This window comes from Cherax quadricarinatus, chromosome 43 (genome assembly GCF_038502225.1).
Source record: "Cherax quadricarinatus isolate ZL_2023a chromosome 43, ASM3850222v1, whole genome shotgun sequence".
In the NCBI taxonomy this organism is placed as follows: domain Eukaryota; kingdom Metazoa; phylum Arthropoda; class Malacostraca; order Decapoda; family Parastacidae; genus Cherax; species Cherax quadricarinatus.
The window spans coordinates 28,276,297-28,348,385 of record NC_091334.1 but is presented as its reverse complement, the minus strand read 5'-3'; the positions used below and the strand labels follow the sequence as shown (position 1 = coordinate 28,348,385).

General features: G+C 41.3%; 2 protein-coding genes across 2 annotated transcripts in view; both read left to right on the top strand.

The window, feature by feature from the left end:
* gammaSnap1 (gamma Soluble NSF attachment protein 1) overlaps positions 1-17,260 on the top strand; it is a 68,131-nt gene extending 50,871 nt beyond the window's left edge. Inside the window, exon 11 of the mRNA XM_053784158.2 lies at positions 12,397-17,260. Within this exon, the coding sequence (XP_053640133.1) occupies positions 12,397-12,423 (27 nt within the window). The 3' untranslated portion in view covers positions 12,424-17,260. The remainder of the gene's footprint in view (positions 1-12,396) is intronic.
* A 16,019-nt stretch (positions 17,261-33,279) lies between these two features.
* On the top strand, positions 33,280-60,977 carry LOC128694177 (zinc finger protein 84-like). The gene is made up of 3 exons (XM_070093809.1): positions 33,280-33,407; positions 35,805-35,959; positions 48,885-60,977. Exon 3 carries the CDS (start codon positions 51,425-51,427, stop codon positions 52,619-52,621), a length of 1,197 nt encoding a protein of 398 aa, XP_069949910.1. The 5' UTR covers positions 33,280-33,407; positions 35,805-35,959; positions 48,885-51,424; the 3' UTR covers positions 52,622-60,977.
* Positions 60,978-72,089: the final 11,112 nt, after the last annotated feature.

Here is a 72,089-nt window from a genome sequence, read left to right as displayed (position 1 = left end):
CACCTCCTCCTTGCCCTTACCTGTCTCTTCTCATCCATGAGGTGTAGCCAGCAATTCTTGCAAAATTTTCTGGAATCCTGTCATCCAAAAATGTTTCAACAACAGCTATCATGTCAGGACGTCGAGTGTTCACAAAACTATGTGTGAGCTCTCCAACATTAGTAATGAAACCTCTAATATTGGCCGACAGGATGCTGATAGACTGGCTCCTCATGATGAAGTGGTCAGCTTGAGGTGGTGGGTGTGTAGGGAATGTAAGGTGCCTGCCCTTGAGAGAGGTAGGGTACTGAGGCAGCTGCAGGGATGTAGGTCTGTGGTCTTGTATAAGGCACAATCCCACCTGCTGGGCTGGGATAGGAGTAGCTAAGTGGGTGACGTGTGAGAGTGTTCACCAATTCAGAGATCCTGCTGGTTTGTTCTGAGAACAGGTCTCTGAACAGGTGGCCCTGTCTGTCAGGTTCCTTTTTCTTCCGACACTGGTCCTCCTTATGTCCTTTCTTGTAGCAGTAATTACACCTGGTATCTCGCAGGCAGTTGTTGACAGTGTGCCCCTTCCGGTGACAGCGAGAGCACAGCCTAGGTGCCTGGGAGGGTGGACTAGGATTTGTTGCACCTCCTGTGTTTTGCAGATTTGTCCTCAGATTCTGCCGCTGGAACTGTGTTAGTGGAGGGTGAGACAGCTGTAGATGTCTTCCTCCTCCACGTCCTCCTCCATGTCCTCTGCCCCGTCCTCTACCAGTTCTGACAGATGTGTCCCTGCTGTTCGTACTTCGGCGCAGTAGGTGATCAGGTGCAGTGATAGTTCCCTGATCATTAACTGCACCGTTCTCTGGTGGAGAAACTCCTGGCTCAGAACTTGCTGATGAAGCACTGCTACCAGATTCTAGAATAGTGTCGGCAGGTATGCTGACAGGTGTAGGATCAGAGATGGTATGTGCACTGTCAAGTAGACTGGCAGTGGCTGAAGCAGAGATGTCAGGTGTAGGAGAATTAACAGATCCAAGGCTTCCCTCGTTGCTGGGAAGAGGATTTGTTCCCTCTGTGGTGGTCAGAGGAATTGTGTTAGAATTCCCAAAGGTAGTGTTTTGAACTCTGTCAGTCTGTGGGACCTTAGCGATGACAGAATTCCACCAGTTCTCTCTCTCTCTCTCTCCTCTCTCTCTCTCTACTCTCTCTCTCCAATTTTGACTAAAAAAAATAGTTTTATCTTTTAAAATTTCTAACAGTCTTTTTCTAAAGGTAAAGGTGACAAAAATATGAAATTTTGTGTAACAGTTATGGAATTATGCAAGTATGAAGTTGCAAGTTGAGGTCGCTCTATGCAGCAATGATTTCACCCATTTTGAGGCCTGTTTTGGGCTGATTGGCCCAATTCTCAACTAATTCACTATTATCCTTTTCACCCATTAACCACTAAAAACTACTAGTTTAACCATTAGAAATGCCCTATTTAAGCCTTCGGCAAGTGTGATCACAAGCAGTAGCACACAGAATAATTGATAAAAGAATAACGTAGAAAGTGGGTAGATGGATCTTTCTATCCAAGAGAACACAGAGAAATAGTAAACAGAGTTAAGTCAGAGACTGCCACAATGAAAAACTTTGTTCCACAAGGTACAGTATTTGCTCCCACCCTTTTCCTCATACCTGACAAAGATAGGGACATTAATCATAGCGCTGTATAATCGTTTGCATGAGTGTCATCCATTGAGGAAACTAAATTTTCAATCAGAAAACATTTTGATGTTCAGTGAGGACAAACTTTATTTTCTCTGTTATGGGAAAGTTTAGGAAATAAAAATCTAGAATGGAGTATAAAATAAATTTTAACTGCACACTAGAGTAAAAAACTAATGTGATTATATATGAGAGTCTCATCTCCAAGGACCATAACAGTGTTGTTATCACAACTGTGAGGAAAGTGATAGGATGGATAATTTTTTTTTTTTTTTGTTAACAAGTTGGCCGTCTCCCACCGAGGCAGGGTGACCCAAAAAAGAAAGAAAATCCCCAAAAAGAAAATACTTTCATCGTCATTCAACTCCTTCACCTCACTCACACATGATCACTGTTTTTGCAGAGGTGCTCAGAACACAACAGTTCAGAATCATATACATATAAAGATGTACAACATATCCCACCAAACTGCCAATATCCCAAACCCCTCCTTTAAAGTGCAGGAATTGTACTTCCCATTTCCAGTACTCAAGTCTGGCTATATAAAAATAACCAGTTTCCCTGAATCCCTTCACTAAATATTACCCTGCTCACACTCCAACAGCTCATCAGGTCCCAAATACCATTCGTCTCCATTCACTCCTATTGAACACGCTCACGCACGCCTGCTGGAAGTCCAAGCCCCTCGCCCACAAAACCTCCCTTACCCCTTCCAACCTTTTCGAGGACGACCCCTACCCTGTCTTCCTTCCCCTACAGATTTAAATGCTCTCCATGTCATTCTACTTTGATCCATTCTCTCTAAATGACCAAACCACCTCAACAAACCCTCTTCAGCCCTCTGACTAATACTTTTATTAACTCCACACCTTCTCCTAATTTCCACACTCCGAGTTTTCTGCATAATATTTACACCACACATTGCCCTTAGACAGGACATCTCCACTGCCTCCAACCACCTCCTCGCTGCTGCATTCACAACCCAAGCTTCACACCCATATAAGAGTGTTGGTACTACTATACTTTCATACATTCCCTTCTTTGCTTTTTGTCTCCACATATACCTCAACACACCACTCACCTTCAAAACAAGGGATTCCAGGTACAGTTATGTTCACCAGGATGGGTCCTGGCCTAGGTCTTCTCCATGTGGTGACCTGGCAAAGGGATGCCAAGCCAATGATGGTCTCTATAACCCTTTCAGGGTCGAGAGGCCCTCTCCTAAACTCGTTCTCAGGGTCGAAAATTTTTCGGAAAATTTTTTTTTTCTTATGAAATGATAGAGAATCTTTTCCCGATCATAACGACACCAAAAGTATGAAATTTGATGGAAAACTTACGGAATTATGCTCTTGAGAAGTTAGCGGTCTCGATGATGTTTACCCATCGGCGATTTAGCCAACTTTTAGCCCTATTTTCGGCCAATTTCTGTATACTAGTCGACAGAACTCATATTTATTTCGCTAGAACTCCATTTTTTCTGTCGAATGAGTACAAGAAACCACCCATTTACCAATTATCCAATAAAGTGGTTAGAAATTGGCAATTTTGCCAATTTCACACAAATTTCAAAAGATGCCAATTTCCAAATAGGGTCCAGAAGAAACAAGACAGACATTCCTGGCACTAAAATAACAAGTTCTCTGTTTGTTAGTCATGTCCCCAGGCCACTCTTACATTTCTTTTGCTTTCCACTTCGAATTTTTATTCTCACAAAAAATAGAAGATTTACTGTTATGCAGACTACTGCATTAGTGTAGAAATGGTATAAATAATATCAGCACACTTGTAAAAGAATATTAGACTCGCCAGTTGACGTGCATTAGACGCCTGGCATGATTTGCTTACTTTTGAACTTTGGTAAAAATCGAACATTTCTGCTACTTTGAGCTCAATTTCAAGGTACTTTTCATTGTGAAACCAGTCAAAATCATCTCAATTTCTGTAATATGTCCTCCATTCTATAAAATGAGACCAGTAAAACTAGAATACAACCATAAATACCATATGAAAATTCAGTGCAAAGTCGCTGTTTTAATCCAAAAACACCATCAAAGTTTTTTTTCTCATTACACATTGTGTGCTGCAGGATTTTTTTATACTGTGCACACTGACCACATAGACCCATTCTTTCATATGTAGGCCTACTAGCTTTCTCTCACTAGATTTGAAGGCGCTAGAATTTAGGCGTTCTAGTACATCAATAACCCTGGTGCGTAAGCCGTACTAGTACACGTCAGAAACCTTGAAAGGGTTAAGTCACTTGTTCTCTCTGGGTTGGAATAATGCTGTGCTAGTACTAACAGCCACTTTCAAGGCGGATGAAACTGCAGATCCGGAGAATGTATATTTTTGTTTGAAATTCTGGTTGCTGGTACATGTCAGTGATATGGATAGGAGTTGGGATGGTGTGGCCTTACTAGGTTGAAGTGGAAGGTTGTAGATTGTTAGTTGAGGGAATGATTGGGGATTGTAGTTGAGGTGAATGGTTAAGGTTCTGGCACTGAAGTCGATGGTTATACTTTACCTACCTTTGGTATACCTTTGATGACTTCTGAGAGTTTTTCTATTCCCAGAGCCTGGTCTTGGGCGAGGCTTGGTCTGGTGCTTGCCTAGTCTACTAGACTGTTACTTCTGGTGGCCCACTGACCTACATAACCATCACAGCCCAGTTGATCTCTACTGCAGTGTGTACTTTATACAGCTGATGGTAAAGCATCATCAGCTGCTCTAGGCACTGTTTTAAAGCAATGCTTTTAGATTTGTCAGTGTCCTCTTCAGTGAAAAAAGTCTGCTAGTTTAGCAACAATATAGAACTGCTCAAAACACAGTTGTAATGTTAAGTGTTTTTCTTCATGTTCTTCCTCTGTTTTTTACCTCCCTTGTTTCTGGCCATAACTTTTCCCAGGCTGCATTTAACACTGATTGGGGCAATTTGTTTCATGCCCTTCCAACAGCTGATGGCTTATGAAATGATAATAACATGATTGCAAATAAATATACCTAGTTGGATGAATTGCATAAGAGCCAGCTGGCCCAATGGTTAGCACACTAGCTTGTCAATTCTAGGACTCGCTTGCCAGGGGGTTTCAGCCCCATGTATTCCATGATTTATTTAGAGCTGATGGCGTTTACAATGTTGAATTTATGCCAAAAGTTTGGCACTCCAAGCTGAGAGTCAACATCCATTACTGCTACAAGTTCCTACACCACTTGTTCTTTGTAGTTACACTTGTTCTTTGTAGTTACACTTTGTTCTTTGTAGTTACACTTGTTGTGTGTTGTTACACTTGAATGACCTAGTAATCCTAGGATCCAATGGGTGTATGAAGAATGTTTTATTTGGTGATAAAAATGTAACATTTACAAGTTAATGCAGATGCATCAAAGCTTCTGGATGAGTTTGGGAATTATCAAGAGTGAAGAGAACCTTGAGTGCAAGGTTCTTGCTGCACAGGTAAAACAGCTTTGGGAATAAACTGATGCTTAAACCTTTCAATAAATAATTGCTTTGTCATCCATGCTTTTAGGTAAGACACATATGCAACAGTTAGGTATCTTTATTTCGAAACGTTTCGCCTATTGTGTAGGCGAAACGTTTCGAAATATAGATACCTAACTGTTGCATATGTGTCTTACCTAACAACCTGTTGGTATTTTATACCATTTTAACATCCATGCTGACTGGCTTGACCTCCTAATAATTAGTAAGGAGCAGTAAATAACCATGGACTTGCACTTAAAACTGCCTGATGCATTACTACAAGGAGCAAGTTGAGGCACTCCCTTCTGCCTTGAATTCCAGTGAACTTTTCTCTTGCTGACTGATGTAAGTTCAGACTGGCATCTTCCTTCAATAAGAACTTGTCATTATTAAGTGCTTGCTGTGGCTTGTAGCCACTTTCAGAAATAATTTCCTGTAACTCAGCAGGGAAATTCCCTATAGTAATGTCAGCAGAAGCACTTTCCCCAGACAACTTATTATGCAAGCAGCTGCATAACTTGAAGTTGTAGAAACATTCTGTACTAAAGCACTCTTGTTCAGATCTTCCTTCTACATCCCACACTCTTTGATGGTACAGTTGTGTGCTATATAATGACATTTTAGTCAATGAAAGACCACACATACAACAGTGGTCCCATAAGACTGTAATGGAGCTGGAAAATTTCTGTTACAGAATGATGATAAACAACTATTTTACTGGTTTGTGTATTTACAATACTGTACGTTTTATCCTTTTTTTTTTCCAGCAAGTCGGCCGTCTCCCACCGAGGCAGGGTGACCCAAAAAGAAAGAAAATCCAAAAAAATAAAAATACTTTCATCATTATTCAACACTTTCACCTCACTCACACATAATAACTGTTTTTGCAGAGGTGCTCAAAATATATCAGTTTAGAAGTATTTTTTTTTTTTCAACAAATCGGCTGTCTCCCACCGAGGCAGGGTGACCCAAAAAAGAAAGAAAATCCCCAAAAAGAAAATACTTTCATCATCATTCAACTCCTTCACCTCACTCACACATGATCACTGTTTTTGCAGAGGCGCTCAGAACACAACAGTTCAGAATCATATACATATAAAGATGTACAATATATCCCACCAAACTGCCAATATCCCAAACCCCTCCTTTAAAGTGCAGGAATTGTACTTCCCATTTCCAGTACTCAAGTCTGGCTATATAAAAATAACCAGTTTCCCTGAATCCCTTCACTAAATATTACCCTGCTCACACTCCAACAGGTCATCAGGTCCCAAATGCCATTCGTCTCCATTCACTCCTATTGAACACGCTCACGCACGCCTGCTGGAAGTCCAAACCCCTCGCCCACACCCCCCCCTTTACCCCCTCCCTCCAACCTTTTCGAGGACGACCCCTACCCCGCCTTCCTTCCCCTACAGATTTAAATGCTCTCCATGTCATTCTACTTTGATCCATTCTAAATGACCAAACCACCTCAACAAACCCTCTTCAGCCCTCTGACTAATACTTTTATTAACTCCACACCTTCTCGTAATTTCCACACACTGAATTTTCTACATAATATTTACACCACACATTGCCCTTAGACAGGACATCTCCACTGCCTCCAACCGCCTCCTCACTGCAGCATTCACAACCCAGGCTTCACACCCATATAGGAGTGTTGGTACTACATACTATACTTTCATACATTCCCTTCTTGGCCTCCATAGATAACATTTTTTGCCTCCACATATACCTCAGTGCACCACTTACCTTTTTTCCTTCATCAATTCTGTGATTAACCTAATCCTTCATAAATCCATCCGCTGACACGTCAACTCCCAAATACAGTGGACCCTCGACCAACGTTGGCATCGTCTAACGTTAAATCTGACTAGCGATACATTTTAATGCAAAAATTTTGCCTCGACTAGCGCTAAAAAACCCGACCAATGGTATTCGTTCTGTTCGAGACGCGTCCACTTGTGGCCTGAGCGTGCCTCACTTGTCCCGTGGGTGCCAGTGTTTACAAGCCAGCCAGCCACCGCGGTCCCATCCAAACATACAATCGGAACATTTCATATTATCACAGCGTTTGTAGTGATTGCACCTGCAAAATAAGTTACCATGGGCCCCCAGAAAGCTTCTAGTGCCAACCCTACAGCAAAAAGGGTGAGAATTACTATGGATATGAAGAAAGAGATCATTGCTAAGTATGAAAGTGGAGTGCGTGTCTCCGAGCTGGCCAGGTTGTACACAAAACCCCAATCAACCATCGCTACTATTGTGGGCAAGAAAATGGCAATCAAGGAAGCTGTTCTTGGCAAAGGTGCAACTATGTTTTCGAAACTGAGATCGCAAGTGATAGAAGATGTTGAGAGACTGTTATTGGTGTGGATAAACGAAAAACAGATAGGAGATAGCATCTCTCAAGCGATCATATGTGAAAAGGCTAGGAAGTTGCATGACAATTAAAAAAATGCCAGCAACTAGTGGTGATGTGAGTGAATTTAAGGCCAGCAAAGGTTGGTTTGAGAGATTTAACCCTTTCAGGGTCCGTCCCGTAGATCTACGGCTTTATGGTGAGTGTCCAAACCGTAGATCTACGCCATGAGCTCAGCTCACTCTGATAAACTGTGAGTGGTACATTTGGGCCTAGATATGAGAGAATACATCTATGTGGTATGTGTGCACCACATAAAACAGATCCTGCAGCACACTGTGTATAATGAGAGAAAAAAACTGAAATCATGATTTTTTGATTAAAACAGCAACTTTGCAGTGTTTTTTCGTATGTTTTTTATAGTTGTATTTGCGATTTCTTGGTCTCATTTGATAGAATGGAAGACATATTACAGAAATAGAGATGATTTTGATTGGTTTTAGCACTGGAAATGGCTTGAAACTGAGCTCAAAGTAGCGGAAATGTTAAATTTTTGCCGATATTCAAGAGTAAACAAACGACCTCACACGTCTAATACACGTCAGCTGGTGGGTCTAATATACATTCACAAATATGATGATGATATTTATACAATTATTACAGTATTGCATAGCAGTAAATGTTCTATTTTTTGGTGTGAATAAAAATTCATTATGTGAATAAAAAATCAAAATGGAATTTATTTGTAAAGCCTCAAAACATGACTAATGAACAGAGGAAATGTTAGTTTAGTGCCAGGAATGCCTACATTGTTTATTCTGGACCCTATTTTGAAATTGGAATATTTTGAACTTTGTGTTAAATTGGCCAAATTAACAATTTCCGATCACTTTATTTTGTAGTTGAAACAGTTGACTTGGCGATTTCTTGTGCTCGATCGATAGAATAGAAGTAATACTAGTGAAATAGCTAAGAATTTGGTTGATTGGAATAATGTAATTGGCCTAAAATGGGAGTCAAAGTCGGCAAAATCGCCGATTCGTAAATATCGCTGACACATCAAAATTCGCGGGAGCATAATTTCGTCAATTTTCCACCAAATTTCGTACTTTTTGTTTTATTACCTTCACAAAAAGATTCTCTACGATTTCATAAGAAAAAATAACAAATTTTTTTTTTGAAAATTCTTGGACACTGGTGCGTGACTCCAGATTTGGGCCTTGGACCCTGAAAGGGTTAAGAATCGTAGTGGCATACATAGTGTGATGAGGCATGGTGAGGCTGCCAGTTCAGACCACAAAGCGGCTGAAAAATATGTGCAGGAATTCAAGGAGTACATAGACAGTGAAGGACTGAAACCTGAACAAGTGTTTAATTGTGACGAAACAGGCCTGTTTTGGAAGAAAATGCCAAGCAGGACCTACTTTACTCAGGAGGAAAAGGCACTCCCAGGACATAAGCCTATGAAAGACAGGCTTACTCTGTTGATGTGTGCCAATGCTAGTGGTGATTGCAAAGTGAAGCCTTTATTAGTGTATCACTCTGAAACTCCCAGAGCGTTCAGGAAAAACAATGTCCTCAAGGCTAATTTGTGTGTGCTGTGGAGGGCAAACAGTAAGGCATGGGTCACTAGGGACTTTTCTATTACTGGTTACACTATGCATTTGCCCCCACTGTGAAAAATTACCTCCTGGAAAATAAATTGGACCTTAAGTGCCTCCTGGTATTAGACAATGCTCCTGGTCATCCTTCAGACGTGGCAGAGCGACTTTCTGCAGACATGAGCTTCATTAAGGTCAAGTTTTTGCCTCCTAATACCACTCCTCTCCTGCAGCCCATGGACCAGCAGGTCATTTCCAACTTCAAGAAACTGTACACAAAAGCTATGTTTGAAAGGTGCTTTGTAGTGATCTCAGAAACTCAATTGACTCTAAGAGAGTTTTGGAGAGATCACTTTAGCATCCTCAATTGTGTAAACATTATAGGTAAGGCTTGGGAGGGAGTGACTAAGAGGACCTTGAACTCTGCTTGGAAAAAACTGTGGCCAGATTGTGTAGACAAAAAGGATTTTGAAGGGTTTGAGGCTAACCCTGGGAATCCTATGCCAGTTGAGGAATCCATTTTGGCATTGGGGAAGTCCTTGGGGTTGGAGGTTAGTGGGGAGGATGTGGAAGAGTTGGTGGAGGAGGACAATGAAGAACTAACCACTGATGAGCTGCTAGATCATCTTCAACAGCAAGAGGCCACACCTGAGGAAACTGCTTCGGAGGAGGGGAGAGAGAAATTGAAGAAGTTGCCTACTTCAAAGATTAAGGAAATGTGTGCAATGTGGCTTAAAGTGCAAACCTTTTTTGATGAAAATCACCCTCACACAGCTATTGCAAGCTGTGCTGGTGACTATTACACTGACAATGTTGTGAAACACTTTAGGAATGTCATAAAGGAACGGGAGGTACAGGCCTCTATGGACAGATATGTTGTGCGACAGAGGTCCAGTGACTCTGAAGCTGGTCCTAGTGGCATTAAAAGAAGAAGGGAAGTAACCCCAGAAAAGGACTTGCCACCTCAAGTCCTAATGGAAGGGGATTCCCCTTCTAAACACTAACACCATCCACACACTCCCCTCCTCCCATCCCATCAATCATCACCAGATCTTCAATAAAGGTAAGTGTCATGTAACTGTGCATGTCTTCTTCAGTTTGTGTGTATTAAAATTAATATTTCAGGTGGTAAAAATTTTTTTTTTCAATACTTTGGGGTGCGGATTAATTTGACTTCCATTATTTCTTATGTGGAAAATTAACTCGACTAACGATAATTTCGATTAACGATGAGCTCTCAGGAACGGATTAATATCGTTGGTCGAGGGTCCACTGTATCTGAAAACATTCACTTCTTCCATACTCCTCCTCCCCAATTTGATATCCTTATTCTACATTATAGTCTTTCTACTTTAAAAAAAAAAAAAGCTACTGTGAAACAGTATGGGGTGTTATACCGGCAGCAGCTTCGTACATCTCGTGTTTACCACATCTTGATAACATCATTTTCCCTTGTGCTGGATTTAATCTCGTGCTGTTTTGTTCATCATGGCCCCTCAGCATACAAAATTCACAGTGAAGGGTTTAGCAGAAGCTTTTGCAGACCTCAAGAAACTCCTTAAAATGTTTGAAAATGTTCACACAGCAACAAAATCACCTAACAACGCATTTCTCAGAATGTATCTCTGACATTAATCGATGCATAGCTATACTCTAGTGTAAAGCACCCTTCTGGCAAGACAGTGATGGAGTGAATGATGGTGAAAGTTTTTCTTTTTCGGGCCACCCTGCCTTGGTGGGAATCGGCCAGTGTGATAATAAAAAAAAAAAAAATAATAAAATAGCTATACTCTAAGGCTCGTTTCCTTAAGGTGAAACTAAATGGTGCACCTTTCTTGGTGTTTTTGTTCAATTCATTCAATAAGTTTTTTGTCTTCTTTAGCTGTTGTGACTTGTGTATCATTTTTTTCAGACCACAACCTGGGTTATTCATTACACAAGCTCGTATATTTATTTGTCTCGTTCCATTTAATTGAACAGAACTTCATGTATCCAACTGAACATTGATTAATAAAGGCAAGTTTTTAGGTCTACACCTTGACTGCAACTTGAAATTTTGGGGGATTTTCTTTCTTTTTGGGTCACCCTGCCTTGGTGGGAGACGGCCGACTTGTTGAAAAAAAAAAATCTAATACATAATCAAGAAGGTCTCCAAAACAGTAGATGTCCTCTCCAAGATGCATTACTGTGTACCTCAAACAACACTACGTGTACTACTCTCTAATCAACCCTTACCTCACCTATGGTATTGGTGCCTTGGGATACACTACACCAAATCACGTAAAACTATTAATGCAACAGAAAGTTGCTATGTGGACTATCACCCAATCCAGTGTCAGACAGCACATGCCACCACTCTTCATTCCAGTGTCAAATAGCACATGCCACCACTCCATTCCAGTATCAGACGGCACATGCTACCACTCTTCATTCCAGTGTCAGACAGCACACTAAACCACACTTCATTTCAGTGTCACACTGCACACTCCACCACTCTTCATTCCAGTGTCAGACAATGCACTCCACCACTTCTTTCCAGTGTCAGACAACACATACTACTCTTCTTTCCAGTGTCAGACAACACACACTACTCTTCTTTCCAGTGTCAGACAACACACTCCCCCACTCTTCATTCCAGTGTCAGACAACACCCCCCCACTCTTCATTCCAGTGTCAGACAACACCCCCCCACTCTACATTCCAGTGTCAGACAACACACTCCCCCACTCTTCAAAAGCTTGAACTTACTTAATATTGAAAATATGTATATACTAGTTTTACTGTGCCATCTATATTATATTTTATTAACACATCGGCCATTTCCCACCAAGGCAGGGTGGCCCACCAAGGCAGGGTGGCCCAAAAAAGAAAAACTTTCATCATTCACTCCATCATTGTCTGGGCAGAGGTGCACTTACACTACAGTTATAAAACTGCAACATTAACACCCCTCCTTCAGAGTGCAGGCACTGCTGGAAGTCTAATCTCCTTACACACAAAACCTCCTTTAAAGATAGGCCTATCTTTAAAAAATAATGTCCTGACCCACAGGCTGGCTGCCCATGAGCCCATGAGATGGAAAATCAGTCCAGTACCACAGCACTCCATATTTTATCCCTATCTTGCACCGTCAACATTGAATTTCACAGTTGTGATTGAAAAAAACAATTTAGCAAACATTGTATGTGGAAATAGTGCTGGAAGATCACATCTTAAATGATGGTCTATTGTGTATATATTATATTGACTTGTATACTTTTTTGTTTCAGGGAGATGAAGATCTGGATTTGTGTTGAGCTGATACACCTGGATGGATGCTGTAACTACACCTGGATGGTTGCTGTAACTACACCTGGATGGTTGCTGTAACACCTGGATGGCTGTTGTAACACCTGGATAGTTGTTGTAACTACACTGGATGGTTGCTGTAACTACACTTGGATGGTTGTACCTACACCTGGATGGTTGTAACTACACCTGGATGGTTGTAACTACACCTGGATGGTTATTGTAACAACACCTGGATGGTTGCTGTAACACCTGGATGGTTGTACCTACACCTGGATGGTTGTAACTACACTGGATGGTTGCTGTAACAACACCTGGATGGTTGTACCTACACCTTTATGGTTGTAACAATACCTGGATGGTTGCTGTAACAACACTTGAATGGTTGCTATAACAACACCTGGATGATTGCTGTAACACCTGGATGGTTGTAATTACACCTGGAACTAAGTCTAGTCATCTCTGGGACTATTGCAAGTAGTAGGCATAACCAGCTTTTGGATCAATCTTCCTGACAGCTTGTGGATCACTCTTCCTAAGCTGTCATCTTGTAGATCTTTGTTCGTAAGCTTTAAGGAACAAGAATCTGGATGAGAGCACAGGTGGGGGATGAAAGCTTGAGGGAAATAAGCTTTTCTCTGTAGGACAAAGCCTAAAGCTTTTTTTTCCTTGCCAATAAATACATTTGAGGATTGTGGATGATGGTTACGTAAGTCGGGACAGTCAGGCCACGTCAGGTCAGGTCTAGTCACTGTACAGGTGTAGTGTTGTGAATGGTGGACCTAGGGTAGGTCAGGTTATTACAAGTCCAGTCTGGTGAACAGAGGACCCGGTACAATTAAACCTGCACCTCGCATGTCTACAGGTCAGTGCTAGACTGCAATGTTACCTAATTACAGGTCAGTAACTATTCACATAACACCTAGGCTATAGGCTTAGATAAACTTAAAGCTTAGCTCTAAGCTTAATGACATGCATTGTTTCTAAGGCCTTTATCATCCTGTGACTAGCAGACATGCTACTGTGGCCCTCTGCTGTGCCTGTCTGATGTGGCCCTCTGCTGTGCCTGGCTGATGTGGCTCTCTGCTGTGCCTGTCTGATGTGGCTCTCTGCTGTGCCTGTCTGATGTGGCCCTCTGCTGTGCCTGTCTGATGTGGCCCTCTGTTGCACCTGTCTGGTGTGGCCCTCTGCTGTGCCTGATGTGGCCCTCTGTTGCACCTGTCTGGTGTGGCCCTCTGCTGTGCCTGATGTGGTCCTCTGTTGTACCTGTCTGGTGTGGCCCTCTGTTGTACCTGTATGGTGTGGTCCTCTGCTGTGCCTGTCTGATGTGGCCCTCTGCTGTGCCTGTATGGTGTGGCTCTGTACTGTGCCTGTCTGGTGTGGCTCTGTACTGTGCCTGTCTGGTGTGGCTCTGTACTGTGCCTGTCTGGTGTGGCTCTGTACTGTGCCTGTATGGTGTGGCTCTGTACTGTGCCTGTCTGGTGTGGCTCTGTACTGTGCCTGTATGGTGTGGCTCTGTACTGTGCCTGTCTGGTGTGGCTCTGTGCTGTGCCTGTCTGGTGTGGCTCTGTGCTGTGCCTGTCTGGTGTGGCTCTGTACTGTGCCTGTCTGGTGTGGCTCTGTGCTGTGCCTGTCTGGTGTGGTCCTCTACTGTGATTTACACACAGTTCAGAGTCCTCAAATGTGCAAAAAATCACTGTTCAGGGTCCTGAACTGTGTGAAAATGTCTAGAGGCTCATTTCAGGCAAACATCCTCACCTTCACTAAACCTGTACAATGACCTGACCTGCTGTAATCTGATCTTACAGGACTATGTTATCTCCAGTGACACCAAGTGTCATGCCTCCAGGTGTCAGGTCTCCAGGTGTTGTACATCCAGGTGTCAGTTAAAAAATTTTCAGCTTTTTGCTAATTAACTGAATATAAGAGAATTTTTTTTTTTCCTTTTTCAACTGTGATGTTTGTAAGCACTTAACTGTTGAACTAGTCATGGAATACATCCCAGAGTTAGTATGTATAATTTAGAGTCCAGAGTTCAGTAGATAATTTAATACCTGAGTTATGATGTATAATTTAGAGCCCAGAATTATGATGGTCCTCTCTCATCAACCAGTCACAAAATACAATATTGGTAGGATTGACTTGAGTGTTATGAGTGTGAGTGATGGATCATCAACCTCTGTACTGTTGTTTCCTCTTGGTTGAAGTTTGCAAATGACTGATTGAGAGGGTGCAACACCAGGAACAATGCTTGTGAGGGACCCTTGTGTACAGCAGTAATAGATGCTGTATGAGGTGTACAGCACCTGTTGCTGCTGTACATCCAGTGCTGACTGGAAAGTAGAGGATGTTCACACAAATTCTGGTGACAGTTGTAATCAGTGGTGTGACGCATTTTTGACATCTGTACTTGATGCACCGTATGCTTGGCTTGTACAGAGTATGTTACAGCATACAGCACAATGTTATGTTTTAACCTTCGTTATACGACACATCTTGGTTAGTATACCAACTGTTACTTAACATTATACCAGCTGGTATACTCGCACACCTAATATTTTGCACCAAAATCTATTGATTGCTGAAGACAGTATTGGTTAGGGATCATGTGGTTACATTTTACTAGTTTAGTATTTATTCTAGATTTTAGTTTTTATTAACAGTTCAGTCTGATAAAAAGTATTTTGAGAATTGATGATGTTCAGGCAGCTGCTGTTATATCGATGTACAGGGGTTATCATGGGAGTTGACAGCTGTTTACATCTGTGGGGGTGTTGATGGTAGTTAACAATAAAAGTACAGCAGCTGTGTGGAGAGTACAAGTCAGCACAGCAGCTGTGTAGAGAGTACAGGTCAGCACAGCAGCTGTGTAGAGAGTAATATTCCCATCTCTCACAGCATACAGCATTTTCAGGAAATCTTTGATCTCTTTGTTATTTCAACATTGATGAGTACAACTGTGCATTGAAAATGCCAGAATGCTCTTTTTACACGTGTGCACATATGCAGATGTGCACATGCACATGTGTGTGCACATGCATATGTGCGCACACACACACATATATTCACAAAAGATCAGGCACACACACAGTAATGACAAAGGTGAGTGTCATCAACTCTCCAGTAGTTCCCAGAGGTTTTCCAAATGCATTATTGCTAAACTCTGACTATTATTGATTGTTCTGCCCACCACACCCCTAAGGACGAATAATACTTAGTGCTTATTATAGAAATATGTCATGTGTATATATCACCATAGATAAGTGTATAATTATGATAACTGGATGGAATTCCATGTAAAGTGGTGGAAATTACAAAGGGTAAAAGGCATGTATGTGTTGATCAAGATGTTGAGGTAATGTTTGTCTCTGAGAGACTGAGTTCTAATGCTAATTGGTTCTTGGCTGGAGATTTGATCTTGGCCAAGAAGCATTTGGTATTAAGGCTCAAGCAGCCACTCAGGAGAAATAATTGGTATTAGTACTCAGTAAGCCACTCAGAGAAACATTTGGTATTAAGACCCAAGTAGCCACTCAAGAGAAGTAATTGGTATTAGTACTCAAGCAGCCACTCAGAGAGAAACGTCCCCCTAACATCTTGATCAGAGTTCAAGTTACTTTCACTCGCAGCTTGTTGGTATCACCATGCTAGTTGCACCAGTACTGGTGATCATTGTTACAATCTTGTTACACTGTATATCATTCCAAAGCAGCAACACCACTGTCATTGTAGACAGTGGTGATGGCTCACCCACCCACTCAGATTATCCCACTTAGAGTAGTGTGAAATCGATGACGCTTAAATTATCCAGTTCTAGGTGTTTCATGTAGTGCTCCTCTAGATTTAAACAGGACAAAAATTATATTGTGTAAACTGTCAGAATATTCAAGATTGTTTTTATGCATATATATTAGCACCTTGATATTGTTCAGTGGCATTTGTCTTTACCAGTGGTGTTCTTGAGGGCAAACCTTTGTCAGACACATCATAATCCAGACTTTAGTCTCACTATACTGAATAACACTTCAGTCTTGTTTCTATGTGTAGGTGAACGTTATGTGCACTACCCTCTCCTGTGCACCTTTGTATGCTGCTATTTACATAGCTGTTTTAATATGGAAGGCCATTTAAAAGAGGTGTGTATTACAGTGTATAAATGAACACTATTTTTATCTTGCATTATCCATAATGTTATGAGCATAGATAGATTTCTCTGATATAATGCAGAGGATATACACCTTGAAATCTAACTCTTCTGGATTATCATATACAGGATATATTGGGGGTTCTTAGCTTATGAACGCTTGCATTACGAATATTTCACTTTCAAATGCCTGTGTTACAAAAATATCCACCTACCAATAGGTCATTTATCGATTTGTTCAAATAGTGATTCAGTCATGAACGTGTGTGAAATGGCCATTTTCACCATTTTGTGTATGTGAATATTCCACATTACGAATGACTCGTTTGTACGTTGGAACACCAGGAATGCAAGACATTCGTAAGCCGATGACTTCCTCTACCTCCTCTAGGCCAGGAAGAGTGTAATAGCCTCCTGGTTGTATGTGTGTCATTAATGTATGATTCGTAATGACTGTAATTGTGATCAAACATCGCTTTCCATCTTGCCTTGTTATTGAAGATAGTCCATAGTTCTTACATACTATTATGTCAAGAATGACGTTCTCGAGAATATTGGCCAGTAGTTTTCATTCTATGTATCATAATAAGAATGTGGACTTGTGTGTTTTAGAATAGTCACGTGATACAGGGAACTAATGTGTCCTCACGAAAATATTAATCTACGTTAAGACTTTATGAAATAAATATTGATCTGCAATATTTACACTTGTTTAATATCCTAAAATACTCATCTTACAGAGGTTGCTTTCAGTAGGCTGTTTAATGCTACTCATCTATTATCCCTTGTTAATTCATAATAATATTGTACTTTTTTTTTTTTTAACAAGTCGGCCATCTCCCACCAAGGCAGGGTGACCCAAAAAGAAAGAAAATCCCCAAAAAGAAAATACTTTCATCATCATTCAACACTTTTACCTCACTCACACATAATCACTTTTTGCAGAGGCGCTCAGAACACAACAGTTTAGAAGCATATACGTATAAAGATGAAATTAAGACACGTGCAACATCTGGGTATCTTTATTGTAGACGTTTCGCCATCCAGTGGCTTTATCAATACAATGTATTGATAAAGCCACTGGATGGCGAAACGTCTACAATAAAGATACCCAGATGTTGCACATGTGTCTTAATTTCATCTTGTCGGTATTATATACTATTCTTGCACAACACGTATAAAGATACACAACATATCCCTCCAAACTGCTAATATCCTGAACCCCTCCTTTAGAGTGCAGGGATTGTACTTCCCATTTCCAGGACTCAAGTTCGGCTATATAAAAATAACCTGTTTCCCTGAATTCCTTCACTAAATATTACCCTGCTCACACTCCAACAGATCGTCAGGTCCCAAATACCATTCGTCTCCATTCACTCCTATCGAACACGCTCATGCACGCCTGCTGGAAGTCCAAGCCCCTCGCCCACAAAACCTCCCTTACCCCTTCCAACCTTTTCAAGGACGACCCCTACCCCGCCTTCCTTCCCCTACAGATTTATACGCTCTCCATGTCATTCTACTTTGATCCATTCTCTCTTAATGACCAAACCACCTCAACAACCCCTCTTCAGCCCTCTGACTAATACTTTTATTAACTCCACACCACCTAATTTCCACACTCCGAATTTTCTGCATAATATTTACACCACACATTGCCCTTAGGACATCTCCACTCCCTCCAACCACCTCCTTGCTGCTGGATCCACAACCCAAGCTTCACACCCATATAAGAGTGTTGGTACTACTATACTTTCATACATTCCCTTCTTTGCCTCCATAGATAACGTTTTTTGTCTCCACATATACCTCAACGCACCACTTGTCTTTTTTCCCTCATCAATTCTACAATTAATCTCATCCTTCATAAATCCATCTGCTGACACATCAACTCCCAAGTATCTGAAAACATTCACTTCTTCCATACTCCTTCCCATATTTGATATCCAATTTTTCTTGATCTAAATCATTGGATACCCTCATCACCTTAATCTTTTTTATATTCACTTTCAACTTTCTACCTTTACACACACTCCCAAACTCATCCACTAACCTTTGCAATTTTTCTTTAGAATCTCCCATAAGCACAGTATCATCAGCAAAATGCAACTGTGTCAGTTCCCATTCTGTATTTGATTCCCCATAATTTAATACCACCCCTCTCCCGAACACCCTAGCATTTACTTCTTTTACAACCCCCATCTATAAATATATTAAACAACCATGGTGACATTACACATCCCTGTCTAAGACCTACTTTTACTGGGAAGTAGTCTCCCTCTCTTCTACACACCCTAGCCTGAGCCTCACTATCCTCATAAAAACTCTTTACAGCATTTAGTAACTTACCACCTATTCCATATACATGTACTTGTAACATCTGCCACATTGCTCCCTTATCCACTCTTATCATATGCCTTTTCTAAATCCATAAATGCAATAAAAACTTCCCTACCTTTATCTAAATATTGTTCACATATATGCTTCAATGTAAACACTTGATCTACACATCCCCTACCCACTCTGAAACCTCCTTGCTCATCCTCAATCCTACATTGTCTTACCTCTATAATTCTTTCAATTTTAACCCTACCATACACTTTCCTGGTATACTCAGTAAACTTATTCCTCTATAATTTTTACCAACGCTCTTATATGGGTGTGAAGCATGGGTGATGAATGTTGCAGCGAGGAGAAGGCTGGAGGCAGTGGAGATGTCATGTCTGAGGGCAATGTGTGGTGTGAATATAATGCAGAGAATTCGTAGTTTGGAAGTTAGGAGGAGGTGCGGGATTGCCAAAACTGTTGTCCAGAGGGCTGAGGAAGGGTTGTTGAGGTGGTTCGGACATGTAGAGAGAATGGAGCAAAACAGAATGACTTCAAGAGTGTATCAGTCTGTAGTGGAAGGAAGGCGGGGTAGGGGTCGGCCTAGGAAAGGTTGGAGGGAGGGGATAAAGGAGGTTTTGTGTGCGAGGGGCTTGGACTTCCAGCAGACATGCATGAGCGTGTTTGATAGGATTGAATGGAGACAAAAGGTTTTTAATACTTTACGTGCTGTTGGAGTGTGAGCAAAGTAACATTTATGAAGGGATTCAGGGAAACCATCCTGCAGTCAACCTCCCTCTTGCCTTAACTGTAAAGAGACCTATCCTGCTTATTATTGCCATTGCTCGATTTTTTAAGAGAAAAGGAGATCACCTGTATGACCTTAAGGGTTTAGCGCTCTGTTATGATTATGATAAGTTCTTAAGCCGTGGCAGGTTTCTTATTCCCGAGTTGCTAAACTGCCTCAGACCTCTGTAGTACCTACTTCCAGTCACTTCTGTAGTACCTACTACCAATCACCTCTAGTACCTACTTCCAGTCACCTCTGTAGTACCTGCTACCACACTCACCTTTGTATCTAACCCTTTTATCATCTACTTTCCTTCATCTGCTCACTCGCACATTTGTCCACCTACACGACCTTATGGCCTCTGCTGAAGAAATCATCATTTCGTATCCCCACAACAAAGTCTAAACATCACCCAAGTACAAATCCCTTCAACCCCTAAATCACATAATCTCCCACACTACTTTACCTGTCTCTGGGTCATGTCTTTTTCCTCATAATTTATGTTACCATTATGGAAATTCATCCACCCCCATGTACAGCACTTGCTCGCTCGCTCTCGCGTCCCCAATAAAATTTCTTCGCACAAAGATACCTCTAACCTCTCGTTATCTTCCCCTTCTTTGGGACTCCTCCAGGGAGGTTCCTTGATGCTGGATAGGGGCTCTTGATTTAGGGAATTCGATCTGTGATCTGGTTCCCTGAATTCCTTCCATCTTCCCCACATGCTCTGTATAACCCTATGGGTTTAGCACTCCCCCATGATTATAATAATTCCCCTTCTTTGGTAATACCTGGAGAGGGTTTTGGGGGTCAATGCCCCATGGCTCGATCTGTGACCGGGCCTCATGGTGGATCAGGGCTTGATCAACCAGGCTGTTACTGTTGGCTACACATAAACCGACGTACGAACCACAGCCCGGCTGGTCAGGTACTGACTTTCGGTGCCTGTCCAGTGCCTGCTTGAAGACAGCCAGGGGTAATCCCCCTGATGTATGCTGGGAGGCAGTTGAACAGTCTTGGGCCCCTGACTCTTATTGTATGGTCTCTTATCGTGCTAGTGACACCTCTGCTTTTCATTGGGGGGATGTTGCATCGTCTGCCAAGTCTTTTATAGGATGTGATTTTCGTGTGCAAGTTTGCTGTTAATCCCTCTAGGATTTTCCAGGTGTATATAATCATGTATTTCTCCCGCCTGCGTTCTAGGGAATACAGGTCGAGGAACTTCAAGCGTTCTCAGTGTCTACTATCTTAACTCAACCTACATCTTCTGCCTCTTGACATCATGCTTCCTGCAGGTTCCCTGCCATCTGCCTCTTGACATCATGCTTCCTGCAGGTTCCCTGCCATCTGCCTCTTGACATCATGCTTCCTGCAGGTTCCCTGCCATCTGCTTCTTGACATCATGCTTCCTGCAGGTTCCCTGCCATCTGCTTCTTGACATCATGCTTCCTGCAGGTTCCCTGCCATCTGCTTCTTGACATCATGCTTCCTGCAGGTTCCCTGCCATTTGCCTCTTGACATCATGCTTCCTGCAGGTTCCCTGCCATCTGCTTCTTGACATCATGCTTCCTGCAGGTTCCCTGCCATCTGCTTCTTGACATCATGCTTCCTGCAGGTTCCCTGCCATCTGCCTCTTGACATCATGCTTCCTGCAGGTTCCCTGCCATCTGCTTCTTGACATCATGCTTCCTGCAGGTTCCCTGCCATCTGGAACAATTAAAGACAACTTTTTGTTTGTCAGGAGACGAAACCAATGATTAACATCGATTCAACTCACAAACCTTCACATTCTCACCTTACTAGACCTACACAATGCCTTTCTTCTCAGAGTTCCAGTAATTCTCTCCTTGCTAATTACCCGCTACCATTTGTTGGCAGGTTATGTTTCGAGTCACTTCCACTACCTCCATGAGTGCACTGCAGACCATGCTGAAGTTGCCACAGCAACTGGAAATCATCTTGTCTCTGTCTCTCAGGGCCCTCATCAGCATCCCTCATTTCTTTCCTCAAAATCTGCCAGAGAGTAACACCGTTAGATTTTGCATATAGCATAGAGAAATCTTATAGTGCGCCTTTTACACTGCGAATCTAAGTCAACACTTCTCATCCGTTGGTGGTTGGATCTGATGGCATTTATATTTATGTGGTTCAAATTTACATTTGTCAAACCTCGTAGTTCTCTGTCTCTTTAATCTTGTTCAGTTAAACAGGTTATTCCTCATTCATGGAAAACTGCCGTTCTGCCGTCTCATAAACCAGATACTCCAGACCATCATGCCTCTATCGCCCTATTGCTCTCACTAGTACAGTTTGCAAGTTACTAGAACTTCTAGTTAATAGACGGTTAGTGTGGTATTTGAAGATGCAACATCGCCTTTCCACTCGTCAATTTGGCTTTCGTAAGGGTCACCCCTTGTGGGTTTAGCGCTTAGTTATGATTATAATAATACTGACCCCATATTCCATTTAGATATCTATGTTTGTAATGCCATTGCTAATAAACACTTGGTTATTATTATTATTATTATTATTTTTTTATTATCACACTGGCCGATTCCCACCAAGGCAGGGTGGCCCACCAAGGCAGGGTGGCCCACCAAGGCAGGGTGGCCCGAAAAAGAAAAACTTTCACCATCATTCACTCCATCACTGTCTTGCCAGAAGGGTGCTTTACACTACAGTTTTTAAACTGCAACATATTATTATTATTATTATTATTATTATTATTATTATTACAATCATAAAGTGCTAAACCCACCAGGGTCATACAGTGCTGCAGGGACAGAAACACTTGAAGCTCAGCCCGGTTACCCCTGAGGCCTTCTATATTCCACTGTAAATAAGTCGTGATTTGGAACGAGAAATATACTGGAAAAGCAGGGGTGTCACTAGCACGTTAAGAGACCATACAATAAGTGTCAGGGGCCCGAGACTGTTCAACTGCCTCCCAGCATACATAAGGAGGATTACCAACAGACCCCTGGCAGTCTTCAGGCTGGCACTGGACAAGCACCTAAAGTCAGTTCCTGACCAGCCGGGCTGTGGCTCGTACGTTGGTTTGCGTGCAGCCAGCAGCAACAGCCTGGTTGATCAGGCTCTGATTCACCAGGAGGCCTGGTCACAGACCGGGCCGCGGGGGCGTTGACCCCCGGAACTCTCTCCAGGTAAACTCCAGGTAAGTAACATACAGTTACTCATTGTGTTTGTGAATTCAGTAATGTGTGGGTCCTGGTCTTGCAGGAGATTTATATTGAAGTCACCTGAGAGTAGTAAGTGATTTTTGTTCATAACTTGTAAATGTACTGTATACCTTGTACATGTTTACCTGGAGTTTACCTGGAGAGAGTTCCAAGGGTCAACGCCCCCGCGGCCCGGTCTGTGACCAGGCCTCCTGGTGGATCAGAGCCTGATCAACCAGGCTGTTGCTGCTGGCTGCACGCAAACCAACGTACGAGCCACAGCCCGGCTGATCCGGAACTGACTTTAGGTGCTTGTCCAGTGCCAGCTTGAAGACTGCCAGGGGTCTGTTGGTAATCCCCCTTATGTGTGCTGGGAGGCAGTTGAACAGTCTCGGGCCCCTGACACTTATTGTATGGTCTCTTAACGTGCTAGTGACACCCCTGCTTTTCATTGGGGGGATGGTGCATCGTCTGGCAAGTCTTTTGCTTTCGTAGTGAGTGATTTTCGTGTGCAAGTTCGGTACTAGTCCCTCTAGGATTTTCCAGGTGTATATAATCATGTATCTCTCCCTCCTGCGTTCCAGGGAATACAGGTTTAGGAACCTCAAGCGCTCCCAATAATTGAGGTGTTTTATCTCTGTTACGCGTGCCGTGAAAGTACTCTGTACATTTTCTAGGTCGGCAATTTCACCTGCCTTGAAAGGTGCTGTTAGTGTGCAGCAATATTCCAGCCTAGATAGAACAAGTGACCTGAAGAGTGTCATCATGGGCTTGGCTTCCCTAGTTTTGAAGGTTCTCATTATCCATCCTGTCATTTTTCTAGCAGATGCGATTGATACAATGTTATGGTCCTTGAAGGTGAGATCCTCCGACATAATCACTCCCAGGTCTTTGACGTTGGTGTTTCGCTCTATTTTGTGGCCAGAATTTGTTTTGTACTCTGATGAAGATTTAATTTCCTCATGTTTACCATATCTGAGTAATTGAAATTTCTCATCGTTGAACTTCATATTGTTTTCTGCAGCCCACTGAAAGATTTGGTTGATGTCCGCCTGGAGCTTTGCAGTGTCTGCAATGGAAGACACTGTCATGCAGATTCGGGTGTCATCTACAAAGGAAGACACGGTGCTGTGGCTGACATCCTTGTCTATGTCGGATATGAGGATGAGGAACAAGATGGGAGCGAGTACTGTGCCTTGTGGAACAGAGCTTTTCACCGTAGCTGCCTCGGACTTTACTCTTTTGACGACTACTCTCTGTGTTCTGTTAGTGAGGAAATTATAGATCCATCGACCGACTTTTCCTGTTATTCCTTTAGCACGCATTTTGTGCGCTATTACGCCATGGTCACACTTGTCGAAGGCTTTTGCGAAGTCTGTATATATTACATCTGCATTCTTTTTGTCTTCTAGTGCATTTAGGACCTTGTCGTAGTGATCCAATAGTTGAGACAGACAGGAGCGACCTGTTCTAAACCCATGTTGCCCTGGGTTGTGTAACTGATGGGTTTCTAGATGGGTGGTGATCTTGCTTCTTAGGACCCTTTCAAAGATTTTTATGATATGGGATGTTAGTGCTAATGGTCTGTACTTCTTTGCTGTTGCTTTACTGCCACCTTTGTGGACTGGGGCTATGTCTGTTGTTTTTAGTAACTGTGGGACGACCCCCGTGTCCATGCTCCCTCTCCATAGGATGGAAAAGGCTCGTGATAGGGGCTTCTTGCAGTTCTTGATGAACACAGAGTTCCATGAGTCTGGCCCTGGGGCAGAGTGCATGGGCATGTCATTTATCGCCTGTTCGAAGTCATTTGGCGTCAGGATAACATCGGATAGGCTTGTGTTAATCAAATTTTGTGGCTCTCATAAAAAATTCATTTTGATCTTCGACTCTCAGTCTGGTTAGCGGCTTGCTAAAAACTGAGTCATATTGGGACTTGAGTAGTTCACTCATTTCCTTGCTGTCATCTGTGTAGGACCCATCTTGTTTAAGTAGGGGCCCAATACTGGACGTTGTTCTCGATTTTGATTTGGCATAGGAGAAGAAATACTTTGGGTTTCTTTCGATTTCATTTATGGCTTTTAGTTCTTCCCGCGATTCCTGACTCCTAAAGGATTCTTTTAGCTTAAGTTCGATGCTTGCTATTTCTCTGACCAGTGTCTCCCTACGCATTTCAGATATATTGACCTCTTTTAGCCGCTCTGTTATTCTTTTCAGTCGCCTGTAAAGGGAGTGCCTGTCTCTTTCTGTTTTACATCTACTCCTCCTTTTTCTTAGAGGAATAAGCCTTGTGCATACATCGAGTGCCACCAAGTTAATCTGTTCTAGGCATAAGTTGGGGTCTGTGTTGCTTAGTATATCTTCCCAGCTTATATCGGTTAGGACTTGGTTTACTTGGTCCCACTTTATGTTTTTGTTATTGAAGTTGAATTTGGTGAATGCTCCCTCGTGACTAATCTCATTATGTCGGTCTGGGGCTCCGCGCATACATGACTGAACCTCAATTATGTTGTGATCTGAGTATATTGTTTTTGATATGGTGACATTTCTTATCAGATCATCATTGTTAGTGAAGATGAGGTCTAGTGTATTCTCCAGTCTAGTAGGCTCTATTATTTGCTGGTTTAAATTGAATTTTGTGCAGAGATTTAAAAGCTCGCGTGAGTGTGAGTTTTCATCACAGCTGCCTCCTGGTGTTATTACTGCAACAATATTATTTGCTATATTCCTCCATTTTAGGTGCCTTAAGTTGAAATCCCCCAGGAGCAAGATGTTGGGTGCAGGAGCTGGAAGGTTTTCCAGACAGTGGTCAATTTTTAACAGCTGTTCCTGGAATTGCTGGGATGTTGCATCCGGAGGCTTGTAGACTACCACAATGACTAGGTTTTGGTTCTCGTACTTGTATACCTTGTACATGTGCTTGTATACCTTGTACACGTACTTGTATACCTTGTACATGTGCTTGTATACCTTGTACATGCACTTGTATACCTTGTACATGTACTTGTATACCTTGTGCATGTACTTGTATACCTTGTGCATGTACTTGTATACTTTGTACATGTACTTGTATACCTTGTACATGTACTTGTATACCTTGTACATGTACTTGTATACCTTGTACATGTACTTGTATACCTTGTACATGTACTTGTATACCTTGTACATGTACTTGTATACCTTGTGCATGTACTTGTATACCTTGTACATGTGCTTGTATACTTTTATTTTTTTTATTTATTTATTTCCAATTTGAGCACACATACAGAGGTACAAAAAAATACAGATAAGAGCAGCATGCCAAAGCCACTTATACTATGCATAGCATTACGGGCTGGCTTAAAATTAACTTAAGATTAACTAAGCAATGATGAAATCAGTGATACCTTGTACATGTACTTGTATACCTTGTACATGTACTTGTATACCTTGTGCATGTACTTGTATACCTTGTACATGTGCTTGTATACCTTGTACATGTACTTGTAGACCTTGTACATGTACTTGTATACCTTGTACATGTACTTGTATACATTGTACATGTACTTGTATACCTTGTACATGTACTTGTATACCTTGTACATGTACTTGTATACCTTGTACATGTACTTGTATACCTTGTACATGTACTTGTGTACCTTGTACATGTACTTGTGTACCTTGTACATGTACTTGTATACCTTGTACATGTACTTGTATACCTTGTACATGTACTTGTATACCTTGTACATGTACTTGTATACCTTGTACATGTACTTGTATACCTTGTACATGTACTTGTATACCTTGTACATGTACTTGTATACCTTGTACATGTACTTGTGTACCTTGTACATGTACTTGTATACCTTGTACATGTACTTGTATACCTTGTACATGTACTTGTATACCTTGTACATGTACTTGTATACCTTGTACATGTACTTGTGTACCTTGTACATGTACTTGTATACCTTGTACATGTACTTGTGTACCTTGTACATGTACTTGTATACCTTGTACATGTACTTGTGTACCTTGTACATGTACTTGTATACCTTGTACATGTACTTGTATACCTTGTACATGTACTTGTGTACCTTGTACATGTACTTGTATACCTTGTACATGTACTTGTGTACCTTGTACATGTACTTGTATACCTTGTACATGTACTTGTGTACCTTGTACATGTACTTGTATACCTTGTACATGTACTTGTATACCTTGTACATGTACTTGTATACCTTGTACATGTACTTGTATACCTTGTACATGTACTTGTATACCTTGTACATGTACTTGTATACCTTGTACATGTACTTGTATACCTTGTACATGTACTTGTAGAAATAAAAATATAACAAATAGGGAACAGTGTAGTAAAGAAAACGAACGTCAGGCTAAAGTTCCTCTACTAACAAGCACAGTGTCTACCTACTGAGGCACAGTGTCTACCTACTGAGGCACAGTGTCTACCTACTGAGGCACAGTGTCTACCTACTGAGGCACAGTGTCTACCTACTGAGGCACAGTGTCTACCTACTGAGGCACAGTGTCTACCTACTGAGGCACAGTGTCTACCTACTGAGGCACAGTGTCTACCTACTGAGGCACAGTGTCTACCTACTGAGGCACAGTGTCTACCTACTGAGGCACAGTGTCTACCTACTGAGGCACAGTGTCTACCTACTGAGGCACAGTGTCTACCTACTGAGGCACAGTGTCTACCTACTGAGGCACAGTGTCTACCTACTGAGGCACAGTGTCTACCTACTGAGGCACAGTGTCTACCGACTGAGGCACAGTGTCTACCTACTGAGGCACAGTGTCTACCTACTGAGGCACAGTGTCTACCTACTGAGGCACAGTGTCTACCTCCTGAGGCACAGTGTCTACCTACTGAGGCACAGTGTCTACCTACTGAGGCACAGTGTCTACCTACTGAGGCACAGTGTCTACCTACTGAGGCACAGTGTCTACCTACTAAGGCACAGTGTCTACCTACTGAGGCACAGTGTCTACCTACTGAGGCACAGTGTCTACCTACTGAGGTACAGTGTCTACCTACTGAGGCACAGTGTCTACCTACTGAGGCACAGTGTCTACCTACTGAGGCACAGTGTCTACCTACTGAGGCACAGTGTCTACCTACTAAGGCACAGTGTCTACCTACTGAGTCAGTGTCTACCTACTGAGTCACAGTGTCTACCTACTGAGGCACAGTGTCTACCTACTGAGTCACAGTGTCTACCTACTAAGGCACAGTGTCTACCTACTGAGTCACAGTGTCTACCTACTGAGGCAGTGTCTACCTACTGAGGCACAGTGTCTACCTACTGAGGCACAGTGTCTACCTACTGAGGCACAGTGTCTACCTACTGAGGCATAGTGTCTACCTACTGAGGCACAGTGTCTACCTACTGAGGCACAGTGTCTACCTACTGAGGCACAGTGTCTACCTACTAAGGCACAGTGTCTACCTACTGAGGCACAGTGTCTACCTACTGAGGCACAGTGTCTACCTACTGAGGCACAGTGTCTACCTACTGAGGCACAGTGTCTACCTACTGAGGCACAGTGTCTACCTACTGAGGCACAGTGTCTACCTACTGAGGCACAGTGTCTACCTACTGAGGCACAGTGTCTACCTACTGAGGCTTGCTGGACCCTATGTCTAACTCTGATACATTGTCATATTGATTACACTTGGTCTTCATGGTACTCTGCCTTAACAGAAAAAAATGAAAGATAGACTACAAATCATCCAAAAAAAAAAAAAATGTTGAGATTCATCCTGGACCTTGGTGCTATTCTCAGGTGCTAAAGTAGAATAAGCTCACAATCTTGCCATTATATTCCAAAGCTCATTTATTCACAACCTATATTAGTCCCTTTTTATTATAATTTTAAACTATAATTATAACTTTAAAAAATTACCTTTATAGTACTACCTACTATCATATTCCCAAGCACTATTATATGATCATCACTTTATTTGTATTAGTCCCTTAGCTCATTATTTTACATTTGTTAAATAATTCAGGTGCTATTTTTTAGCTTAAGACTATTTACTTTGTTTTATACTTAATTCTAACTATAGATTCACTACAAATCTTATGATTACAAGCATTGATCCTGATACCAACCTCTTATTTAATGACTTAAATGAATCAAACAGTTACTGTAATTACTACACTGCAGAACAATCAAAGGCACTTCTCAGTGCCAACAACAACATAACTATCTTTACAATATCAGATCTTTAAGCAAGCATTACGATGACCTCATAGCATTACTAAATTCCTTACATGCCAATATGTCCATCATTACACTAACTGAAACCTGGCTAAAGCCTGATAGTACAGATGTCTATGCCATTCCTGGTTACACAGCCATACACAACTGTAGGCCAGACCAACAAGGGGGTGGCACAGCCATATACTACTCAGACCAACTAGAATGTATCACTAATACTTGCACAAGGGATGAACATGGGGAATATATAATAGCTAAATTCAAATCCAAATACCTACAAAAACCTCTCACATTGATAAACATCTACAGAGTTCCACAGTCAAACATTAGCCAATTTAGTCAAAATCTAGGAAGTATGATAACTGATGCACGCATGAACAAAGATCACTTACTACTCTCAGGTGACTTCAATATAAATCTCCTGCAAGACCAGGACCCACACGTTACTGAATTCACAAACACAATGAGTAACTGTATGTTACTACCAACAGTAACAAAACCTACAAGAGTTACAGAGACTAGTGTTTCCCTACTTGACCACATCTGGACCAACACCATATCCCCTTTAAAATCAGGCATAATTACAGATAATACCACAGACCACTACCCTACTTTCCTCATAACAACTCTTGGTAAACTACCCCAAGACACTACTAAAGTCACCTTCAGACTTCACAATGAGGCAGCCATTAATAACTTCACAACAGCAGTAGCAAACATTGATTGGCACACTGAGCTAGAAATCTATACAGATATTGACGAATGTATTAATAATTTTCTAAAAAAGACCCAATACCTCTATAACAAGCACTGCCCTAAAAAAACTAAACAGATGACAGCAAAGAGACTGAACAGTCCCTGGCTAACACCCAGCATTCTCAAATCCATAAATACAAAACACCAATATGAAAAACAGTACAGAATGGGTCACATAACCAGAGACCAAACAAAACGTTACTCGTCAATCCTAACCAGCCTGATAAGAAGGGCAAAAAAATTGTATTATGAGAACAGATTATCCAACTTACGAGGTGATATAAAAAAGACCTGGAAAACACTATCTGAAATTCTGGGAACAAAAAAGATATCACGAAATAGCGAAATAAAATTAGCAAAATCAGATGAACCCCAACTCCCACCAACAGAAACAGCAAACAGACTCAATGATTTCTTCTCCACTATAGGACAAAACCTTGCCCATAAAATCCCAAGCTCAGATACCCCACCAAATAACTACCTCACCGGCAACTACCCGAACACACTGTTCCTAGCTCCGACTAACCCATACGAAGTCTCCCTTATTATCAATGCACTAAAAAACAAGGCAGGAGATTTAAGTACCTTACCACCCTTTATATATAAAAAAGTGTCACAAGTGCTATCTCCAATCATTGCAACACTCTTTAACAAATCCATTGAATCCTCCACCTTCCCTACAGTACTCAAAATAGCAAGGGTCACCCCGATCCACAAAGGAGGAGACCAGAGTTGAATAACTATAGGCCAATATCCAACTTACACCCTCTCTCAAAAATCTTTGAAAAACTAATTCATAAACGAATCTACTCCTACCTTATCTCCCAAAACATACTCAACCCCTGCCAATTTGGATTCAGGCCTAATAAAAATACTAATGATGCTATTATACACATGCTAGAACATATATACACTGCAATAGAGAAAAAAGAAGTCCCACTGGGGATCTTCATTGACTTACGTAAAGCTTTTGATACAGTTGACCATGACTTGCTCCACGTAAAATTGTCAGACTATGGTATAAGAGGGCACTCCCTCAATTACCTCAAGTCATACCTCAGCAACAGAAGCCAATATGTGTACGCAAATGGGGCAAACTCTTCTGCGCAACCAATTACAGTTGGTGTCCCACAGGGAAGTGTCCTTGGCCCTCTTCTCTTTCTCCTATACATAAATGACCTTCCAAATGCTTCGCAATTACTCAAACCCACACTATTTGCAGATGACACTACATACGTCTTCTCTCACCCGAGCCCAGTCACACTAGCCAATACTGTAAATACCGAATTACAGAAAATATCTACCTGGATGAGGACTAACAAACTTACACTAAACATTGACAAAACCTACTTCATTCAGTTTGGTAACAGAGCTACAGATGTCCCTCTTAACATAATGATAAACGGATCACCTATCACAAAGCTAACAGAGGGAAAATTCTTAGGAATCCACCTTGATAATAGACTCAAATTTCATACACATATACAACAAATTTCTAAGAAAATTTCCAAGACTGTAGGCATACTATCGAAGATACGGTACTATGTTCCACAGTCAGCCCTCCTGGCCCTATATCACTCTCTTATTTACCCCTATCTCACCTATGGAATTTGTGCATGGGGCTCAACAACAGTTAACCATCTCAGACCACTAATTACCCAACAAAAGGCTGCAGTTAGAATGATAACAAATTCTCACTACAGGCAGCACACTCCACCAATATTCAATACACTAAACCTACTCACCATACAAAACATCCATACTTATTACTGCACCTATTACATACATAGAACACTTAACTCTGATATTAACCCTCCCCTCAAACATCTCCTTGCCAACCTCAACAGAACACATGACCATAACACAAGACACAGATCACTCTTTGATGTTCCTCGTGTTCATCTCACAATATGCAAAAACTCAATGCACATAAAAGGCCCTAAAATCTGGAATTCATTACCTGTAAATATAAAAGAAACACTACCTGTTTATAAGTTCAAGTCTCTACTCAAAGATCACTTACTCACCCAAAACCAAATAAATACTGAATAACTGAACCTTATAAATTGTATATCTTAAATGTTTCTCACAATTATATCACATAAATGTTAAACCTAAAACCCAATCTAACTTTATTATTTTTTAAATACACTACCTAACAGAATCCTTCATATGACCTGTCTTTGTAATACTCACTTGTGCTTTATAGTAATCTGTTTACATTAATGTTTTATCACTGACTTCATCATTGCTTAGTTAATCTTAAGTTAATTTTAAGCCAGCCCGTAATGCTATGCATAGTATAAGTGGCTTTGGCATACTGCTCTTATCTGTATTTTTTTGTACCTCTGTATGTGTGCACAAATTTATAATAAATAAATAAATAAATAAAAAGGTAACATGTAGGCCCCGGTGGCCTGGTGGCTAAAGCTCCCGCTTCACACACGGAGGGCCCGGGTTCGATTCCCGGCGGGTGGAAACATTCCGACACGTTTCCTTACACCTATTGTCCTGTTCACCTAGCAGCAAATAGGTACCTGGGTGTTAGTCGACTGGTGTGGGTCGCATCCTGGGGGACAAGATTAAGGACCCTAATGGAAATAAGTTAGACAGTCCTCGATGACGCACTGACTTTCTTGGGTTATCCTGGGTGGCTAACCCTCCGGGGTTAAAAATCCGAACGAAATCTTATCTTATCTTATCTTACAACAGTTGAATATGCTGATGCTGAAGGCAGAGTAAAACAATTAAAGTTACATCACGTTTATAAAATTGCTTACAAACAGTGAGAGGAATATTTTGCTACCAAATTTGTTAAGGCTGGGAACCAAAATAATAATGGTACTAGGGGAAGAGAGAAGAACTTTGCAGTACCCGCAGTCAGTGATCAGGCTTCAAGAACATTTTAATGACAGTAATAAAGGAGTGGAACAGACTACCTACACATGTCAAAGCCAGTCATAGAATGAACCAGTTCAAGAATAGATCCAAGAGGTACTAATGAATGTGGCTACAGAAGGAGAGGAGAGTAATATCTAACATACATGTAATGTAATCTGATCATGTTTTTAATTTTAATGTACATAACTGAATTTACCTTATCCCTAGTATATATCCTTTTATTGTAACTGCCTTTCACATAGTTAAATTACTTACCTGTTATAACTTTAATGTTTAAACAAGAATTATTACAAGGACCCCAATGGAAATAAGTTACTTTGAATGACTTTTTGGGGGCTATCCTGGAGGATAATCTACATATATGCTGCTATGTATGATAATTTATGTAAATGTATGCTGTATAGCCCTTGTGGCTTAGCGCTTCTTTTTGATTATAATAATAATATGTAAATGTATTTATGTGTACTTGTACCTGGATGAACTAACTTATTCCACCTTGGTCGAGGTTACATTTCCGGACACTGGAAGACAGGGTTCGATACGGCGCACGTTGTTAGTGGCTCTGTAAACCATAACAACAACAACAACAAATGTTTTCTCCAGGAAGATTTATGAGTAATTATGTTGTTGTAGGCAGCAAGATCCTCCAAGATGAGTGATAAGGTGAGAAATATTGATGTTGAGAATGATGTGAGTTATTTATGATCTCATAGACCTAACTTTTGTACTTTTATTGATGGTAAATATTAACCTTCACTCCTCGTGTATCTTACACTAATATATTTCTCCCAGGTCCTCACTTATTATGTATTATATACTTGTATTTTGAGTTATTATTGACTGTCTTATAAGTGATTTAGGTTCTCATAGGCCTAGATCATAACTTTTCTTTAACCAAAGATAAAAATTTCGTCTTGTATATTTCACTAATATATCTTACAGGTACTGCTGTGTAACTTAATTTGTCTATTATAATATAATTTTGTGGTATATAGTGTCCCTGGGGGTCTGTTTAGGCCTTCATAGGCCTATTTTTATGATTTTGTTTAACAAAATATACAGATGTCATTCTCTAGTTTTTGTTAATTTTTTCTTGCAGGTGTCGGTGTGTTGGCCTTATTTTACCTATTATATTATTATTTTGTTGTATATATCCCACCTGACAAATAATTTAGACCTTCATAGGCCTATATATTAAGTTTTGTTTAACAAGAAATAAATATTGTATGTTAACTTGTAAGTTTATTCAGGTTCATATAAATACAGTTACATAAATTATCATACATAGCAACATATGTGTTTATTACTCTCCAAGATAACCAAAAAAAGCATTGGGGTCCTCGTAATAACTTATTATTTATATCTTAAAATAGGTAGGTAACTTAACTATGTGAAAATCAGTTACTATTAAAGGAGATACAATAGGAATAAAGTAATTACCTGGATTATATCTGGAGATGGTTTCGGGGATCAGTGCCCCCATGGCCAGGTCAGTGACCAGGCCTCATGGTGGATCAGGGCCTCATCAACCAGGTTGTTACTGTTGGCCACATGCAACCCAACGTATGAACCACCGTCTGCCTGTGCAGGTACAGTGGACCCTCAGTTATCAGCTGTAATCCGTTCGAGAAGGTCGGCCTAAAAGCGAAATGGCTGATAACCGAAATAATATTTCCCATAAGAATTAATGTAAATCCAACTAATCCGATTCAGACACCCAAAAATATTAACAGAAAATGCATTTTCTAAAGATTAACTATAGTTTTACATACAGAAAACAATGAGAACTAAATAAAATGACTAATGAAATGGATAAATGAACATTTAAATCACTTTTATCTGTATTGAAGAGTCTTGTTGGTGTATGCAAAATGGCGAGGGAGGTTTAAATGTGACACTGTTATTAACTCTACGGCTTATTTATTTATCACAATTCATTTATTATGACATAATAAACACTATTAATAACATAGAAACATGATATATACTCTAGAATGAATAACATGTCATTATGTATGTGGCAAGTTTGGGTGTGTTGTAGTTGTTGGGTTTATAAGGGCCACTGAGAGCATAAGCTGTACATACCAGTGGTAATGGGCAGCAGCAGAGCTACCACCACCATTCACACAAACAGTGTACATAATTTATAAATAAGAATTATTTACACTCTGATTTATAAATAAGAAATATTTACACTTACTTTACCTTGGAGGAGATGCTAGCTATGCTTTAGGGTGGTAGAAGATAGGCAGAGCAGTATTGTTGTCAGTAGCCCAATATACCTCTAACAACATTGGAGGAGTTAAGTTTCGTGTTGTCTTTTTCTGTTGCTTAATCACTTATCTTACTTTCTCTCGTCTCTCTTCCTCCTTCACTCTCATGCTTTTCAACAACTTCTTTCTTAAATTCCATTTTGTTTCTCACTTTCTTTACCAAAGGAATTTTACTAGGAACTTTATTTGGGCTCAGTTGCTTATTTCGCAGTTGCACTAAATCAGTGGATTATAGAGAAATGTTTGGGTGAATGAGCAGAAGCTTCCTCACTTGCCCAGAGACAGACACGTCCAGATTGACGTGAGCAGCTCGCAGTGGCGGGTTGACGTGTCCCATATGGCCGATAAGCAAAACAATGGCCAATAACCGGAAGCTGAAAAACCGTCTTATAAGCGAGTTTGCCGATAGATGGAATGGGTGATAACAGAGGGTTCATTGTACTGACTTTAGGTGCCTATCCAGCACCTTCTTGAAGACAGTCAGGGCTCTGTTGTATGCTGGGAGGCAGTTGAACAGTCCTGGGCCTCCCCTCAACTTATTGTGTTGTCTCTTTATTGTGCTAGTGGCACCCCTGCATCATCTGCCGAGTCTTTTGTTTTCATAGGGAGTGATTTTCATGTGCAATTTTGGTACTAATCCCTTTAGGATTTTCCAAGTGTATATAATATTGTATCTCTTCCGCCTGCATTCTAGGGAGTACAGGTTGAGGAACTTTAAGTGTTCCCAGTAATTGAGGTGTTTTATCGCAGTTATGTGTGCCATGAAGGTTCTCTGTACATTTTATAGGTGCTGTTAGTGTGCAGCAATATTCCAGCCTAGATAGAACAAGCGACCTGAAGAATGTCATCGTGGGCTTGGCATCCTCAGTTTTGAAGGTTCTCATTATCCATGCTGTCATTTTTCCAGAAGATGCAATTGATACAATGTTGTGGTCTTTGAAGGTAAGATCCTCTGACATTATCATTCCCAGGTATTTTACATTAGTTTTTTGCTCTAGTGTGTAGTTGGAAATTGTTTTATACAGTGGACCCCCGCATAACGATTACCTCTGAATGCGACCAATTATGTAAGTGTATTTATGTAAGTGCGTTTGTACGTGTATGTTTGGGGGTCTGAAATGGACTAATCTACTTCACAATATTCCTTATGGGAATAAATTCGGTCAGTACTGGCACCTGAACATACTTATGGAGTGAAAAAATATCGTTAACCGGGGGTCCACTGTACTCCGATACAGTTTTAATTTCCTCACGTTTTCCATATCGGAAAATAGTGGAACCTTGGCTTATGAACGCCCCGCCATGCGAATTTTTCAGGATACGAACTGTTGATTGGTCGATTTTTTGCTTCTGGATATGAAGGAAATTTCAGGATGCGAACTTCCCCCTCAAGGGGGATTCCTTAAATAAATAAATAAATAAATAAATAAATAAATAAAATATTTATTTCTTTGCGAAGGTTACAGTGTGTGTTTACATATCATAATATAATTGGAGCAAAGAAAGCCACTGTCATGCCAAGGCATTTCAGGCAGACTTAACCTAATACTTATAGACTACTAAGCCTAGACAGGTGAAAAGTGTACAGTGGACCCTCGCCTAACAATATTAATCCATTCCTGAGAGCTCAACGTTAGGCGAAATTATCGTTAGGCGAATTAATTTTCCCCATAAGAAATAATGGAAATCAAATTAATCCGTGCAAGACACCCCAAAGTATGAAAAAAAAATTTTTTTTACCACATGAAATTTTAATTTTAATACACACAAACTGAAGAAGTGATGTACAATACATGACACTTACCTTTATTGAAGATCTGGTGATGATTGATGGGATGGGAGGAGGGGAGAGTGTGGATGGTCTTAGTGTTTAGAAGGGGAATCCCCTTCCATTAGGACTTGAGGTGGCAAGTCCTTTTCCGGGGTTACTTCCCTTCTTCTTTTAATGCCACTAGGACCAGCTTCAGAGTCACTGGACCTCTGTCGCACAACATATCTGTCCATAGAGGCCTGTACCTCTCGTTCCTTTATGACATTCCTAAAGTGTTTCACAACATTGTCAGTTTAATAGTCACCAGCACGGCTTGCAATAGCTGTGTGAGGGTGATTTTCATCAAAAAAGGTTTGCACTTTAAGCCACATTGCACACATTTCCTTAATCTTTGAAGTAGGCAACTTCTTCAGTTTCTCTCTCCCCTCCTCCGAAGCAGTTTCCTCAGGTGTGGCCTCTTGCTGTTGAAGATAATTTAGCAGCTCATCAGTGGTTCTTCATTGTCCTCCTCCACCAACTCTTCCACATCCTCCCCACTAACCTCACCAATATGAGCACTAGTTCCAGGCATTGTTTCCTGTTCACCTGGGTGTTAGTCAGCTGTTGTGGGTTGCATCCTGGAGGACAAGATTAAGGACCCCAATGGAAATAAGTTAGATAGTCCTCGATGATGCACTGACTTTCTTGGGTTATCCTGGGTGGCTAACCCTCTGGGGTTAATTGTTTCTCGATAATTGTTTCATGTTAAGCCATACCAACAACACGCTCTCCACATCTACGAGTAATACAGCTGATGGTGGTGCAGCAACAGCAACAGCTGACTGTGGTTCAGCAACAGCTGACCATGGTGCAGCAGCAGCTGTGGTGCCACAGCAGCTGACTGTAGTGCCACAGCAGCTGACTGTAGTGCAGCAACAGCTGACCGAGGTGCAGCAGCAGCTGACTGTGGTGCAGCAGCAGCTGTGGTGCAGCAACAGCTGACCAAATGCAGCAGCAGCTGTGGTACAGCAGCAGCTGACTGTAGTGCAGCAACAGCTGACCGAGGTGCAGCAGCAGCTGACTCTGGTGCAGCAGCAGCTGTAGTGCAGCAACAGCTGACTGGTCCAGCAACAGCTGACGGTGGTGCAGCAGCAGCTGAGTGTGGTACGATAGTATTTCTCACCCTTTTTACCACAGGGTTAGCACTAGAAGCTTTCTTGGGGCCCATGGTCACTTATTTTGCAGGTGAAATCACTAAAAGCGCTGTGATAATATGAAGTGTTCCGATTGTATGCTTGGATGTGACCGCAGAGGCTGGTTTGTAAACATTGCCACCCACGGAACAAGTGAGGCTGGCTCAGGCCGCACATGGACGTGTCTCGGACGAATCGCGTCGAGCGAGTTTTTTAGCGCTAGGCGAGGCAAAATTTTTGGATTAAAATGTATTGCTAGGCGGATTTAACGTTATGCGATGCCATCGTTAGGCGAGGGTCCACTGTACTTGTAGTGGTTACCAATGTTTTGCTGTTGGTGACGCCAACTACTGGCAGCCTTTTGAAGTTTCTCCTTACTGTTATTATTATTATTATTGTTATAATAATTATTATTGTTAGTATGTACGTGGTGATGGGCTCTTGATCTAAGGAGTTGGATCTGTGCTCCAGTTCCCTAAATTAATAATAATAATAATAATAATAATAATAATAATAATAATAATAATAATTATTATTATTATTATTATTATTATTATTATTATTATTATTATTATTATTGAGGCATCTCCACTCTTTGACATTGTTAGTGAGGAGTTAGTGGATACAGTTGAAGTTACAAATATAATTGAATATCACCTTGAGTGGGTTTCATGTGAGCCACACCTGTTAACTATCTTCAGTCTAAATCTCTCTTGAATCTGCTAATTTACACTTCACCTCCTGCACAAGCCAAGGCAGTGTACGAACATTAAATGTCACCACTGCTGCACTGTCAGCAGTGGAATGACGCTCATCTTACACCGTGCGTCAAAGAGTTTCATATGTACTTCAGCATGTCTAAAACATACTTGGACCTGGCAAAAAAAGGTAAAAATTATTTCTATATAAGAAATAATTTTTACCTTTTCTTATTTTTCTTATTTAACCCTTTGACTATTGCAACCCCAAATCCTGAAGTCTCTCTCTGTGTTGCAAAATATTCGAAGAAATTTTTTTTTCTTATGAAATGATAGAGAATCTTTTCTCGATGGTAATAACACCAAAAGTACGAAATTTGATGGAAAACTTACAGAATTACGCTCTCGCGAAGTTAGCGATCTTAGCGATATATACACATATGCAATTTCGCCCAATTTGAGCCCTATTTTCGGCCAGTTCCACTGTTCCAATTGACCAAATTCATAGCTATTTCTTTAGAAGTCCATTTGTTCTATCGATTGAGTACAAGAAACTGCTCATTTACCAATTTCAACTACCCAATAAAGTGGTTGGAAATTGGCAATTTGGCCAATTGCTCACGAATTAAAAAACATGCCAATTTCAAAATAGGGTCCAGAATAAACAATGCAGACATTCCTGACACTAAAATAACATTTTATCTGTTCATTAGTCACATCTCCAGGCCCCTCTTATATTACTCTTACTGTCTATTTTGAATTTTTATTCACACTGTTATGCAGGCTACTGCATTATTGTAATAATTGTATAAATAATGTTAACCCATTCATGACTGTGTATTAGACCAGCCAGTTGGACAAGTATTGAACGGTGATGTCATTTGTTTACTCTTGAACATCGGCAAAATTCAAATATTTCCGCTACTTTGAGCTCAATTTCAAGGTCCTTTTCATCATGAAACCAATGAAAATCATCTTTATTTCTGTAATATATCTTCCATTCTCTCGATTGAGACCAAGAAAACAAGAATACAACCATAAATACCATACGAAAATACACCTCAAATTCGGCATTTTAATACAAAAAGTAGGTTAGAGGATTTTTTTTTCTCATGCACTGCATGCTGCAGGATTTTTTATACTGTGCACACTGATCACACAGACTGATTCTCTCACATGTGGGCCTACCAGCTTTCTCTTGCTTGATTTGAAGCCACTAGATTTTTGGAGTATTAATATGTCAAAAACACTGGCTCGTAAGATGTATATATTTTTTTTATTAACACATTGGCCGATTCCCACCAAGGTAGGGTGGCCCGAAAAAGAAAAACTTTCATCATCATTCACTCCATCACTGTCTTGCCAGAGGGGTGCTTTACACTACAGTTTATAAAACTGCAGCATTAAGACCCCACTTTCAGAGTGCAGACACTGTACTTCCCATCCTCAGGACTCAAGTCCAGCCTGCAGGTTTCTGTGAATCCCTTCATAAATGTTACTTTGCTCACACTCCAACAGCATGTCAAGTATTAAAAACCACTTGTCTCCATTCACTCTTATCAAATATGCTCATGCATGCTTGCTGGAAGCCCAAGCCCAACGCACACAAAACCTCCTTTACCCCCTCCCTCCAACCTTTCCTAGGCCAACCCCTACCCCGCCTTCCTTCCACTACAGATTTATACACTCGAAGTCGTTCTGTCTTGTTCCATTCTCCATACATGTCCGAACCACCTCAACAATTCCTCCTCAGCCCTCTGGACAACAGATTTGGCAGTCTCACACCTCCTCCTAACTTCCAAACTACGAATTCTCTGCATTATATTCACACCACACATTGCCCTCAGACATGACATCTCCACTGCTTCCAGCCTTCTCCTCATTGCAACATTCATCACCCATGCTTCACACCATATAAGAGCATTGATAAAACTATACTCTCATACATTTTCCTCTTTGCTTCCAAGGACAAAGTTCTTTGTCTCCACAGACTCCTAAGAGCACTGCTCACCCTTTTCCCCTCATCAGTTTTATGGTTCACCTCATCTTTCATAGACCCATCTACTGACACATCCACTCCCAAATATCTGAATACATTCACCTCCTCCATACTCTCTCCCTCCAATCTGAAATCCAGCCTTTTGTCACCTAATCTTTTTGTTATCCTCATAACTTTACTCTTTGCTATATTCACTTTTAATTTTCTTCTGCTTCTGTACATACAACAAAAACAATCAAAGGGTTAAAAACCTGTATCAAAAGAATTGGAGTGGTTTTTTTGGGCTGGAATGGATTAATGGCATTTCAGTTAATTTCAGTGTGGAAAATTGACTTGATATATGAGCAAAATGAGTTACGAGCTGGGTCACAGAACAAATTAAACTTGTAAGTCTAGGTACCACTGTATTTAGTACATATTAATACAAAATTAGCATTTCTCTTGCATTTTCAACAAAAATAGCTTAGGAGACAGTGAGTGGGATGCTTGAGTATTGGTAGCCTTTAACACCACAACAACAACAACAACAACAACACCCTCACAAATGTCAGTTTCTTTATTACAAAATATGAGTGTACCAGATAAAATTTTACACAAGCGTATATGAAGTAGGTATTGTATACACATTACATTCAAGTTCCTTTAATTTTTTAACCTGTATTTTGCAAAAAAAGATATGCAGAGGGTATGTAAACATTGGGAGAGCCTCTCATGTACAGCTTCAGTTCGTGTCTCCTCTCTGTTTGAATTAAAACATTGTCTCTGGTATTTTTGCATTTGAGCACAGATGATGCAGATGATATGAAAACTGCATGTATTGACTGGTGCACAGGAATCAACTGAATAAGTAAGTAATTACTGTAACTAAATACCAGTATCAGAAAGTAAATGAAGATGTTTATGGTTACATTCGCTACAGAGACTGAGAGTATGGCTTGCTATTGCCAGGAATGTGCATGACTGTTGCATCATCGTTAAGTGAAAATATTGTAAGTCGAACCATTGTACAATGAGGAGCACTTGTACTAGTGAAATAGCTAAGAATTTGCTCGACTGGAACAATGGAATTGGCCTAAAATGGGACTCATCCTGGGCAAACTTGATACTGCATAAATTGTGCCAAGACCGCTAATGTTTAGCCAGTGTAATTCCATGGGTTTTCCATCGAATTACATACTTTTAGGAACGTAAGAAAGGAGGAACACTGCAGCAGGCCTGTTGGCCCATACTAGGCAGGTCCTTTACAATTCATCCCACTAACAAAACAATTTGACCAACCCAATTTTCAATGCTACCCAAGAAATAAGCTCTGATGTGCAAGTCCCACTCAAATCCAACCCCTCCCACTCGTGTACTTATCCAACCTAAATTTGAAACTACCCAAAGTCCTAGCCTCAATAACGCAACTAGGTAGACTGTTCCACTCATCAACTACCCTATTTCCAAACCAATACTTTCCTGTGTCCTTTCTAAATCTAAACTTATCTAATTTAAATCCATTACTGCGGGTTCTCTCTTGGAGAGATATTCTCAAGACCTTATTAATATCTCCTTTATTAATACCTATCTTCCACTTATACACTTCGATCAGGTCTCCCCTCATTCTTCGTCTAACTAGTGAATGTAACTTAAGAGTCTTCAATCTTTCTTCATAAGTAAGATTTCTAATGCTATGTATTAATTTAGTCATCCTACGCTGAATGTTTTCTAACGAATTTATGTCCATTTATGTGTAATTAACTTTGGAAAGAGATTCTCTCTCATAGAAGAAGATTTTTCTTTTTTTTTTTGGGGGGGGGGGGACTTTTGCACTGAGAGCAAGTTTCATTTTAGGTGTCTAGACAGTGAAAGGGTTAAGTGCAGATAGGCACAACGACATTTTAACTGAAGCTGACTTATTGGGTCAAGTCTGACTTTCTTTGTTAGTTCATAAGTTATTTTATCACAGTAGCCTTCAGTTTAAGAAAATATTATTGAGTAGCAGATGGCCATTAATGGTGATTGTGGTGGCCAAAGATGAGGTTGTTTTGTATTGATTGTACACAATAAACAACTGTATAATCTTGCAAGTTTGTTGTGTCAGAATTAATTGTTGCAGAGATTTTTGTTGAATATTTCCACTTTGTTAAAGTGAGCTGTGTTAAACTCTGACTTTACTGAACTTCCTATTATTGATAGTTTCCCTCAGCCTTGTAGTGATCTCTCACCTATACTGGTGTCACACATTTACTGTATACTGTATAATAATAATAATAATAATAATAATAATAATAATAATAATAATAATAATATTTTTTTTTATTATCACACCGGCCGATTCCCACCAAGGCAGGGTGGCCCGAAAAAGAAAAACTTTCACCATCATTCACTCCATCACTGTCTTGCCAGAAGGGTGCTTTACACTACAGTTTTTAAACTGCAACATTAACACCCCTCCTTCAGAGTGCAGGCACTGTACTTCCCATCTCCAGGACTCAAGTCCGGCCTGCCGGTTTCCCTGAATCCCTTCATAAATGTTACTTTGCTCACACTCCAACAGCACGTCAAGTATTAAAAACCATTTGTCTCCATTCACTCCTATCAAACACGCTCACGCATGCCTGCTGGAAGTCCAAGCCCCTCGCACACAAAACCTCCTTTACCCCCTCCCTCCAACCCTTCCTAGGCCGACCCCTACCCTGCCTTCCTTCCACTACAGACTGATACACTCTTGAAGTCATTCTGTTTCGCTCCATTCTCTCTACATGTCCGAACCACCTCAACAACCCTTCCTCAGCCCTCTGGACAACAGTTTTGGTAATCCCGCACCTCCTCCTAACTTCCAAACTACGAATTCTCTGCATTATATTCACACCACACATTGCCCTCAGACATGACATCTCCACTGCCTCCAGCCTTCTCCTCGCTGCAACATTCATCACCCACGCTTCACACCCATATAAGAGCGTTGGTAAAACTATACTCTCATACATTCCCCTCTTTGCCTCCAAGGACAAAGTTCTTTGTCTCCACAGACTCCTAAGTGCACCACTCACTCTTTTTCCCTCATCAATTCTATGATTCACCTCATCTTTCATAGACCCATCCGCTGACACGTCCACTCCCAAATATCTGAATACGTTCACCTCCTCCATACTCTCTCCCTCCAATCTGATATTCAATCTTTCATCACCTAATCTTTTTGTTATCCTCATAACCTTACTCTTTCCTGTATTCACCTTTAATTTTCTTCTTTTGCACACCCTACCAAATTCATCCACCAATCTCTGCAACTTCTCTTCAGAATCTCCCAAGAGCACAGTGTCATCAGCAAAGAGCAGCTGTGACAACTCCCACTTTGTGTGTGATTCTTTATCTTTTAACTCCACGCCTCTTGCCAAGACCCTCGCATTTACTTCTCTTACAACCCCATCTATAAATATATTAAACAACCACGGTGACATCACACATCCTTGTCTAAGGCCTACTTTTACTGGGAAAAAATTTCCCTCTTTCCTACATACTCTAACTTGAGCCTCACTATCCTCGTAAAAACTCTTCACTGCTTTCAGTAACCTACCTCCTACACCATACACTTGCAACATCTGCCACATTGCCCCCCTATCCACCCTGTCATACGCCTTTTCCAAATCCATAAATGCCACAAAGACCTCTTTAGCCTTATCTAAATACTGTTCACTTATATGTTTCACTGTAAACACCTGGTCCACACACCCCCTACCTTTCCTAAAGCCTCCTTGTTCATCTGCTATCCTATTCTCCGTCTTACTCTTAATTCTTTCAATTATAACTCTACCATACACTTTACCAGGTACACTCAACAGACTTATCCCCCTATAATTTTTGCACTCTCTTTTATCCCCTTTGCCTTTATACAAAGGAACTATGCATGCTCTCTGCCAATCCCTAGGTACCTTACCCTCTTCCATACATTTATTAAATAATTGCACCAACCACTCCAAAACTATATCCCCACCTGCTTTTAACATTTCTATCTTTATCCCATCAATCCCAGCTGCCTTACCCCCTTTCATTTTACCTACTGCCTCACGAACTTCCCCCACACTCACAACTGGCTCTTCCTCACTCCTACAAGATGTTATTCCTCCTTGCCCTATACACGAAATCACAGCTTCCCTATCTTCATCAACATTTAACAATTCCTCAAAATATTCCTTCCATCTTCCCAATACCTCTAACTCTCCATTTAATAACTCTCCTCTCCTATTTTTAACTGACAAATCAATTTGTTCTCTAGGCTTTCTTAACTTGTTAATCTCACTCCAAAACTTTTTCTTATTTTCAACAAAATTTGTTGATAACATCTCACCCACTCTCTCATTTGCTCTCTTTTTACATTGCTTCACCACTCTCTTAACCTCTCTCTTTTTCTCCATATACTCTTCCCTCCTTGCATCACTTCTACTTTGTAAAAACTTCTCATATGCTAACTTTTTCTCCCTTACTACTCTCTTTACATCATCATTCCACCAATCGCTCCTCTTCCCTCCTGCACCCACTTTCCTGTAACCACAAACTTCTGCTGAACACTCTAACACTACATTTTTAAACCTACCCCATACCTCTTCGACCCCATTGCCTATGCTCTCATTAGCCCATCTATCCTCCAATAGCTGTTTATATCTTACCCTAACTGCCTCCTCTTTTAGTTTATAAACCTTCACCTCTCTCTTCCCTGATGCTTCTATTCTCCTTGTATCCCATCTACCTTTTACTCTCAGTGTAGCTACAACTAGAAAGTGATCTGATATATCTGTGGCCCCTCTATAAACATGTACATCCTGAAGTCTACTCAAGTCTTTTATCTACCAATACATTATCCAACAAACTACTGTCATTTCGCCCTACATCATATCGTGTATACTTATTTATCCTCTTTTTCTTAAAATATGTATTACCTATAACTAAACCCCTTTCTATACAAAGTTCAATCAAAGGGCTCCCATTATCATTTACACCTGGCACCCCAAACTTACCTACCACACCCTCTCTAAAAGTTTCTCCTACTTTAGCATTCAAGTCCCCTACCACAATTACTCTCTCACTTGGTTCAAAGGCTCCTATACATTCACTTAACATCTCCCAAAATCTCTCTCTCTCCTCTGCATTCCTCTCTTCTCCAGGTGCATACACGCTTATTATGACCCACTTCTCGCATCCAACCTTTACTTTAATCCACATAATTCTTGAATTTACACATTCATATTCTCTTTTCTCCTTCCATAACTGATCATTTAACATTACTGCTACCCCTTCCTTTGCTCTAACTCTCTCAGATACTCCAGATTTAATCCCATTTATTTCCCCCCACTGAAACTCTCCTACCCCCTTCAGCTTTGTTTCGCTTAGGGCCAGGACATCCAACTTCTTTTCATTCATAACATCAGCAATCATAATAATAATAATAATAATAATAATAATAATAATAATAATATGCCTTTTCCAAATCCATAAATGCCACAAAGACCTCTCTTTTCTAAATACTGTTCACTTATATGTTTCACTGTAAACACCTGGTCCACACACCCCCTACCTTTCCTAAAGCCTCCTTGTTCATCTGCTATCCTATTCTCCGTCTTACTCTCAGAGTTATTATTAACCCTTTGAGGGTCGACAGGCCCTCTCCAAAACTCGTTCTCAGTGTCGGCCAAATTTAAAAAAAAAAAAAAATTATTTTCTCTTATGAAAAGATAGAGAATCTTTTCCCGATCATAAAGACACCAAAAGTTTGAAATTTGATAGAAAACTTACGGAATTATGCTCTCGCAAAGTTAGCGATCTCGGCGAAGTTTACGCATCGGCGATTTTGCCCACTTTGAGCCCCATTTTCGGCCAATTTCACTGTACTAGTCGACAAAAAACATGAATATTCCGCTAGAACTCCATTTCTTTCTATCGAATGGGTGCAAGAAACCACTCATTTATGAAATACAACTATCCAGTACAGTGGTCAGAATTTAGCAATTTTGCCAATTTCACACAAATTTCAAAAGATGCCAATTTCCGAATAGGGTCCAGAATAAACAAGAAAGACATTCCTGGCACCAAAATGACATTTCCTCTAGTCATTAGTCACGTCTCAAGGCCCCTCTTATATTCTTTTGCTTTCCAGTTTGAATTTTTATTTTCACAAAAAATATAAGATTTACTCTTATGCAGACTACTGCATTAGTGTAAAAAATGGTATAAATATTATTGGTGCACTTGTGAAAGAATATTAGACTCACCAGTTGACGTGTATTGCACGCTTGGCACGATTTGTTTACTTTTGAAGTTTGGTAAAAATCGAACATTTCTGCTACTTTGAGCTCAATTTCAAGGCACCTTTCTTTGTAAAACCAGTCAAAATCATCTCAATTTCTGTAATATGTCTTCCATTCTATAAAATGAGACCAAGAAAACTAGAATACAACAATAAATACCATACGAAAATACACTGCAAAGTCGCTGATTTATTAAAAAAAAAATGGTCAAAGTTTTTTTTTCTCATTATGCACTGTGTGCTGCAGGATTTTTTTTAGACTGTGCACACTGACCACATAGACCCATTCTTTCATATGAAGGCCTACCAGCTTTCTCCCACTAGATTTGAGGCCGCTAGAATTTATGAGTACTAGTACGTCAAAAACCCCTACACGTAAGACGTACTAGTACGACGAAAACCCTCAAAGGGTTAAAAGAATTAAGAGTAAGACGGAGAATAGGATAGATGAACAAGGAGGCTTTAGGAAAGGTAGGGGGTGTGTGGACCAGGTGTTTACAGTGAAACATACAAGTGAACAGTATTTAGATAAGGCTAAAGAGGTCTTTGTGGCATTTACGGATTTGGAAAAGGCGTATGACAAGGTGGATAGGGGGGCAATGTGGCAGATGTTGCAGGTGTATGGTGTAGGAGGTAGGCTACTGAAAGCAGTGAAGAGTTTTTACGAGGATAGTGAGGCTCAAATTAGAGTATGTAGGAAAGAGGGAAATTATTTCCCAGTAAAAGTAGGCCTTAGACAAGGATGTGTGATGTCACCGTGGTTGTTTAATATATTTATAGATGGGGTTGTAAGAGAAGTAAATGCGAGGGTCTTGGCAAGAGGTGTGGAGTTAAAAGATAAAGAATCACACACAAAGTGGGAGTTGTCACAGTTGCTCTTTGCTGATGACACTGTGCTCTTGGGAGATTCTGAAGAGAAGTTGCAGAGATTGGTGGATGAATTTGGTAGGGTATGCAAAAGAAGAAAATTAAAAGTGAATACAGGAAAGAGTAAGATTATGAGGATAACAAAAAGATTAGGTGATGAAAGATTGGATATCAGATTGGAGGGAGAGAGTATGGAGGAGGTGAATGTATTCAGATATTTGGGAGTGGACGTGTCAGCGGATGGGTCTGTGAAAGATGAGGTGAATCATAGAATTGATGAGGGGAAAAGGGTGAGTGGTGCACTTAGGAGTCTGTGGAGACAAAGAACTTTGTCCTTGGAGGCAAAGAGGGGAATGTATGAGAGTATAGTTTTACCAACGCTCTTATATGGGTGTGAAGCATGGGTGATGAATGTTGCAGTGAGGAGGAGGTTGGAGGCAGTGGAGATGTCATGTCTGAGGGCAATGTGTGGTGTGAATATAATGCAGAGAATTCGTAGTTTGGAAGTTAGGAGGAGGTGCAGGATTACCAAAACTGTTGTCCAGAGGGCTGAGGAAGGGTTGTTGAAGTGGTTTTGACATGTAGAGAGAATGGAGCGAAACAGAATGACTTCAAGAGTGTATCAGTTTGTAGTGGAAGGAAGGCAGGGTAGGGGTTGGCCTAGGAAAGGTTGGAGGGAGGGGGTAAAGGAGGTTTTGTGTGCGAGGGGCTTGGACTTCCAGCAGGCATGCATGAGCGTGTTTGATCGGAGTGAATGGAGACAAATGGTTTTTAATACTTGACGTGCTGTTGGAGTGTGAGCAAAGTAACATTTATGAAGGGGTTCAGGGAAACCGGCAGGCCGGACTTGAGTCCTGGAGATGGGAAGTACAGTGCCTGCACTCTGAAGGAGGGGTGTTAATGTTGCAGTTTAAAAACTGTAGTGTAAAGCACCCTTCTGGCAAGACAGTGATGGTGTGAATGATGGTGAAACTTTTTCTTTTTCGGGCCACCCTGCCTTGGTGGGAATCGGCCAGTGTGATAAAAAAAAATAAAAAATAATAATAATAGATTCTAATTTTTCAATTATTTTTGCAGGTTATCCTGACACCAGAGTCTGGCACTTGTACTGTCAATATTGCAGGTCATCCTGACACCAGAGTTTGGCATTTGTAGTGTCAATATTGCAGGTCATCCTGACACCAGAGTCTGGCACTTGTAGTGTCAGTGTTGTAGGTCTTCCTGACACCAGAGTCTGGCACTTGTAGTGTCAATATTGTAGGCCATCCTGACACCAGAGTCTGGCATGTGTAATGTCAGTATTGCAGGTCATCCTGACACCAGATTCTGGCACTTGCAGTGTCAGTACTGCAGGTCATTCTGACACCAGAATCTGGTACTTGTAGTGTCAATATTGCAGGTCATCCTAACACCAGAGTCTGGTACTTGTAGTGTCAGTACTGCAGGTCATCCTGACACCAGAGTCTGGCACTTGTAGTGTCAGCACTGCAGGTCATCTTGACACCGGAGTCTGGCACTTGTAGTGTCAGTACTGCAGGTCATCCTGACACCAGAGTCTGGCACTTATAGTGTCAGTACTGCAGGTCATCCTGACACCAGAGTCTGGCACTTATAGTGTCAGTACTGCAGGTCATCCTGACACCAGAGGTTTGAATTTGAAGTGTCAACATCAGTGTTAGAAATTTCATGTAAGAGCTGTAAATAATGTAATGCATATATAGTGACAACACTTAACTATAGTGTTAATAAGAATGATAATACTAACTAGAGTGTTAATAATACAGTGGTAAGAGTACAGTGTAATTGATACAGTGACAATAATGTTTATAATGCAGTATATTATTTTCTATTATTATAGTCTTTATTTGTACAAGTACATGATACAACTTATATAGACTGTCAGGGGAACACCTTCCACCTGATCAGAAGTATGGAAAAATAAATAATGAGTAACTTCTAGGAAAGATAATGAAAAAATTGAAAATATTTATATAAAAAAGGGCCACCATTGGTTCTTGTGAGATCTTGAGACACGAGACTTATCGTAGTCTAGCAGATCTTAAGATGTAATGAAGATATGATGTTAATTATTCTAGGTAGGCAGTGCTAGTCTGATGTTCAGAAGCTTATGTTGATATTAGTTCACAGTATCTCACACCAGATATGAAAGGAGAGATGAGGAATCTCTTATGTTCCACTAAGTTCTGTTGCCTGGGTTCTAACTCCAAGATATCTAGCATCAACTGTAGGTGACCAAGCCAGCAGGAGAGCTGATAATGAGAAAAAAATACTGGTTACAAGATGGTTATTAAGTATAACACTGAAGGAAGACAGTGGTAATTGTATTTCATTATCATTACTGGTAACCAGGTTAAATACAAAATAAATGAACAATATTCCTGGTTGATTACTCTTACCTGATAAAGAGAAGAGTGGAGGAGAAGTGATTTCCCAGACTCCTACAAATACCAGATGAGGTTAATACTACCAGGAGTAGAAACTAAAGAATCATAGACCCAAAGAAATTTGTAGTTTTACAGTGGCCCGCTAGATGGCAGTGCAGGCAGTAACACTGTAAAAGTCCCTCGGAGTCTGAAGTACCATATACCCAGTTTACTGACTTTTTTCACACAGGCCATAGCTGACATCAGTGATATATTATATAGAAAACCCTGGTTATTCAGAGCATTTGAGGCAAATTAGGTTAATTTTGTCCCCAGGATGCAACCCTCACCAGTTTACTAACTTGAAGGTACCTACTTAATGCTAGGCGAACATGAACAGCAGGTGTCTTAAAGAAAGACGACCCAATGTTTCCACTTGTACTGAGGTGTGAGGTGAGTGTGCTACCAACCGAGTGCCCATACAACACTGTACATAACAATATTGTTGGCAATACAACGTTTACATTGCCAACAACAATGTTATACGGTTAATGTGCCATTCACACTGAAATATCTGCTAGTGTAACCCTTCCTATTCCTCATACACTATACTACCCCTGCTAGTTTAGTGCTTGTTATATATATCTATATCTTTCAACACACCGGCCGTATCCCACCGAGGCGGGGTGGCCCAAAAGGAAAAACAAAAGTTTCTCCTTTTACATTTAGTAACATATACAGGAGAAAAGGTAACTAGCCCCTTGCTCCTGGCATTTTAGTCACCTACAACATGCATGGCTTATGGAGGAAGAATTCTGTTCCACTTCCCCATGGAGATAAGAGGAAATAAACAAGAATAAGAACTAGAAAGAAAATAGAAGAAAACCCAGAGGGGTGTGTATATATATGCTTGTACATGTATGTGTAGTGTGACCTAAGTGTAAGTAGAAGTAGCAAGACATACCTGAAATCTTGCATGTTTATGAGGCGGAAAAAAGGACACCAGCAATCCTACCATCATGTAAAACAATTACAGGCCTTTGTTTTACACTCACTTGGCAAGACGGTAGTACCTTCCTGGGCAGTTGTTGTCTACCAACTTACTACCTAGGATATATCTATATATATAATAATAATAGAATATTGCAGAAATATTAGGTTTTATTGTAATAAAATATTCTCAGAATCTCCTCTGGACAAGCAATTTAATATGTGAGAATACTATTGTTCAGTATGTCTGATATACTTGAAAAACAATGTGTTGAAGCAACACAATGTACAGTTGTTCATGTAGGAGACCAACTAGATCAACATTCACACTCACTCAAACAGTCTTCCTCGCAACAACCTCAGTGTGTATCACTGACCAGAGTTATTATAGAAAAAACACTTCGGTGTTCAGTGTGTCTAAAAGCGTTTTCTAAAAAATCAACTTTAAAAAGTCACATGAGAACTCATACTGGAGAGAAACCATATCGGTGTCTAGAATGTTTGAAAGACTTTTCTGAAAAAAAAGGTTTAGTAAGTCACATGAAAACTCATACTGGAGAGAAACCATTTCAGTGTCCAGAATGCCTGAAAAACTTTTCTCATAAATTATACTTAGTAAGTCACATGAGAACTCATACTGGAGAGAAACCATATCATTGTTCAGAATGTCTGAAAGCCTTTTCTCAAAAAGTAAGTTTAGAAAGACACAGGAGAACTCATACTGGAGAGAAACCATATCATTGTTCTGAATGTCTGAAAAACTTTTCTCAAAAAATAAGTTTAAAAAGACACATGAGAACTCATACTGAAGAGAAACCATTTCAGTGTTCACAGTGCCTAAAAAACTTTTCTGAAAGATCATTTTTAGAAAGTCACATGAGAATTCATACTGGAGAGAAGCCATATCAGTGTTCAGAATGTCTGAAAAATTTTTCTCAGAAATCATGTTTAGAAAGTCACATGAGAACCCATACTGGAGAGAAACCATATCAGTGTCTAGAATGTCTGAAAAACTTTTCTGAAAAAAACAGTTTAATAAGTCACATGAGAACTCATACTGGAGAGAGACCATATCAGTGTCCAGAATGCCTGAAAAACTTTTCTCATAAATCATCCGTAGTAAGTCACATGAGAACTCATACTGGAGAGAAACCATATGAATGTTCAGAATGTCTGAAAGCCTTTTCTCAAAGAATAAGTTTAGAAAGGCACAGGAGAATTCATACTGGAGAGAAACCATATCAGTGTTCTGAATGTCTGAGAAACTTTTCTATAAAATCAAGTTTAATAAGTCACATGAGAACTCATACTGGAGATAAACCATATCAGTGTTCTGAATGTCTGAGAAACTTTTCTCATAAAAATAATTTAGTAAGTCACATGAGAATTCATACTAGAGAGAAAAACATATCAGTTTTCAGAAAGTCTAAAAGACTTTAATGAAAACCAAGTTTAGTAAGACACCTGAGAACTCATACTGGAGTGAAACAATATTTGTGTTCACTGTTTAAAAGTTTTCAGAAAAATATAATTTAGTAAAACACAAGAATTCTGAAAAGTTGGAAATCATATCAGTGCTCAATTTCTCATTTAAATCTGATTGACTTATGCATATCAGAAATCTTTATGAGGGAAATCTTGGGGAACCAGAGGCTTGTCTGGCAGTATACTGTATGTAGGAAAAATCCTAGACGTGCAGCATAGAAACAAAAGTTTGTCGTTGCTTGAGTGTTACCTGGAGTCGCTTTCGGATGTCACTGCACCTGAGGACTGGTGCCACACCTGGTCTCTCACTTGGTGTCACACCTGGTCCTTCACCTGGTGCCACACCTGGTTCCTCATCTGGTGTGACACCTTTTCCCTCACCTGGTGCCACCCCTGGTCCCACACCTGGCACCAGAGCAGGTCTAGCATTAAAATCATCAGATATCCGGATATTAATATTATGTTTTTTCCAACCTTCAGTGTTGGTGTGAGTCTCTTGATCTGAGGAGCTGGACATGTGGTTTACTTCCTTGCATCAATCCTGAAAGCCCTCCAGGTGGTGTAGAACTTCCTTTGGATTTACCACTTATCCATGAATGTCATAATTTGTGTTTTTTAAGTTCCTTAATAAAGATCATTAAACTAGTGTGAGGGAAAAGTTCAACAGGTAGGAGTAGGAGCGAGTATATGGTGACAATAGTTTGATTGCCAGCCTGCTTGTTAAGGTAGGGTCAGTGTCTAGCTCCCGCTATCCCCCCCTCCCTTTTCTCCACCCAGAAAGGTGACGTGTGGGGCTCCAACCAAATGGATAATCACTTGACTCATAGCTCCCAACACAACTGTAAGTAAAAGCCTCTGCTCCTGTTTTAGTGGATATATTGGTTAAAAGCTTCACTTTTAACCAATTCTAAGACGTAGTTCATTCTGCCTTGATTTCCATGTTTTGCTTTTAAATCCTCGCCATTCTTTTAAATGCTTTGCTTATCATGGAGAGTGATTTCTCAAGCAGTGGTTAACTTTTGTCTCTAGCTTGGAATGTCAGCTTGGGTCATCTGGCAACCACAGAGACAGTGCTGAAGGAGACGAACTTCACATGAGTTCTGGGACATCACCCTTGATCTATGTACCTGGTTGTAGCCAACCCCAGGCAACTACCCCTCATCTTTGCAGTGGTAAAAGACCTGTGTTCCTATCATCTTGACGGATCATTCAAGGCAAAACCTACTGTGAAGGAATAGTCGTTGGGTTGTCACTCACCAGCTGTGACATCCCCCCCACATCATCAGCAACGGCTACAATTTCTACAATACGCAGTGTCAACAACATCAACCAAGACACCCCAGTCTAACTGTACATATTAGCGTTGAATTCAGATATCATTTTTATGTTTCATTTTTCATTTTTCTTTCAAGTAGGATAAAAGTTCATATTTAAATGTTTTATATTTTCAATTCTAACAATAAAGTGTATATTTGTATGTTATTATTCTTTTTCTAGTCATTAATTTTCCTAAGGAGGAGCCAGCCTTGGTAATACCTTCTTAAGATCTTACAGGGCTGAGTAAGCCTTCACAAGTGGCGACCTTGCCAGGATCACTTGACCGAATTAAGATTCGACTCAATCTCGAATCTACCATTGGAACTTCAACACCGCATACCACAGACGGTTACCACCAGCCATGAGTAATCATTCTCTATGGTAGGACTACAGTACAGGTAATTAAAAGATTTGGTGATTGTTATAGTCTCAATTTATTGTAAGTCAAGTCAAGGCAGGATATACTAGTTAATTCTGCCACCTTTATTTTTGAGCTTGAAGTGATTTGGAGGAATAGACTCTAGGGACCCGAGATTTTCCAGTGACAAGTTGTTTCATTGAGCTCTATTTATTATATCAAGGGAACTGTTGTAGGACACACTTGATTTGTTGGTGAGAAGATTGGATGGTCAAGGGACCCCATTCAACTTACTGTTTGGTTGGAATCGGCATGGAACCCTCTGTTTTCATTCATACATACTGTTTAATCGAAGCAAGGAGCGTCCCTCCGATTTATTTACAGTTTGAGCGGAGCAGGAATTGAACCCTCCATTTTCTTTGATACCCGTTTCATTTTCCCCTAGTAGTTTAAGTTATTCTTGCAAGCATGGAGGAATACCAGTTTTGGATGAACGCTGGGAGTAAGTTAGGAATAACGTTGAAAAATTTAGAAGCTTTCATTAGTGCTAAGATCCAGGAAAGAATTAAAAGAGAAAGAATTGAGAGAGAAGAAAGACAGGAAGAGAAAGAGAGGAGAAAAAGGAGAGAGAAAGAATCGAGAGAGAGGAGAAAAAGGAGTGAGATTGAATTGAAAGAGAAAAACCAAGATAGAAAGAGAGAGAGAAGACAAAAAGGAGTGTGATAGACTTGATCATGAGGAGAGAGCTAAAGTCTGTGAGGAACAAGCTAAAATACATGAGGAACAAGCTAAATTAAGAGAACTTGAGGAAAGAGCAAAATATAGAGAACTTGAGGAAAGAGCTAGAGAAAACGAGTTAAGAGAGAGGGAAAAAGATCGTGAGGTAGAGAGAGCACGCCTTGAATTAGAAAATAAAAAGTTAACTTTTTTACAATGGCAATTAGAGGAATGAGTAATTGAAGATCATACAGCTAGTCCACATAGTGCAACACCTAATTTACCTCCCTTCACAGAGGGGGAAGACATAACTTCATACATTATTAGGTTTGAAAATACTGATACCCTCTGTGAATGGCCAGCTGACACCTGGGCTACCAGGTTAGGTATGTTATTTTCTGGTACAGTATTGAATATCTATGCAACTTTGTCACAGGATATATGTAATTATAACCTACTTAAGAAGGCAATCCTTAAAGCATACCAAAAAATCACAAATTCTTATAGGAAAGATTTCAGGTATGCCACCTTACAGCATGGCCAAAACTTTCAACAGTTGCAGGTTACTCTCTTTTGTTCAACTTTTGGATAGAGAGCTCAGGAATTGATCACAGTTATGAATCTCTTAGAGACTTTATGGTTGCTGACCAGTTCCTGACAGCTCTTCCCCACCAGATATGAACATTCATTAGAGAACGTAACCTGATTAAAGCTGAGGAAGTTGCTGAGGCCGCTGACTTGTATGCTGAGGCTCACAATAACTAAAAAGACCTAAAGGGATTGAACCCTAAGGGCAAGGGTTCACCAGATCTTAAGAAATCAAAGCCTCTAGTAGAAAGTAAAATGACGTCTTTTATTCTGGTTTGTCTAAATGACAACATTAGCGGATTGAAGCATAATCAACATTAGTTGATAATGCTTCAAGTTTCCCTGAAGCCGTACCCTTCAAGTCCATAACTATTACAGAGGTGGCTGAAGCACTTCTGTCCATCTCCAGAGTTGGCATCCCTAGAGAAATTTTGTCTGATCGTGGGACATAATTCACATCTGAATTAATACAACACCTCTACCAACTTCTGGGAGTGAAGCCCCTCTTCACAACATCCTATCATCCCAGTTGTAATGGGAGGATTGAGTGCCAGCATTCAATTCTCAAGTCCATTTTAAGGAAACTTTGCTCCCTTAAACTCTGGGGTTTTCACCTTTTGAACTTCTCTATGGTAGACAGGCCAGAGGTCCATTGTCCATCCTTCATGACTTATAGACTAATGAGGAGGTAAATGCTGAGGTTCAGTCTTCTTATCAGTTTCTCCTTGACCTTAGATCCAAACTTGAGGAGACCTTTGACATAGTTTCAAAAAACTTAAGCTTATCAATGGACCAGTACAAAACCTATTTTGATACCAAAAGTCAGAGGAGAAGTTTTAAAGTAGGGGATGAAGTTCTGGTACTTTTACCAATAAAGTCAAATAAATCATTAGTAGCATGGAAATCAAGGGGAAACCTAAGCTTTATCATATCAACATTCTTAAGAAATATTACCGAAGAAATTCGGTTAACTGTCTGAATGACTTTGATTTAGTTTTTCCACACAAACTTGATAAGACAACTGAGGAGTGTAAGGTGTGCGTAATTGACAACCCTAACGTAGGCTGTGACAGAGAACTACATGACTTGGTGACTCTTGACCACTCAGGTGCGACAAACATTAATATCAATGAGTCTTTGGATGACCATAAGAAACATGAACTACTTCAATGTGTGGGTAAATTCTCAGATGTTTTTACGGATATTCCAGGTGTCACCTCCATGGTAGTCCATAAGATTGACTTAGTCACGGACAGTTCTATCAAACGGAAATTATACCTAGTTCCAGTTCACCTTAGGGATGCATTTGACCGAGAGGTAGACAGATTATTAAAATTAAAGATCATTGAACCTTCAGTATCTGCATATTGCTCACCAGTAGTCATGGTTAAGGAAGACAATTCATATAGACTTGCTATTGACTTCAGAGGACTTAATGCTATAACTAGGTGGGATGCTGAGCCTATGCCCTTAATAGATAGTGATCTACACAAATTTTATGACTCTTCTTTCTTTTCAGAGATTGATATTGTGCAAGCATATCATCAAGTAATGTTAGATCCTTCTTCTAAGCAGTACACCACTTTTCCTACACACCAAGGACTGATGCAGTTTGGTAACTGCCTATGCTACCTATGTGAGACTGATGAGAAAGGTCTTGGGTAATATGCCAAATGTTTCAGTTTATTTTGACAACATTTACATAATGACATATATGTGGGGCAAGCATATCCAAACATTAACATCAGTTTTGCGTAGGTTATGCTCACATGGCCTCACTGCCCAGCTGAAGAAATGCTTCCTGGGGTATAACAAAATTAGATATCTCGGATTGATTCTTTCTAATAACTCATTGCAGCCTCTCCCCAGTAAGATCAAAGCTTTATTAGAGTTTAAATTCCCCAAAACCAAGAAGCTCATGCCTAGCTTTCTTGGTTCTGTAAATTTTTATGCATGGTTTATCCCCAACATTACCGATCTTACAGGCATATTATCCGACTACCTTAAAAAGTCTGTGAAGGAACCTCTTGAACTTTCCGATGTAGCTCGAGAAAAGTTTAATGAACTTAAGAACAACTCTACAAACCCTATACTTAAGATTCCAGATATTAATAAGCCATTTTGTTTAAGAAATGATGCCTCTAATACCGGCCTAGGTGCAGTGTTACTACAGTATCATGATGGTACACCCGTTTCTGTATGATTCCTAAGCCGGAAACTTCTTCCTGCAGAAACGAGATACTCCACCATAGAAAAGGAATGTTTGGCCCTTGTGTGGGATATCTCCAAACTTAAATTTTATTTACTGGGAAAAGAATTCATTTTAGAGACGGATCACAAACTTTTGATATACCTAGAAACTTTTAAGGGAACCAACAGTTGCCTCTTGGGGTGGACATTGGCACTCCAAGCTTTTAAGTTCCATATTGTGTATATCAATGGTTCATCCAATTATTTCTCTGACTTGTTAAGTTGTGACAGTCAGTAGAAGATTTGGTACCTTAAGCAACTTTCCTGGTTTAGAACTTTTTCCTCGCCTATTATACTCCTTGACTATAAGTCTTGGTGTAAGGGAGTGTGAGGGAAAAGTTCAACAGATAGGAGTAGTGAGGGAGTATATGGTGACAATAGTTTGATTGCCAGTCTGCTTGTTAAGGTAAGGTCAGTGTCTAGCTCCTGCTATCCCCCCCCCCCATTTTCTCCACCCAGAAAGGTGACGTGTGGGGCTCCAACCAAATGGATAATCACTTGACTCACAGCTCCCAGCACAACTGTAAGTAAAAGTGTCTGCTCCTATTTTAGTGGATAAATTGGTTAAAAGCTTCACTTTTAACCAATTCTAAGATGTTCATTCTGCCTTGATTTCTATGTTTTGCTTTTAAATCCTTACCATTGTTTTAAATGCTTTGCTTATCATGGAGAGTGATTTCTCAAGCAGTGGTTAACTTTTGTCTCTAGCTTGGAATGTCAGCTTGTGTCATCTGGCAACCACAGAGACAGTGCTGAAGGAGACAAACTTCACATGAGTTCTGGGATGTCATCCTTGATCTACATACCTAGTTGTAGCCTACCCCAGGCAACTACCCCTCATCTTTGCAGTGGTAAAAGACCTGTGTTCCTATCATCTTGACAGATCATTCAAGGCAAAACCTACTGTGAAGGAATAGTCGTTGGGTTGTCACTCACCAGCTGTGGCCACCCCACATCATCAGCAACGGCTACAATTTCTACAATACGCGGTGTCAACATCAACCAAGACACCCCAGTCTAACTGTACATATTAGCGTTGAATTCAGATATCATTTTTATATTTAATTTTTCTTTCAAGTAGGATGTAAGTTCATATTTAAATGTTTTATATTTTCAATTCTAACAATAAAGTGTTTATATTTGCATGTTATTATTCTTTTTCTATTCATTAATTTTCCTAAGGAGAAACCAGCCTTGGTAATACCTTCTTAAGATCTTACAGGGCTGAGTAAGCCTTCACAACTAGGCATGTTTTACACAGCCTTTTCCAAAAATGTTTTTATTCTTGTGAACATTTCCTGTAAAGACAATGTTCTTGAAAACATTTCTAGACCAAGTTTCAAAAGTTTAAGTTTAGTGTAATACTAGATCATAATTTAGTGTAACTGCAGAGGTTAGGTTTATTGTAATTGTAAAGTTTAAATTATTGTAATTCTGGAGTTTAATTTAGTGTAATTCTAGAAGTTAATTTAGTGCAATTCTAGTGCTTAATTTGGGCCATTGCTCTATGACCCTTGTAGGTTTAGCACTTAGTTATGATTATAATAAAGGCAATTTAGTGTAAATTCCTGAACTTAATTTACTGTAATACTTCAGCAGCATGCAGCAGGCAGTGGCAGCATTAATGGCTGCTCCTTAATCTTTGCAGTCCCTTGGACTGATATAAGCTCCAATGATGGCCTAATTGCAAGTACTGCTGCATGATTTCATGTGGAACTTATAACGAGCCAGGACAACTGATGGTAATGTCAACAAGCTGACCAAATTTTATTAAAAGAGGACTGCCTGGCATACCAAACATCAACCCTGCTGTCAGACGTACAACCAGCCAGGCGATGTTTATCACCAACTTACAGTAGCTGCACCTTCACAACTTTGCCAGTGTTCACATGGGAGGGAAAGAAAAAAAAAACACCAAGTTGAGCACCAAGGCACCAAGGACACTGTTACGACTCATGTCTCCCTGGAGGACACCATAACATCATCCACCCCTCCTCACCACTGCCCCGGGCGATAAAACAACAATCATGGCAGACAACCCCTAATCATTCCCAGGATTCACCCTCGCCCACTTCTCACCACCTAACTGACAGCACCACATCAACCATGGCAAATACACAAGACCTCTTCAACCCAACCGACAGCTCTGACTACAGCTTATCAACATCCCCAGGTATGGCACCAGTGCACAGTCCTCTTCAACACATCATTCAGAAGATTTTGCAGGAAAATTATGTCCTCAAACTACAAAATGAAAATTATGAAAAAAGGATTACAGACTTAGAATGCTCTCTAGTTACCCATAACTCAAGGATCATTGAACTGGAAGCAAAACTAACTTGACAACGAAGACTGAACAACATAGACATGCAAACAACTCTCATTAGCCACACAAAACAACTAGCTTCCCTAACAACTAAGTTATCAGAGGCTGAACGAGACTGGAGGGCAAACATTGACTCTCAATGGAGTACATACCTACAGTATCAAAAGGACTTACTGGAACAAGATAAATTACAAGATGCTGTTATTGTAAACATTCCCAGCTTACCAACAGACACAAACCAGGATAACTGCACACAAAATACTCTTCAGCTAATCAAAAACAAGATGCACATTAACATTGAAGCTGTCCATATCAAGGAGGCTCGACTGCTAGGCAGACCGGGCCAAAAACTAAGTGTGATGCTAAGATTTCACTCACTTGGCCAAAAAAAGGACCTTATAGTTTCTTCCATCCAGGAGAATTGTGGAATGTTTGTTAATGAATGTTTAACAAGAAAGTGACAAAACCTACTGTACCGACTTCGTAAACTCAAACATGATAATAGTGATAGAATTAAAAAAAGTTTCACTCGTGATGGCACATTCTTAGTGAAACAGACATGAGTTGAGGGTATGAAATAACAAATGACCATTATCTATCGAGGTTCCTCCAAATTGCTAGTGTGACAGAGTCTGGTTAATCCAATAGTCACATCAATATTAACCACATATAGTGCAACATGTACAGTATATTGTAAATTGCCCCACATCGTATTGCTGAACATATAGTGCCTTCAATTCCTTGTTTTTTTTCTATCCCCTTCCTTGATAACAATATTATCATTTAAAAGATTAATTGAAAAGTATTATGCACGCCTTGTCTAGCAGAAGGGCCATATATTATTTAGTATAAAGTAATTATAATTTTCATATATGCTTTTGTTGATTAACCATATTAATTACAGTGGAACCTCGGTTTTTGTTTGCCCTGGTTTTCCTCGAATTTGGTTTTCTATGACTTTTTTCGTCAAAATATTGTCCCATTTTTTGTTCACCTCAGTTTTTGTCTGTCATAACGTGTCCATCTGCCCGCACCCACACAAAGCATCCCATGCTCTGTGTGGGTGAGGGCATTCTGAATCAGTCTGGCTTTGTTTCTTGTTAGTTTAATATCTTTATTATGCACCCCATACCCATCCTGTGGGCGGCAGTCAAAAGATTACAGAGGTACATAATGGTTCCAGGGACTGGACCCCAAAGTTATGATAACTGAACTAGTTATAAAGGTAATGAACTCCAGGTAAATCTGGTCACAATCATGGCAAGTTACAAAGGTAATGAACCATTTACACTCCTATACATGGTTACAGTCATGAGCAAATTACAAATAGTGAACATTACCTTACCTGGAGCTTACCTGGAGAGAGTTCCGGGGGTCAACGCCCCCGCGGCCCGGTCTGTGACCAGGCCTCCTGGTGGATCAGAGCCTGATCAACCAGGCTGTTGCTGCTGGCTGCACGCAAACCAACGTACGAGCCACAGCCAGGCTGGTCAGGAACCGACTTTAGGTGCTTGTCCAGTGCCAGCTTGAAGACTGCCAGGGGTCTGTTGGTAATCCCCCTTATGTGTGCTGGGAGGCAGTTGAACAGTCTTGGGCCCCTGACACTTATTGTATGGTCTCTTAATGTGCTAGTGACACCCCTGCTTTTCATTGGGGGGATGGTGCATCGTCTGCCAAGTCTTTTGCTTTCGTAGTGAGTGACTTTCGTGTGCAAGTTCGGTACTAGTCCCTCTAGGATTTTCCAGGTGTATATAATCATGTATCTCTCCCTCCTGCGTTCCAGGGAATACAGGTTTAGGAACCTCAAGCGCTCCCAGTAATTGAGGTGTTTTATCTCCGTTATGCGCACCGTGAAAGTTCTCTGTACATTTTCTAGGTCGGGAATTTCACCTGCCTTGAAAGGTGCTGTTAGTGTGCAGCAATATTCCAGCCTAGATAGAACAAGTGACCTGAAGAGTGTCATCATGGGCTTGGCCTCCCTAGTTTTGAAGGTTCTCATTATCCATCCTGTCATTTTTGTAGCAGATGCGATTGATACAATGTTATGGTCCTTGAAGGTGAGATCCTCCTACATGATCACTCCCAGGTCTTTGACGTTGGTGTTTCGCTCTATTTTGTGGCCAGAATTTGTTTTGTACTCTGATGAAGATTTAATTTCCTCATGTTTACCATATCTGAGTAATTGAAATTTCTCATCGTTGAACTTCATATTGTTTTCCGCAGCCCACTGAAAGATTTGGTTGATGTCCGCCTGGAACCTTGCAGTGTCTGCAATGGAAGACACTGTCATGCAGATTCGGGTGTCATCTGCAAAGGAAGACACGGTGCTGTGGCTGACATCCTTGTCTATGTCGGATATGAGGATGAGGAACAAGATGGGAGCAAGTACTGTGCCTTGTGGAACAGAGCTTTTCACCGTAGCTGCCTCGGACTTTACTCTGTTGACGACTGCTCTCTGTGTTCTGTTAGTGAGGAAATTATAGATCCATCGACCGACTTTTCCTGTTATTCCTTTAGCATGCATTTTGTGCGCTATTACGCCATGGTCACACTTGTCGAAGGCTTTTGCAAAGTCTGTATATATTACATCTGCATTCTTTTTGTCTTCTAGTGCATTTAGGACCTTGTCGTAGTGATCCAATAGTTGAGACAGACAGGAGCGACCTGTTCTAAACCCATGTTGCCCTGGGTTGTGTAACTGATGGGTTTCTAGATGGGTGGTGATCTTGCTTCTTAGGACCCTTTCAAAGATTTTTATGATATGGGATGTTAGTGCTAGTGGTCTGTAGTTCTTTGCTGTTGCTTTACTGCCCCCTTTGTGGAGTGGGGCTATGTCTGTTGTTTTTAGTAACTGTGGGACGACCCCCGTGTCCATGCTCCCTCTCCATAGGATGGAAAAGGCTCGTGATAGGGGCTTCTTGCAGTTCTTGATGAACACAGAGTTCCACGAGTCTGGCCCTGGGGCAGAGTGCATGGGCATGTCATTTATCGCCTGTTCGAAGTCATTTGGCGTCAGGATAACATCGGATAGGCTTGTGTTAATCAAATTTTGTGGCTCTCTCATAAAAAATTCATTTTGATCTTCGACTCTCAGTCTGGTTACCTGGAGTTTACCTGGAGAGAGTTTCGGGGGTCAATGCCCCCGCGGCCCGGTCTGTGACCAGGCCTCCTGGTGGATCAGCGCCTGATCAACCAGGCTGTTGCTGCTGGCTGCACGCAAACCAACGTACGAGCCACAGCCCGGCTGATCAGGAACTGACTTTAGGTGCTTGTCCAGTGCCAGCTTGAAGACTGCCAGGGGTCTGTTGGTAATCCCCCTTATGTGTGCTGGGAGGCAGTTGAACAGTCTCGGGCTTGCTAAAAACTGAGTCATATTGGGACTTGAGTAGCTCACTCATTTTTTTGCTGTCATCTGTGTAGGACCCATCTTGTTTAAGTAGGGGCCCAATACTGGACGTTGTTCTCGATTTTGATTTGGCATAGGAGAAGAAATACTTTGGGTTTCTTTCGATTTCATTTATGGCTTTTAGTTCTTCCCGCGATTCCTGACTCCTAAAGGATTCTTTTAGCTTAAGTTCGATGCTTGCTATTTCTCTGACCAGTGTCTCCCTACGCATTTCAGATATATTGACCTCTTTTAGCCGCTCTGTTATTCTTTTCCATCGCCTGTAAAGGGAGCGCCTATCTCTTTCTATTTTACATCTACTCCTCCTTTTTCTTAGAGGAATAAGCCCTGTGCATACATCGAGTGCTACCGAGTTAATCTGTTCTAGGCATAAGTTGGGGTCTGTGTTGCTTAGTATATCTTCCCAGCTTATATCGGTTAGGACTTGGTTTACTTGGTCCCACTTTATGTTTTTGTTATTGAAGTTGAATTTTGTGAATGCTCCCTCGTGACTAGTCTCATTATGTCGGTCTGGGGCTCCACGCATACATGTCTGAACCTCAATTATGTTGTGATCTGAGTATATTGTTTTTGATATGGTGACATTTCTTATCAGATCATCATTGTTAGTGAAGATGAGGTCTAGTGTATTCTCCAGTCTAGTAGGCTCTATTATTTGCTGGCTTAAATTGAATTTTGTGCTGAGATTTAAAAGCTCGTGTGAGTGTGAGTTTTCATCAGAGCTGCCTCCTGGTGTTATTACTGCAACAATATTATTTGTTATATTCCTCCATTTTAGGTGCCTTAAGTTGAAATCCTCCAGGAGCAAGATGTTGGGTGCAGGAGCTGGAAGATTTTCCAGACAGTGGTCAATTTTTAACAGCTCTTCCTGGAATTGCTGGGATGTTGCATCCGGAGGCTTGTAGACTACCACAATGACTAGGTTTTGGTTCTCGACCTTTACTGCTAAAACTTCCACTACATCATTTGAGGTATTAAGCAGTTCTGTGCAAACAAGTGACTGCAATGTACAGGCCAACCCCCCCTTTTGCCTGTTCACTCTGTCACATCTGTATAGGTTGTAACCTGGGATCCATATTTCGTTGTCCAAGTGATCCTTTATGTGGGTCTCAGTGAAAGCCGCGAACATTGCCTTTGCCTCTGCAAGCAGTCCACGGATGAAAGGTATTTTGTTGTTTGTTGCTGGCTTTAGACCCTGTATATTTGCAAAGAAGAATGTTATCGGACTGGTGGTATTGTTGGTACTGGGGGGTGATTTTTTTCCGGCATTAGTATCTGTATCTGTTGGTTTGGAGTGGAGGCCATCGACTGTGGTTCCACTGCAGGAATGACTGGATTTGGTGTACGATTTCTGCCATTTCCTGCCAGTTTTTTTTTCTTCCTGGCACTAAAAAACCTCTCTCTCTTGAGTGGCTGTGGCTACCCAGGTTTTCCCATGGCCTGGATGTTTTGTATCTTTTTGTCCCCTTTAGATGGTATGCCTGGCAATTTAAGTTATAGCACAGTCTTTCCTGTACTGAAGAGGTACACAGTTCAGGGTGAAAAAGATTACAGGAAGGGAGTTTGCATTTTCCTGTTGTCATATGGGCATGGCATTTTCTAGGGTGGTCATAGTTGCACGTCCCATCTGTTTTTCCAGATTTCCCATGCCAGCAGATACCAAGTGCATAGTATGTGCACAGGCTTGGTTTCCGTTTGCCTTGGGTTTCTGTGACTGTATTCCCTGTTGGTGCATGTTTCCCTGTCTTACTTCTATCCTCCCTAGCACCAACAATGGAGCTCCCACCAGTTGTTTTTGGTAATATATCCTCACTATTGCTAGTGGAGTCCTCTTGTTTGCTATTTCCTGCGGTATTTCTAGTTTGCATTCATTCGAAACATTTCATAATCCATTGTTTTTTGTGCTTGTTTATTGAGTGCGACTGCTAAATAATTCACCATGGGGCCAAAGAAAGTTCCGAGTGCCAGCCCTTGGATAAGGAAGGCGAGAAATGCAATAGAATTGAAAGAACTTGTAGCAAAGTATGAAAGTGGAATGAGTTTCTAAGTTTTGTGGTGAAATATTACCATCCTCTACAAAGGTGGTAGTGGTTGTGATGGTGGTAGTGATGGTGGTAGTGATGGTGGTAGACTGTGGTAGTGGTTGTGATGATGGTAGAGGGTGGTAGTGATGATGGTAGGTGGTAATGGTGGTAGAGGGTGGTAGTGATGGTGATAGAGGGTGGTAGTGATGGTGGTAGAGGGTGGTAGTGATGATGGTAGAAGGTGGTAGTGATGGTGGTAGAGGGTGGTAGTGATGATGGTAGAAGGTGGTAGTGATGATGGTAGAGGGTGGTAGTGATGGTGGTAGAGGGTAGTAGTGATGATGGTAGAAGGTGGTAGTGATGGTGGTAGAGGGTGGTAGTGATGATGGTAGGTGGTAGTGATGGTGGTAGAGGGTGGTAGTGATGATGGTAGAAGGTGGTAGTGATGATGGTAGAGGGTGGTAGTGATGATGGTAGAGGGTGGTAGTGATGATGGTAGAGGGTGGTAGTGATGATGGTAGAAGGTGGTAGTGATGGTGGTAGAGGGTGGTAGTGATGATGGTAGAAGGTGGTAGTGATGGTGGTAGAGGGTGGTAGTGATGATGGTAGAAGGTGGTAGTGATGATGGTAGAAGGTGGTAGTGATGATGGTAGAGGGTGGTAGTGATGATGGTAGAGGGTGGTAGTGATGGTGGTAGAGGGTGGTAGTGATGATGGTAGAGGGTGGTAGTGATGATGGTAGAGGGTGGTAGTGATGGTGGTAGAGGGTGGTAGTGATGATGGTAGAAGGTGGTAGTGATGATGGTAGAGGGTGGTAGTGATGATGGTAGGTGGTAGTGATGATGGTAGAGGGTGGTAGTGATGATGGTAGGTGGTAGTGATGATGGTAGGTGGTAGGGATGGTGGTAGAGGGTGGTAGAGATAACCTCTCCTCCCTCTCCCCTCCCTTGACTGGTTTCAAACGGTTTCGTTGGACAACAAAGCAGACTGTAAACGGATGGGGTTGTAGGCGCCCTTATCAAACACAAACAATAAATATAAATCAGGAACGTACACGGTAAACTGTCCAATATACAAGTACAGTTAAAAATAGAAATACAAATAGCTAGAGCTTCATTTAAGGAGGTTATTAATAGAGTATTCAAGAGGTTGATAGTAGAATTACAGTAAATCAACCATTCAAATCATTATGAAGCTCTGTGTAGTCTGCAGTCAATCAAACAAATGGGCTTCCACATGGATAAATTGTCATTTTTGTGGAAATTGGTGTCACGCCCCTTGTGCAGATATCCAAGAACTATTACTAACAATGATGATCTGATAAGAAATGTCACCATATTAAAAACAATATACTCAGATCACAACATAATTGAGGTTCAGACATGTATGCGTGGAGCCCCAGACCGACATAATGAGACTAGTCACGAGGGAGCATTCACCAAATTCAACTTCAATAACAAAAACAAAGTGGGACCAAGTAAACCAAGTCCTAACCGATATAAGCTGGGAAGATACACTAAGCAACACAGACCCCAACTTATGCCTAGAACAGATTAACTTGGTGGCACTCGATTTATGCACAAGGCTTATTCCTCTAAGAAAAAGGAGGAGTAGATGTAAAATAGAAAGAGACAGGCGCTCCCTTTACAGGCGACGGAAAAGAATAACAGAGCGGCTAAAAGAGGTCAATATATCTTAAATGCGTAGGGAGACACTGGTCAGAGAAATAGCAAGCATCGAACTTAAGCTAAAGGAATCTTATAGGAGTCATGAATCGCGGGAAGAACTAAAAGCCATAAATGAAATCGAAAGAAACCCAAAGTATTTCTTCTCCTATGCCTGGCTTAGCGCTTCTTTTTGATTATAATAATAATAATAATCTATGCCAAATCAAAGTTGAGAACAACGTCCAGTATTGGGCCCCTACTTAAACAAGATGGGTCCTACACAGATGACAGCAAGGAAATGAGTGAGCTACTCAAGTCCCAATATGACTCAGTTTTTAGCAAGCCGCTAACCAGACTGAGAGTCGAAGATCAAAATTAATTTTTTATGAGAGAGCCACAAAATTTGATTAACACAAGCCTATCCGATGTTATCCTGACGCCAAATGACTCCGAACAGGCGATAAATGACATGCCCATGCACTCTGCCCCAGGGCCAGACTCATGGAGCTCCATGTTCATCAAGAACTGCAAGAAGCCCCTATCACGAGCCTTTTCCATCCTATGGAGAGGGAGCATGGACATGGGGGTCGTCCCACAGTTACGAAAAACAACAGACATAGCCCCACTCCACAAAGGGGGCAGTAAAGCAACAGCAAAGAACTACAGACCAATAGCACTAACATCCCATATCATAAAAATCTTTGAAAGGGTCCTAAGAAGCAAGATCACCACCCATCTAGAAACCCATCAGTTACACAACCCAGGGCAACATGGGTTTAGAACAGGTCGCTCCTGTCTGTCTCAACTATTGGATCACTATGACAAGGTCCTAAATGCACTAGAAGACAAAAAGAATGCAGATGTAATATATACAGACTTTGCAAAAGCCTTCGACAAGTGTGACCATGGCGTAATAGCGCACAATATGCGTGCTAAAGGAATAACAGGAAAAGTCGGTCGATGGATCTATAATTTCCTCACTAACAGAACACAGAGAGTAGTCGTCAACAGAGTAAAGTCCGAGGCAGCTACGGTGAAAAGCTCTGTTCCACAACCTCTTCAAGGGGGGCTCCTTGGCGTGGTGAAGAGGCTCTTGGTCTGAGGAATTAGCCCTGTCGGTCTTCTTCCTCAGACCGAACCTAATTACCCCCCATTCTCCCCTCCCCTATCCCATCCTCCCCATCCTCCCCTTTTTCCATTCCTCCTCCTCCTCACCCCTCCCTTTTGCCCTTCCTCTTTTTAGCCTTCGTGATTTCTCCCACAGGCGTGCTAGTTCCTAGGTAGGGGAAAGGACACCGGGGTCGATCCCATTCCGTTGAGGTTTCTTGGCGGTGGCGTAGTTTGCCGTGGAATCTGGATTGCCTAGGGATGTCCCGATCCCTCTCCGGTATCCCGGAGTAGCTCTGGGTGTCTTTTGGGCGACGGGTGTATCTCTGGAAGCCACCTTTCGGATTCCGGGGGTGGTGGCTGAAGGAGGTATGCTTTGTGGCGGATATCCGGCCGCCCTCTCTTTTGTCCACCGAGGTAGCTCGGCAGATGTGAGGTTGCTATCCCGGATTGCTGGTTTACTGGCATGAAGGGTAGGGTATGGCACGGGTTCCATGCTGCATCTGCGCTACTAGCGGTGTCGAGTCCTCTTGGGCGCGGAGGGAGATTTCCGGCCCTTTCATTCCTCCTGGGAACTATTCCTCCCCGCTCCCCCCTTTTTTTATTCTTTTTTTTGTTTTTATTTTCTTTTCTTCTTTCTTTTTTTTTCTTAAAAACAAAAAGCAAAGGAGTAACCTAACCATGGCAGCCCTAGTCCATGAAACCACTACCCCCGGGCCCCTTCTTGATACCGCACCCCATTCTGACCCTGCCTTGTGTTTAGACCACTCTTCGGACACTCCTGATGCCCCTGTACCTCTTGCTGGTGCTGTTTCCTCACCCGCTTCAGGTACCGGGGCTTCGACTGACTCCTTCGATTTGTCTGAACTCCGCTCTCCTTTGACTATGCTTCCGGCTTCTCCCTCTACGGTACGGCAATTTTCGAATCGCCCACCCATTTCATGCCGGACCAACTCCGGTCCTACTCCTAAACGCCAACGTCAATCTCCTGATGATGCTCCGTCGTTACCTTCCCATTCTACTCGGAAACGACCGACACGTCAAGCACTCCCTCTCCAAGCTCAGTTTCGGACCACACAATGGACTAAATTCTTTACTTTAAGACCAACTTCTTCTTCTGCCTACCTTTCTGACCATAGTATTGCCAAAGCGCTCCTGCGTCATGTTGGCAGAGATATTTCATTTCACGCTCTCAAGAGCGGTACGCGCATCGTCACTGTCCAGAATGCTACCCAAGCTCATGATCTTTCTCTCCTTTCGAATATCGATACTACTCCTATCACTATTGAAAAACATCTTTCTCTCAATTCTTGTAGTGGTACTGTCATTCTGCCCCATACCATAGTCCAACAGAATTTCCAGTCATGTGGCAATGACATTTTTGAACAGCTGGAACTCCAGGATCTCCCAATCCTCAAAGTAGACACTTATGTCCTTCCTGCCCGGGGGCGGAGACGTTACCCTTGCAATGTGGCTCGTTTAACTTTTGACAGCCGAGAACTCCCGTCCTCTGTATATGTCGCGGGACATCGGTTACAAGTTCGAAAGGTGATACCTACACCGCAACAATGTAGAAATTGCTGGCGTTTTGGTCACCCAGCGAAATATTGCAGATCTATGGCCGAATGCCCAGTCTGTGGTGCCGACAACCATTCTAATACATCTTGCAGTCAACCTCCATCTTGCCTTAATTGTAATGAAGCTCACCCTTCGTACTCCCGCCGTTGCCAGGTCTACTTAAATGAACGTGAAATCCGTTGCCTCAAAGAGGCAGAAGGTCTCCCTTATGCTATGGCAGTTACTCATCTCCGCCTCCAAGGGAGACTACCCCGTGTTTCTTATTCTCGTGTTTCCAAACATCCCCCCACTTCTGGGGTCCCATCTTCTGCAGCCTCCTCTGTTGTTACCCCTCCCATAGCCATTACGGCATCTAATCCTTTTGCTGTCCTTGGCTCTGACGTCCCGACTACAACTCAGTCTGTTCTCACATCTTCGCGTCCTTCCTCACAAGCCCCAGTATCGACAAGACCTCGTACGACACCTAATACCAATCGCCCCTCTACTCAGAAGTCCAAAAAATCCACATTGCTCAAATCTTCTTTGCCCCTTCCTTCCCTTCTTCCACCTCCACACGTTACCTTTCCAGTCTCTGTACCTAGTTCTTCCCCTCTCTCTGGCTCTATTACAAGTGTGGAGATTCACCCTCCTCCTCGTACTATGCCTTCCACCCCCGTCCCCTCCCAAGTTTCTCCCTCTTCTGTCACCTCCCAGGTTTCTACCTCTTCTGTCCCCCCCCACACTTCATCTCCAGTCCCTTACACTTTTCCCTCCCCCTCTACTTTGGTACAGTCCATTACTGTCCCAATCTTTACTCACCCTCCTCCTCCTATCTCCAATATGGTTTCCCATACATCTTTGAATTCAGAAACACTTGAAGCCATTTCAGAATATATTGCAGAGACTAAACCTTCAATGGACACTGATTCACTTCCTGTTCCTTCTCTTCCCTCTCCTCCATCTTCACAACCCCATTCTTCGCAACGCTCCGTTCCTTCGCTACTTGAACATCTTCCAATGCCACCACACGTTGACTTTTCTAACCCCTCTAGTCCGTAGGTGCCTTTACCTACAGATTCCTGATATTTTCTTCATCGCCAATCATGGCCTATTTACAGTGGAATATCCGCGGCCTCAGGGGTAATCGGGGTGAGCTTCAGATGTTGCTTTCCAGGTTTTCCCCTGTTGGTGCTTGCTTACAAGAACCAAAATTACACTCGGCTGTTTTCCAACCTATCTCAGGCTATAATTTATTGTATTCTTCGGATCCTTTCTCAGATGGGACCTTTAATGAAAGTGCCCTTCTCCTACGCAATGATATTCCGTACTGTCAACTATTTGTCCATACCTCGCTGCATTACACTGCAGCCCGTATCCACTTGAATAAGTGGTTTACAATATGTTCTTTATATCTCTCTCCTTCTCGAGCATTTTCTATCCCAGACTTTGCCTTTCTTGTTTCATCCTTACCACCACCACTTCTGTTACTTGGTGATTTTAATGCCCACCATTTCCTCTGGGGGGGGTCTCATTGTGACTCACGTGGCATTCAGTTGGAGGCTTTTCTTGCCTCTCACCCCCTCCATGTTTTAAATACGGGTACTCCCACCCATTTTGATCCTCGTACTCATACTCTCTCTTGCATCGATCTATCAGTCTGCTCTTCCTCCACAGCACTAGACTTCACCTGGTCTGTTCTACCAGACTTACATGACAGCGATCATTTTCCGATCATTCTTACTTCTCCTTCCTATTCACCACTTTCCCGTAGCCCTCGCTGGCAATTTGATCGGGCAAATTGGGATCTTTACTCACACCTCACTGCTTTTAGTGAGGTTCCTTCTTCATCCTCCATTGATGAGCTCCTACACATCTTCTCGACATCAGTTTATACCGCAGCTTCTCATTCTATACCCCACACCTCAGGCAGGCATTCTCAGAAGTGCGTGCCTTGGTGGTCTCCTGCTTGTGCTCGTGCAGTACGTTTGAAACGTGCTGCATGGGGCAGGTACCGGTACAATAGAACCGCTGAGAGACTTGTTGATTTTAAGCAGAAGCGTGCGATCGCTCGCCGTGTCATCCGTGAAGCTAAACGCACTTGTTGGCG

Coding starts and splice junctions, on each gene's coding strand:
- LOC128694177 (XM_070093809.1), top strand. CDS start 51,425: ATGTCTGATATACTTGAAAAACAATGTGTTGAAGCAACACAATGTACA.